The sequence below is a fragment of the Peromyscus eremicus genome, chromosome X, assembly GCF_949786415.1.
Source record: "Peromyscus eremicus chromosome X, PerEre_H2_v1, whole genome shotgun sequence".
Lineage (NCBI taxonomy): Eukaryota > Metazoa > Chordata > Mammalia > Rodentia > Cricetidae > Peromyscus > Peromyscus eremicus.
Window position 1 is genome coordinate 88,554,378 of NC_081439.1, and position 63,167 is coordinate 88,617,544.

A 63,167-nucleotide genomic window follows, 5' to 3' on the forward strand; every position below is an offset into this window, starting at 1 on the left:
CCCAGAAAACCTCCACGCTTTCCAGCCAGCGTTCCCATGACAGTGCTACCAGGAGGCGGGGCTACTTCTTAGCCTCGCTCCCTTCGTGCCTTTTAGCCAATTGCCAGAGAGAGAGTAGTTGGGCGGCAACGTTACCGGAAGACTCCTCCCCTTTTTCTACTCAGCCAATCCAGAAAGGCTGGGTGGGGAACTTCCTTTGTGATCCCGCCCCCTCGGTGCTTGGTAATTTAGAGCCTCACGCTGGGCGGGAATGTAAGATGGCGGAGTAGCAACGCGGCGCTGTTGGTGTTAAGGCAGCCGGCTGACTTCGAGTCCAGTCTCCGCAGCTGCGGTGACCACTGAGAAAAGAGTGCGTTTGTGTGGTTGCCCAAGATGCCGAATATCAAAATCTTTAGCGGGAGCTCCCACCAGGACTTATCCCAGAAAATTGCTGACCGCCTGGGCCTGGAGCTGGGCAAGGTGGTGACTAAGAAATTCAGCAACCAGGAGACCTGGTAAGGACGAAATTGGCATCTCGAGTGCACCGCACCTGCCGGGTCGGCAGCATCTTGGGGGATTGAGCGGCCGCGGGAATTCCCGGGTGCTGAGGGAGAGCAGGACGGGGCAACTGAGGTTAGCTTGTCCCATAGGCTGTTCCGTTATTTTATCTCGCTTGAGGGTCGCGTTTACCCTCGCCGCGCGCGCGGGTGGAGCCAAGATGGAGGGGGCAGGCGGAGATGGTACGTTTGAAGGTTGGGGATGGAGGACCTAATGTAGTGGGGTAATGGCCTCCCCGGAGCGTCTAGAGGGGGTACCGACGCTTAGCTTCGGCTATGGGGACACGTGGCTTGTCGCTTCAGTGTGGAGCCGCTAGGTTGGATTCGGTTCGCTTTCAGCGCATTGACTGGTGTACATCAGAGAACCTAGCGCGTTCCGAGCCCTCGTGGTCTTTCTCCTAGAGTCGAAAAGCTTTTTGATTCGAAATGGTCTTAAAGGAAGCATGTTCTGAGTGCGCGAAAATGTTACCACTTCCCTTAGATTAGCAAGCGTCGGCTTTTCCTATCTTTGCAATCTGTCTGTCGAGGAATCGGAACCACCCTTAAGTTAAATCGAGGTGATGAGATAAAGTGGTGCTTTAGCTCAGCATCATTGATCTTCAGCATCTCAGCTTCAGTCATCCCGAAAGTCTTAGGGAAAGCTAAGTTGTGGAATTGGAATTTTTTACCTTAACACCCCCTCCCTCAAATAGCAGCCTCTTTTCAGTGTTACGTGCGTGGGGATTTAGGGAACGACTTACACGTGAATATTAATAATTGAGGACAAAATAACACAAGGGAAGAGCTAGCTTCCCCAATTGATTGTTATCCAATCAATCGAAATTTGATTTTTTTTGATGCTTTATCTTAAAACTCCTCCAGCACTGGTGTGATGTCACGCCCCTTTAATTACACCTCTAGGCAGAAGCAGGATAGCCAGCCACAAGCTTGAGGCAAGCCTGGTCTGCATAGCTAATTCTGGACTAGTCTGGACCACACAGTGAGGCCCTCTCTCAAATATTAATTGGTAACAAAACTCGCTCTCTAGCCCCAATTTCGTCGTCCGCGTGCACTATTGGACCATGTGAAAGGTTGCCGTCCGCGTGCACTATTGGACCATGTGAAAGGTTGCTTACCTACTTCTTTCAGTGCCCCTTCCAGCCGTATATGGAGTCTTCTAGATCTCATGCATTGTATTTTGTTTTCCCATAGTTGATAGAGCACAGGCCATAATCCTTTTTTCATTGGCTTATTTTGTTTTTAGGGTGCTTTTTGAGGGAGAATCACCTACAGGTCTCTAACATGTAGTCGTCCTCTTGCCTCTCTTTGCCTGTTTAGTACTGGGATTACAGACAGGACCCATCACTACCTCCACAGCCTACACTCTTACAGTCATCTGTTAGGGGGCATTTCTAAACTAATGATCAGTTATTAAATTACATAAGATTTATTTTTTCTGACTTTTTTCTAAATGTTTTATATTTTTTCTTTAAAGTGATTTCCAAATATAACTTTTTTTTTAGACCTAGCTAAAGTTCATCTGTAATGGATGGCTTCTTCCTGGATTAGTATGCTGTTAATTGTGATGCAAATGATAGTGCAAACACATAGCATCTGTAGCCAGGCAATACCTTAGAAGAGGAGTGCAAGCCGCTTGTTACCTCCGACCATTTTTGCTCCTGGGTCTCAGTAAAAAAAAAAAAAAAAAAAGAAAAAAGAAAAGAAAAGAAAACAGCCCCAGACTTAGAACGATAGTTTGGCTAGGGGATAAAAATGTTTTTCATTTAGAGGTTTTCTTTGACCCATTTGGTTATTGAGTCTTTCCCCTGTTTTCAGGGAAAAAAAAAATAGAAAGACTGTTTTGTCCTTGTATTAATCCTCTGCCCTCTGCATAATGCAACACAGCAGAATTTGAGGTTATGTTTGGGGTGGTGGTCGTGGTTGAAGAGAACAACATAGTCTAATACTGACAGATTTTAATTAAGCCCAACTTGGATAATAAGACTTTTTAGGCTTTTATTTATTTTATGTGTATGGGTGTTTTGCCTGCATATATGTGCTGGCACGCATGCCTGGTGCCTGCTGAAGTCAGAAGATAGTGGTGTTTAGATCCCCTGGGACTGGATCACAGATGGTTGTGAGCCACCATGTGGGATCTGGGAATCCTCTGCTAGAGCAGCCTGTGCTCTTAAGCGCTGAGCTGACTCTCCAGACCTAACTATAAAAGGTTTAGCTTTAAGTTTGGCTTTGAAAAATGGCTGAAATGTTGGTTATTAAGCAGAATTGTTTTTAAAAATGGTAGTGGCAGTTGAGTGATGAGTTGCTAAGTGTTTTATTTGTGGGGGTGGGGGGCATGGAGCACACTTGGCTTAGAACTTGCTATGTAGACCATGCTGGCCTTGGAACTCAGAGACTCTGCTTCCTCGGTCCAATTAGCAAGCCTGTGCCACCATGCCTGACCTCAGAACGTTTTTGTTTTTCTTCAAGACAAGGTTTCTCTGTAGCCCTGGCTGTCCTGGAACTCACTTTGTAGACCAGGCTGGTCTCAAACTCAGAGACGTTCCTGTCTCTGCCTCCTGAGTGCTGGGATTAAAGGTGTTCAACACCATACCAGGCTAGAATGTATTTTTTTAAGATTTTATTTTTTATTTGTGTGTAAGTTTGTATGTATGGGGCCGAGGGGGCATATATCACATATATTTGATTACTTGCAGATTCCAGAAGTGGGCACCAGATCCCCTGGAACTGGAGTTATTATGAGTAGTTACCACCTGACCTGGGCACTGGGTCTTCTAGAAGAACAGCAGGGACTCTTAACTTTTTTTTTTCTTTCTTTTTCTTTTTCTTTTTTTGAGACAGGGTCTCACTTTGTGGCTCTGACTGTCCTGAAACTATGTAGACCAGGCTGACCTCCCAACTCAGATCTCCTGCATCTACCTGTGCTGAGATTAAAGGTATGTGCCACTATACTCAGTTAAGGACTCTGAACTTTGAGCCATCCCTGTCCTTGGAACACATAAATTTTAAATACTAACCTCTAATGATGCTATATTTTTCATATTCTTTTAAATGTTTAAGCTGGCAATAATTATTCTTGTTTGTAAATTTTTGCCTCTTTCCTTTTTGTTGGCATGTATTATACAAAATGATGGACTTGGTTTTTGGGGGGGTTTTTTGTTTTTTTTTTCTTTTGTTGTTGTTGTTGTTGTTGTTTTTTGCTTTTTCTCAGAGCTGAGGATCGAACCCAGGGCCTTGCACTTGCTAGGCAAACACTCTGCCACTGTGCTAAATCCCCAACCCCAAGGACTTTGATTTTTTTGGCAAAGAAAATATTTTCTCTCCTGGAAAAAGTCTAGGTAATGAGGTTCCATAATTAATAAGTCACCTGCTTTAAAGAAAGGATTTGAAGCCAGGCAATAGTGACACAGCCCTTTTTAGCACCCCAGAGGCAGAGGCAGGCAGCTTTCTGAGGCAGAAGCCAGTCTAATCTGCAGAGGTAGTTCCAGGCCAGCCTGGGGTACATAGTGAAAGCCCTGTTCCTTCTCAGCTCCACCCCCACACACACACACCTGATAAAGGATTCCAAGTATATTTTGTAGTTACAAAAGCAAGGAGTTTGTAAAAATAGATAATAATAAGTCTTATAGAACAAAGGACTATAATAATTTTTCCAAGAACTTGGCAAAAAATAATTGGTAAAGTTTAGATTTTATCTGTATCCCTTGGCTTCTGGCAGCTGAAGGGATAGAGGCATAAGTAACATAATGTTTTTATTTTTATACAGCTCTCTAGAGACTTCCAGATACAAACTCCCGAAGGTTTTATAAAGAATATCATGTAAAATGTAATAATTTGTGGGTATTTTTTGTATTGGCTCACGTTTAAAGCCTTGTATAAGGTGCTAAGAAGCCACCCTGGTCTAAATGCTTTGAAGAATCCTTTAAGCCTAATCAGACTGTCTTAGGGTCAGTTGTGAAATTGTTTGTTCTCTAAGTCCTGATCAAACAGTCTGACAATAGTAAGTGAATGTGTGGAGCACATGGCAATCTGTGTACTTTACTGAAACTACAGCCATAGGTTGACCTCTGATACCACATGTAGAGCGCAAAGCTGACCTTATTGGAAATCAGTGCACCCAGCCTCTTCTCTCCCCCAGGAGAATGGAGATCTGGGTCAAAGAGGTGAGATGTGCCAGAGGAGTGCAGACAGGTTTAGCTGTTTTTGAAGTTGCTCAATAATTGGAAATACTTGGTCTAGAATGCATGAGCCACCGAACAGAAGCACTTTATCAGGGAATCTAATCTCTCAAGGAAAGTGAGAGTAAAGACCACACCTTTAATCCCAGTACTCCAGAAGCTAACGCAGGTTGATCTTAGGGTTCAAGGTCAACCTGGTTGCTTTGTTTTGTTTTCAGACTAAGTCTGTGTAATCTAAACTGGCCTCAGGCTTGCTATGTAGCCCAGGATGACCTTTAATGGCTCCTCTTGCCTCAGCCCCTTAAATGCTGTATTACCCACATTTGAAGCACTTAATAACCATAAACTTGAGGCCAGTGATTCCTGTATTATGCCATGCCTTTCTAAGCCTTATTTGGAAAACATGCAAGTTGTTCATGTAGAAAGGCCTCCTTGGACCTCTCTGACCTATGTGTGAACTTGTGTGTGTGTGTGTGTGTGTGTGTGTGTGTGTGTGTCTGTCTGTGGATGTATGCCGCTTGTGTGTGGGGGGTGTCCCTAGAGACTAGAAGTGTCTGATTTCCACGTGACTGAATGTTAGGAACCAATTCAGGTTCTTGTTAAGAACCACTGGGCCGTCTCTCCAGCCCCTATTTAACTTTTTTTGTGGTAGAACCCTCCAAATAAACACATGGCTTGAGTGGAGTCCCCAGAGGCCACTTAAAGCTGTGTGCACCCACAAGTACCCCTCTGGGAAGACGGGAGGTAGAGACAGTAGAAACCCTGGAAGCTTGCAGGCTAGCCTCATATACAGGGCAGTTGTCTCAAGGTGGAAGGTTGTCCTCTGACCTAACTAAACACATGTACTCACACACATACATCCTATATACCCACATAAAAAAAATACTAATTCCTAAATATTGAAGAACTAGTCAGTGTTCAGTTCTCTCTGTCATAAATGTGTGGTTTTTAAAAATAAAAAATTACATATTTATTGTTTGCAAGTGTGGGGATCAGAAGACAACTTTTGGAAGTTGATTTTCTCTTCACCACATGGGTTCCAGAAATGGAACTCAAGTGGTCAGGCTTGGGGCAAGCACTTTTATCAGCTGGACTGCCTTGCTGGCACCTAACAATTCTTTATTACATTTTATTCTTGAAGGGGCACAATGGAGTCGGTTCTTTCCTTGTACAGTCTGGTTCTGGGGGTTGAACTCAGGTTGTCAGACTCTGTGGCAGATATCCCCACCTGCTGAGTCATCTCACTGGCCCATGGTTTTGTTGGGCTTTTTGTTGTTGCTTTCTATTTGAAACAGGGTCTTTAGCCTAGGCTGGTCTCTAACTCCTGTTGACGCTTCCAGAATTTTTGGTTTACTAATATGTATCGTCCTACCCAGCTAAATGTATATTTCTAAGTATGTTTGATCTAGAATGCAAATAAGATCCATTGAGGTTGAGTAATTGATAGTTTTATGTTGCCTTTTTTCTGGTAAATTTTATTTTCCACATATGAGTGCTCTGTTTGCATATATATGCCTGCCTGTGCACCACATGCTATGCCCAGCGGTGCCTACAGAGGCCAGAAGAGGGCATTGAATCCCTAGAACTGGAGTTAGGAGTGGTTGTGAGCCACCATGTGGGAGCTGGGAATGGGGAACCTGGGTCCTCTAGAAGAGCAACAAGTGCTCTTAACCACTGAGATACACAAATTCTGGGTTGCTTTGTTTTGTTTTGGAGACAGAAGTTTAGGCTATCTTCAAATTCCTTATATAACCTGATGTTCCTGTCTCAACCTGGAACTAAAGGCTGCACCCTCACCTAGATGGGATCTAACAAAAGACTTCTGAATACTGGGGAAAGAGATCCACCTGCCTCTGCCTCTGCCTCTGCCTCTGGTCCTCTGGTCCTCTGGCCCTCTGGCCCTCTGGCCCTCTGGTCCTCTGGCCCTCTGGCCCTCTGCCTCTCCCTCTGCAGTACTGGATTAAAGGCATGTTCCACCACTGCCTGGTGGGTAATGTATTTATACGAAGAACAATCCAGATACTGGGAAGAAGTATAGAGGCTAGGAAGTAGAAAAGGATATATCTAAGGGATATATATATATATATATATATATATATATATATATATATATTTATATATATATATATATATATATAAATAAAGACTGGTAGATGACAGGCTAGGAGGAAATATTTTGAGGTGAACTCTTCTTATTTTGAGACAACGTATGTAGCCTTGGCTTTCATTACTTTCCATTAACTTCCTAAGGGATGTGTAAGTGTATACCATCAAGCCTGGCTCAAAGGTGGGCAGTTTTCAGGCTAACTACAGAAATTGGAACTCCCAAGTTCCTTCACAGCATTACGTAGTTTCTCAGAAAACAGACAATTAAAGTAGGTTCTTCTGACTGACCACAGTCATTTTTTTATTCTGTTACCTCAGCTTTAATTGAGAGAAGCAGTAATGGTTTAGTGACTACACACAGGTATAATGGTGCACAATTCTTTGCTTTACTATTTATTTGTTTAGTTAGTCGTTTGGAGACAGAATCACTAGCCTGGAGCTCACTGTCTATCCTAAGCTGCTCTCAGTATACTGTATCTTGGTTTTAGGTGCGTGCCATCAAAAGTGAATTTGAACCAGGCATGGTGGTGCCTTTGGAGGTGGTGGCAGGAGAATCAGAAGTTTGAGATCATTCTCAGCTCTGAATTACATGAGACCTTCCTTGTCTCAAAAAAATTAAAATAAATTTGAATTTTGAGAGCAGAGAATATAGTTCTAGTTCAGTGGTAGATCACTTGCCTAGCATGTACAAAATGAGTGTTATTCCCAGTGTCACAAAAATGAATTTTGAATTAATTGTAGACTTACGGGCAGTTGTAAAAAATGAGAAAAATATGCAATTTTTTTGTTTGTTTGCTTGTTTTTTCGAGACAGGGTTTCTCTGTGTAGTTTTGGTGCCTGTCCTGGATCTCGCTCTGTAGCCCAGGCTGCCCTCGAACTCACAGAAATATACCTGGCTCTGCCTCCCGAGTGCTGCGTTTAAAGGCATGCGCCACCACCGCCCGGCTGCAATGTATTTTTTACTCAGTGTTTTATAATTTTCTGACTATAGTTTTTTCTTTATGCAAACTGTAGTTTCTTGTAAAGAAACAATCAGCATATTTCTTGTATAACGTACCAATCAGCATATTGACACAGATAAACATCAAGATACACAAAACACCCCTATTAATTACCAAAAGGGTGTTTGCTCTTTGCTCTGTGACGACTACATCCATAGTTGTTTTCTCCTCCTGTCTTTCAGTGGTTTTCTTTTCATATTGCCTTCATCTGATTTTAGTATCTGAGTAATAATACTGGCTTCGATAAAGTTGAATTGGAACCTGTTTCCTTATCCGTTTCTGGAAAAGACTATAAAATTAGCATTAATTCTCTTTAAAAATACTGATAGAATTCTCAGATTAAGCTGGGTGTTAGTTTGTTACTGAATTTTTATCATAGTTTCCCCCCGTCACCCAAGTCCTCTTAGATTGTCCCTACCTCCCTACCTACAAAGCTGTTTTTTGTTGGTGTCTTAGAGGTTTATCAGTGGTACTAATTTTTCTCTCATATAAACTAGCTTTTGTTTTGTGGGTTTTTCCTAAGTCTTTAAACTTTGTATTAATTTCAGACAGAGTCCCTTTCTTTTTATGTAATTACCCTGTCTTTAAGATCACCATCACCCTTCCTCAGTTTCCTTAGCCCTGGACTTACAGATGTATGCCACCAGCGCTAGCTCAGTTCTGTAATTTTGAAGTAAAACTGTTTTCTTCGTTATTTGTGTGTCCTCACATACACATGTGTGAAGGTTAGAGGAGAACTTTGTGAAGTTGGTGCCGCTTACTCAGCTTTTACATGGCCTCCAGGGATTGAACCTGGGTCAGGAGAGTCCCACACAAGTGCTTCACCGACTGAGCTACCCTCCTCCCTTTTGATTTTTACATTATCGTTTTATTGGTAGAAAACCAGGGTCAGCATAATTGTTTCATTATTTAGTAAAATATCTTATATAATATTAGCGGGACCAGCCTTAATATTATACATCCCAGGGACTCAGGAGAGAGAACTACTAACAGTGAGGACTATTTTCAGGAAGTAGAATCTCAGCACACCGAGCTCTATAGTCCACTTGCTTTAATTCCTCTGGCATAACATCCTTTATACACAGCTTCAGTTCTGTTCTCATGTCTAGCTCCTTTCTTGGTTGATTTCTCTCTATATTTATCTACTGCTTCCTCTAAGTTCTATCTTAATTCTCTTGTCTTAACTCTGCCTCATCTAGGTCTTTTTCATCTTGTTCTTACCCAGCTAGTACTTCCCCATTTGACTTTTCCTCATCTTCCATCTCATTCCTCTGGTACTCTCCTCTAGCCCTTCAATCTAATTCTTCCCCATCTCAGTTTGTTCCTCTCAAGTTCTTACCCATCTAATTCTTCCATTCTCTTTTCTCTTCTCCGTCTCTCCGTGCCCTGGAAGTCCTGGTATATAAAGCCAGGCTTCCAGAGTCAAACGGAGGGGTGATAAGAATCACACAGGGAGCCAATAACCGTTAATTATCATTTGCAACCCCAAAGGGAAGTGACCAATGGGGAAATGAATTAACTAAAGGCTAAATTTGGGTAATATCTAAGAAGAGGGAATCTTACATACTCAACTATAGTCTTAAACATGATTAGTAGAAAATGTTAATCTATAAGTTGCCGGGGGGTGGTGGCGCACGCCTTTAATCCCAGCACTCGGGAGGCAGAGCCAGGCGGATCTCTGTGAGTTCCAGGCCAGCCTGGGCTACCAAGTGAGTTCCAGGAAAGGCGCAAAGCTACACAGAGAAACCCTGTCTCGAAAAACAAAAAAAAACAAAAAAAAAAAAAAAAAAAAAAAAAAGAAGAATCTATAAGTTGCTAGGTCAATGGGAGAAAATAAAACTGTCTGCTTTTTTCTTGTGGCTCCTATCTGTCCAAGCTATCTGCTGTTTTTCTGCAGGGTGGGGGAAAGTGTGCTCAGTCACTAGGCAACCTGTGTTCCGCTAGATGCCTCTGGTGATAGTTAAAGGGAGATCTGGAACCAGAGGTAAGGTTTGGGAAAGGAGGAAGTAAAGCTTAATTGGCATATCTGCCAGGCCATCTCAAATGGGTAGCCTGGATGCTTAAGTCTGTTCTTAGAAAGTACGGAGGTATCTCTGATAAGGTACTTTCTTCCCTCTGGGGATGGACCTGGCCGGATGCTTCCAATGATGATAATTACAGGGAGGCTTGAACTGGGGTGGCTGAGCATAGCTGTAGGCGCAGAAGGTTATCTAAAGATTCCTAGAAGTGGTTAGGTAAGGAGTTAGCAGTCTATAAAGTTAGTAAGGCTGTAAGAAAGGAGGGTCCGAGCTGAATTGTGTAAAGCTATTACTTAACATCCACCTGACCTAGGTGGTGTCTCCTTGTGGAATTTACCTTAAATCAGGAGACTTGCATGTGGACTGTTATTACTGCTAGTCCTTGAAAGTGGCCAAGGGAGATATCTGATTCCAGAGAAAGCCTTTCCTGAGGCTGTTCTCCAAATGCCTGGAATGTGTATGTCTAGAGAGTTATCAGTCCACACTGTTAGCCCTTGGGGAAAAGTCAATTGGGAAAACTATGAAGGCACACATGACTTTAACAATACAGCTGATATATAACAAGCCAAGTAACACCAAAAACTCCTTGGGATTTGGCTTCCTCTGGAGGAATTCCTTGATCCCTCCAGGTAGTGACTTTGCCATAACCAGCTGAGTTCTTATAATATATTCCTGCGGCCCACAGCAAAAATAGAGCTCTTGCTTAATAGAGTAATCTACTTTTGGATTTTTTTTTTCTTTCGGTTTTTCGAGACAGGGTTTCTCTGTGTAGTTTTGGTTCCTGTCCTGGATCTCGCTCTGTAGACCAGGCTGGCCTCGAACTCACAGAGATCCGCCTGGCTCTGCCTCCTGAGTGCTGGGGTTAAATACTTTTGGATTTTTTAAAAATATTTTTATCTTAGCCGGGCAGTGGTAGTGCATACCTTTAATCCCAGCACTCGGGAGGCAGAGCCAGGCAGATCTCTGTGAGTTTGAGGCCAGCCTGGGCTACCAAGTGAGTTCCAGGACAGGCTGGAAAGCTACACAGAGAAACCCTGTCTCGAAAAACCAAAAAATAAAAATAAATTTTATCTTTACAAAGGTTTATATTTTGCGTGTATTTGAATGTTTGCCTGTGTGTGTGTGCATGTACATATATGTATATATGCATACCACATGCATATAGTTCCTACAGAGGCCAGAGGAAGTCAAATCCCCTACTGGAGCTGGAGCAACAGCTGGTTGCAAGCCACCTGGCATGGGTGCTAGGAACTGAACTCGGGTCCTCTACAAAAGTGACAAGTGTTCTTACCTGTAGCAGGAATCTTAAAAGTTCTTTTTATTAATAAACCTAAGCCAGTTATTGGGGTGAACACTGGAAGATCAGAGAGACAAAACAGGCCACAGCTAACCTCACCTGGCTAACTTCTCAGCTGGTCTTGTTTCCTCAGAATGGAAGCTTCTGTGTCCTCATCTCAATGGCTCTCAGCTGAACTGCTGCTTGAAAGCCTGAAGCTTAACCAGCCAAATGCTTAACCAGCCAAATGCTTCTAGTTTCTGGTCCTCACGCCTTATATACCTTTCTGCTTTCTACCAACACTCCCTGGGATTAAAGGCTTGCTTTCTGGGATTAAAGGCATGATGAGTCACCATGCCTGTCTGTATCCTTGAACACATGGATTTCTGCCTCTGGAATGCTAGGATTAAAGGCGTGTGCTACCACTGCCTATCCTTTATGTATAATATTGTGGCTGCTCTGTCTCTGACCCCAGATAAGTTTATTAGCATGCACAATATTTGGGGGAATACAATACCACACTTACCCACTGAACCATCTCTTCAGCCTTTTTTATTTACTTTTTTATTTTGTATAATTGTGCGTTTGTGTGGAAATACGTACATATTAGTGCAGGTGCCCATCCACAGAGGTCAAAGGTGTCAGATCCCCCAGAGTTGGAGTTACAGGTGGTTGTGAACCCTCTGAATTAAACAAGACTCTCTACTTAGGTCAGAGTAGTTCGCACAGAATGACGTCAAAGCCTACATTTGTTTCATTCACCATTACATATTCCTATTTGAGTGGACTATCATTATAGTAGGGAAGGTATTGTCTTCTCTATACAGCATTGGTGCAGAACAGAGGTGATTCCTACTTTTCCTTATATGTGACTACAATAGTCACCATTGATAACAGATTTGATACTATGTCTGATGGCCACCATATGAAATTACAGTGCAATTGCTTCTCTATAAGTACTTTAAAGTCAACCAATCTTTTTCATGTTGTGTCTCATTTATAATCTTAGAATATTTTTGTATAGTGAACTAGAATGAACTGGGTAATAAGCTGCTTCTGGTATACCCGCCCGTTTCTTTAGGTGTTCTCTCCAAAGTCTGAAGTGATCAATATCCACATGGAGCTATAACCCATGCATAACATATATGAGTACTGATGCTGCGACTGTCTGGAGAATTACAGTGTGGTACTTAGGAGAATCTATTGTTTATGTTCATTCTCTTTTTCTATTTTAGTGTGGAAATTGGAGAAAGTGTACGTGGAGAAGATGTCTACATTGTTCAGAGTGGGTGTGGTGAGATAAATGACAATCTAATGGAGCTTTTGATCATGATTAATGCTTGCAAGATTGCTTCAGCCAGCCGGGTGACTGCAGTCATCCCATGTTTCCCTTATGCCCGCCAGGATAAGAAGGATAAGGTAGGAATGGATTTTTTTAATAGTGTTGGTGAGTGGAACTAGAGCTTAATTCTCAGCTAGTGCTCAGCTACCCCGGAGTTATATCTTCAGCTCAGAATCTTTTTAATGTAGGGGAAAGAAGAACATTGCCCAAAGTCACAGTCCTTAACTATCAATTATATCAGAGCATTTAAAAATATTTCTTAGATTCGGGGTTGGTGGTATAGTGGTGAGCTGCCTTCCAAAAAATGATATTTCCTTAAGTATTGCCCTATCTTTAAATCAACAGGCATATAATTTATAATGCATATTTTTAACTATGTTAAGACTAATCAACAGGGCCAGGCATGGTGACGCACACCTTTAATCCCAGCACTCGGTAGAGGCAGGTGCAGACAGATCTCTGAGTTCAAGGCCAACCTAGGAACTCAACCTACAGAGTAAGTTCCAGGACAGCCAGAGATGCACAGAGAAACCCCTCCCCACCCCCCAAAAAAGACTAATCATCAATCCTTTGTAGCAGTGTGTGTGTGTGTGTGTGTGTGTGTGTGTGTGTGTGTGTGTGTGTGTGTTTTATTGGGTATCAAACCTGGGGCATCACACATGCTAAATAAGTGCTCTGTTACTAAACTATATACCAGCCCATTTTTTGCCTTTTATTTTTAGACAGAATCTCACTAACTTTCCTAGACTGGCCTTGAACTCATTGTGCTGCTCAGGCAGATCTTTCTTGTAATCCTCCTGCCTTAGCTTTCAGAGTAACTGGAAATCCAAGCTCATGCCATTAGGTCTAGAAGAATACTTTTTAAAGTATTTATTATCTAGCCAGGTCATGTGGTACCTGCCTGTAGTTGCTCGCAGATCTTCAGGAGACTGAGGCTAGAAAACCATTTGAGCTCAGGATTTTGAGGCCAGTCTGAGCAACATAGCAGGAATATCCCCACCTCAGAAAACATTAGCAAATTCTGGTAGAGCCCCTCATAGTATCACAAGATCTTGATCCCAGTTGTGACCCCTTCGTAAACTTGAAGTTGACTATGTGAATACTTGCTTTCCTGTATTTTATGTATCTAATTTATTAGAAGGTGAAGTATATACATAAAGCTTTTTAAGTATTTTGTAATTAACCCCAGTTTTTACAAATGATACCTAAGAGGAATTCTAGATACTTTTTTATTGTGACCAAGTATAGAGTAAAAGCATAGACTTTGTAGAAGTAGTCACAAGTATGTTGAGGTTGCTATAAAGTTGACCTCCAGATGACTCTGATTAAACAATTTTCATTGTGATATGGATCTTTAAACTTTGACACACTAGGTGGTATTATGAGTGTGTATGCATTAAAATATTTCAATCAAAATAATTTTAAACATAGTGTGAGGACTGAGATTAATTTGACTGACCATAGTAAATACTTGAATACAGAGCCCAGTGTGGTGGTGCATGCCTTCGATCCCAGGAGGGAGAGTCAGGCACATCTCTGTGAGGCCAGCTTGGTCTGCCTAGAGAGTTCAAGGACAGCCAGAGCTACATAAAGAAACCCTGGTAACGTGTGCCTTTAATCCCAGCCCTAGTGAGGCAAAAGTAGATGGATCTCTGAGTTTGAGGCTAGCTTGATCTACAGAGCGAGTTCCAGAACAGCCAGAGCTACACAGAGAAACCCTGTCTGGAAAAATCAAGAGAGGGGGAGGGGGAGGGGGAGAGGGAGAGGGGGGGAGAGGAGGGAGGGAGAGAGAGAGAGAGAGAGAGAGAGAGAGAGAGAGAGAGAGAGAGAGAGAGAGAGAGAGAGAGAGAAGAAAACATCCAGAAATGGTGTATGCCTGTAATACCAGCACTCAAAAGACTGAAGCAGCAGGGTCAAGACTTTTAAGCCAGTCTAAACTACAAAGCAAAATCGTCAAAAATAATTTAAGAAAACAGAAGTTAGAAATATAGTCTTCTTTACTAAAATTTGTATCTTCATTTGAAACAATATTGTACTGCTTACTGTTTATATTAGATTACAGTCACTCAAAGATCAGTGCCACATGTCATGAATTTCTTGGTGATAATGTCTTAAAATTATAGGTACTTGGTAAATGAATTGCTTTCATCTTGACTTTTTTTTCTTTTTTTCTTTCCTCCCTTCTATTCAGAGCCGGGCTCCCATCTCAGCTAAGCTTGTTGCAAATATGCTATCTGTAGCAGGAGCAGATCATATTATCACCATGGATCTACATGCATCTCAAATTCAGGTACCAGTGGAAGGAAGCTAAGTATTGAGAGAAAGGTGGGCAGAGAGCCAGGCATGGTGGTGCACATCTGCATTCTAGAGGCTGACAGCTGAAGTGAGAAGTTAGCAAGACAGTTTGTTATTATGGGAAGGACATAGGCTTTAGGATTAGAACCTAATAATCAGTCTTAATTTTAGAGCTACAGACATTAAAGATTTTTCATAGAAACCCAGAACAAGAGAAATCAATCGCCACATTTATTTTATACTATCTAAAGCTTCCAGCTATGAATGGTGGTGCATACCTATAATCTTAGTACTTGGAAGGCCCAGGCAAGGAGATTGAATTCCAAGCTAGTCTGTGCTATAGAGTAAACCCTGTTTTAAAAAGTTAAACTCCCAGCTATTACCATTTGCATCTTCTGGCAAAAGAGGTGCATAGGACAGAGGAGTGTACTCATCTTATCAAAAAGAAACAATTGAGAAGTACAACTAGTTTGTATAAACTAGAATTAAAACACATATCTTGGGCTGGAGAGATGGCCCAGCAGTTAAGAGCACTGGCTGCTCTTCCAGAGGACCCGGGTTTGGTTCCCAGTGCCTACATGGCAGCTCCCAACTGTTAACTCTAGTTCCAGGGGTTCTGACACTCTCATACCAATGCACATAAAAAATAAAAAATAACACTCTAGCTGCTTCACCATTTGGCCAGCACAAATGCCAAGTGGTCTAAAATGGTGTGTATAAATTGAGTCTGAACATGTTGGCTTGGCTCTTCATAGTTCTTGGCTGAACTTGGCTGTTTACAAAGGCTCGTTTTTGTTCCTATGGCCAGGTGTGAGTTGGCTAAGGCCTCGTATTACCTCCTTGGGCTTACCTTCCCATTAACTTATTCCTTTTAAAATTTGTGTGTGCATGTATGTATATGGAAATGAATACATACATCCGTGTTGCGTGTAGAGGTAAGAGAACAACTTGCAGGAGTTCTCTTACCAAGTAGATTCTCAAGATCAAACTTGGGGGCTACTTTACCTCCTGAGCCATCTCACCAGCCCTTTTTTTATTACATTGATTGACTGACTGATTGTTCACTGGGTATACATATGCTTAAGCTTAAAAACAGCTTTCAGGAGTCAGTTCTCCCATGTGAGTCCCAGGGAGCAAACTCCTCAGGTCATCAGACTTGATAGCAAATATCTTAGAGGAGACATCTCTCTGAATCCACTTACTTTATGTCATAAATGAAGAGAAGAAAAATAAAACCAAACTTAAGCCAGCTTCTTTCTCCAGGGCTTTTTTGATATCCCAGTGGATAATTTATATGCAGAGCCAGCTGTCTTAAAGTGGATAAAGGAGAATATATCTGAGTGGAGAAACTGTACTATTGTCTCACCTGACGCTGGTGGAGCCAAGAGGTATGGTTGTAATTACTATTGTTCTTAAAAAATAATGTATTGCTAAAGTCTTTCATAGAGTAATATCCCAAAGTGATGTTCTCCTGTCCAAGTGCCACTTTTCACAACTTTAGATTGGATGTGCCAGTGGCTAGAATATAGGTTGGATATCATTTTCGCTCTATACTGGCTTGAGTCATTTGGAAGGCAGGGTAGACAGGGCCCTAAGTAGTCGTTACATTATTGGCTTGACTGTTACATTAGGGACTCGGCAGGCACTGCAGAGTTAACAACACTGCTGTAACTTTATCAGGAAGGGTAGGAGATTTCATTTGCAATGAATTTATTCTTTTTTTTTTAATTTTGGTGTTTTGAGACAGGGTTTCTCTGTGTAGCTTTGGAGCCTTTCCTTTGTAGACCAGGCTGGCCTCGAACTCAGAGATCCACCTTCCTCTGCCTCCCAGTGCTGGGATTAAAGGCGTGTGCCACCACTGCCCTGCAAAAGTGGTTTTTAATTTAAAGCCAGGACCTTAAATTTTTTAATCAAACTTATTGCCAGAGATTAGCAGTTACATTAATTTATAGTACAAACTGTGCAGACCAAGAGCTTTGTGGGGTTTTTTTTGTTTGTTTGTTTGTTTGTTTTTGTTTTTGTGGCTTGCTTACAAAAATATGGCATGTGTTCTTGTTCTGGAAATAGAATGAAGGGTTACAAGACTCAGTCAGATGAATAGGAAAAACTAATTTAGAACTTCCCAAAAGTAATACATATCATGTAGAATTCAAATCTTTCTCAACCATCTCTTTAATTTCAGTAACTTCCGTGGAATTGATTAGCTGAGAACTTGAATTGTTTATTCAGCCACATGTATAGCTTGATGAATTCCATTTAATTGCTAGTTGTCCTCTGTGACATCTAGTGGCAGTATAAAAACATCCCTATATAGGCAGTTGTCACACTTTCTCTTAACTTCTTAAGCAGTATCTTCACATCTTTCTCAAGGACTTAGAAAATAATTCATTTGCAATAGTCACAAGCAGGTTTTTTAAAAGTTTGGTATAAGAATACTACTTTCTAAGGACAGAGAAATGGAATGAGATCTACATGAACAGCCTGGACATGAGTGGGGGTAGTGAAGGGCGAGGGTCGAGGGAAAGAGAGCTTGGGTGAGTGGGAGATCCCAGCTGGATCAAAAACAGAGAGGGAGAACAAGGAATAGGAGACCATGGTAAATGAAGACCACATGAGAATAGGAAGAAACAAAGTGCTAGAGAGGCCCACAGAAATCCACAAAGATACCCCCACAACAGACTGCTGGCAATGGTCGAGAGACAGTCCGAATTGACCTACTCTGGTGATGGGATGGCCAAACACCCTAATTGTCGTGCTAGAAACCTCATCCAACTACTGAGGGATCTGGATGCAGAGATCCATGACTAGGCCCCAGGTGGATCTCTGGGAGTCCAATTAGCAAGAATGAGGAGGGTTTATATGAGAGAGAATTGTTGAGACCAAGGTCGGATAAAGCACAGAGACAAATAGCCAAACAAACGGAAACACATGAAATATGAACCAATGGCTGAGAGGTCACCAACTGGATCAGGCCCTCTGAGTGGGTGAGACAGTTGATTGGCCTGATCTGTTTGGGAGGCATCCAGGCAGTGGCACCGGGTCCTGTGCTCATTGCATGAGTCGGCTGTTTGAAACCTGGGGCCTATGCAGGGTCCCTTGGCTAGGCCTGGGAGGAGGGGACTGGACCTACCTGGACCGAGTCCACCAGGTTGATCTCAGTCTGTGAGGAAGGCTTTGCCCTGGAGGAGATTGGAATGGGGGGCGGGCTGGGGGGAAGGTGAGGGGGCAGGAGGGGGGAGAACAAGGGAATCTGTGCCTGTATGTAGAACTTAATTGCATTGCAAAATAAAAATTAAAAAAAAAAAGAATACTACTTTCTGCAAATGACTTATGTTTGTAATTCTTTTTCATTCTAATTAGTGATGGAGTATTTTCCACTGCTCACTTCTGTCTTGGCAGGGTTGGGGAGTAGGTAAGGATCCCAGTGTGATTGTAATTTGCACAGTAGCTCTCCACTCAAGGGATTTTGGGTTACTTTTCCAACCCTTTTCTGCTTTGTTGGGGACTGAGTGTGTTGGTGAGCATGAACAGTTTGGAACACTTGGTAACTGATCATGCATTTGCCTTGGATGTCATCATTCCAAGTAAGTTGGTTACCTCTGATGTTAGGTGTCCAAGCAGTAGTAATGGAGAGCACAAGGTATGGTTATGGTTCCTTTAGATCCAGGTAGAAATGTTGCCTAGAGTTGTGGTTCAAACCGTATATGGTCAGAGATTCTTGACCTGTTCAGCAAAAACTCTGGTCACAAGAGAAATAGGATAAATAATGCTAAAGTTTAATTTAATCAATGTTACATTTAAAAACACTAAACCTGAAGCATGAGTCTTTTCTTCATGACGAAGATTGCATTGCACAGTGGTATGTGGGTACACATGTCATAGGGGTAGGGTAGCCTATTGTCACTTCTAACCTGCCTTTTAATGTGGCTTGTATTATCTTTAATGAGGAAAAAAAGTTCTCTTTGCTTTTGATGATAATTTGGGCTGTAGTAACATGCCCTGTTTGTCTGGTTAATTGGTTTAATTTTCTTTCTAGCACTTGTAGAAGGAATCCCAAGCTTGGTGATCAGGTACAGTTGATATTTCCCATTGGTGGTGGTTTCACCACCATTGTGGGAGAGATGAGTGTATGGACATGTATTGAAAGGGTGGGCGCTGCTCCACTCCTCCTAGCTTCAGATTCACATGCCACTGCTTCTAGAATCACAAATCCTTCATGGTGGAAATTGGGACAATCTGTGTACTCCCTACACTAGCTAATAAGATCTCTCTTTCCTTCTGCCTTCAATCTGTTAAACTAGTGTACCTTGCCATATACTGTTTCCCAGGATTGGTGAAGGGTATGTCTACTCCATCCCCAGAATGAATGGTATAAGTTTGAGTAATATATTCCCATACTGCCAGTGGTATTACAGAGGGCATTAATCTATAAAATCCAGTTTATAATGTTTGTTTTTGAGATGTTGATGATAGTTGCTTTCTTCTAGCTGTGAGATCTGTTTTAGTTTCAAGGGGTATTCTTCCCCAGGAGGAAAATCCATTATTTTGTATAAGTGGGTAAGAGAGATGGAACCCAGGGCCTCATGCATGCTAGACAAAGCTGTCTACCACTGAACTACACTCCCAGCCTTGGAAGCCACATACATGTCTTTTTTTTTTTTTTTTTTTTTTGGTTTTTTGGTTTTTTCGAGACAGGGTTTCTCTGTGTAGCTTTGTGCCTTTCCTGGGACTCGCTTTGGAGACCAGGCTGGCCTCGAACTCACAGAGATCCGCCTGCCTCTGCCTCCCGAGTGCTGGGATTAAAGGCGTGCGCCACCACCGCCCGGCTCACATACATGTCTTTAACTTAACTTTGAACCTCTCCTATTTTCCAGAGTTACTTCCATTGCAGACCGATTGAATGTGGATTTTGCCTTGATTCACAAGGAACGGAAGAAGGCCAATGAAGTGGATCGCATGGTGCTGGTCGGAGATGTGAAGGATCGGGTGGCTATCCTTGTGGATGACATGGCTGACACTTGTGGTACAATCTGTCATGCTGCTGACAAGTGAGTACAGGGTGTTGGGGCTAGGAGAAGTAAAAAGCTAACTACTGCTTTGCTGATTGCTTTGTGAAACACAACTAAAGAGTAAGTAGCTTTGGGATGTTTTGATCATGCTAGCTTTTAATACATAGAGATGAATAAGTATTCCTCATTTCAGATTCTTAGTTTTTATAAAGAGACACTGCTTTTATATTAAGTATATCCTTAATAAGTTGAAACTATCAAAAGTCAAGTGGATCACATACACTTTTACCTTCCAAAGTCCCTGCTTAGTAACACAGTCTACTGTAGACTGGGTTGTTTCCCCTCGTGATTACATGGCTGATTGGGAGCTGCTGTGAGACAGTATTTGGATCACACATTGCTAGATCAAAGAAAGGTCCAAATTCTACATCTAGTTTCTACTGAATATATGGTATGTTTGCCATTATAAAGTCCAAAAATCATTAAGTTCAAGCATAGTCAAAACAATTGACTTTTTGTTTTGATGAGTTAGAAATCCATAGATGTCCTTTACAAATATTGGTTCATTTTGCAAATGTGCACATGCCATGGCAAGCATGTGGAAGTCAAACTTTAGGAATGATTCTCTCCTTCTACCCTGTGGGTCTCAGGGATCAAATTCAGGTCAGCAGGCTGGGAAGTAAGCACAGGCAAATGTGAGTATTCCTGGTTAAGTGTATTTGCAGGGTCATAGATTTTCAGTCTTGTGGTACCATATCTTTATCATGTAGTTTTCCAGATCACATTCAAGGACATTTCTTTTTACCAGCCAGAAAGGAAAAAGAACACAGAGATTCCCCCTGGACATTTTGTAGGTTCTACCAAGATAAGGCTTAGTGCAGATTATACTCTTTGATGTGGTCAGTACTGTGTCCTCCTAAAATTAATGTGTTGACTTCTAGCCCCCAGGTATGGTTTTGCAGATTAACCTTGGCATTTAGGCTTAAATAATGAAATCTTGAGAACAGAACCCTCATGTTAGAATTAGTGACGTTGGGGTTGGGGATTTAGCTCAGTGGTAGAGCGCTTGCCTAGCAAGTGCAAGGCCCTGGATTCAGTCTTCAGCTCCAGGGGAAAAAAAAAAGAATTAGTGACTTTATTAGAAGAAAATGCTTGCTACACTATCTTTACATGTATACTAGAAGGTCATGTGACCACACAAAATGGTAGATACTATAAACCAAAACCAAAAAAAAAGTTTAAAAATGAAATCTACCTTGTCTATACTTGATCTTGGCCATGACAGACTCCGGAACTGTGAAGCATGTTTGTGCTTAAGCTGTCCAATTTCTGATATTCTATTAATGACAGACTAATACTCTTCCTTCTTCCTAATTCAGAGTCTGTAGTTGCATGTCAGTTTAATGAGCTCTTTTTCCTCTAGACTTCTCTCAGCTGGAGCTACCAGAGTTTATGCTATCTTGACTCATGGAATCTTTTCTGGCCCAGCCATTTCTCGTATCAACAATGCATGCTTTGAAGCAGTAGTAGTCACCAATACCATACCACAGGAGGATAAGATGAAACACTGCTCCAAAATACAGGTGAAATGGGATTAATCCAAAACAAAAATTTCCTTCGGTGTTTTACAGGTAGTAACATGTTAGTCACATATGTGAATACTGAAGCATAAGTTCTTTGGGTTTATCTTTATTGTTTTGTTCTGGAAATGGAACCCAGAGTCTTGCTCTTGTAGGTAAGGACTCTACCACTGAATTTTTTTTTCTTTTTGGGGAGGGGGTTGGTTTTTTTGAGACAGGGTTTCTCTGTGTTGTTTTGGTGCCTGTCCTGGATCTCGCTCTGTAGACCAGGCTGGCTCTGCCTCCCAAGTGCCCGGATTAAAGGCGTGCGCCGCCGCCGCCGCCGCCGCCGCCGCCGCTGCCGCCGCCGCCGCCGCCGCCGCCGCCGCCGCCACCGGCTACTGAATTTCTGAAGTCATTCTTTGTTCTTTTTTCTTTGGCATTGAGAATGGACCCAATGCCCTACTTTCTTTGTACTTTTTGTTTGTTTGTTTGTTTTTCGAGACAGGGTTTCTCTGTGTATAGCTTTGCGCCTTTCCTGGAACTCACTCTGTAGACCAGGCTGGCCTGGAACTCACAGAGATCCGCCTGCCTCTGCCTCCGGAGTGCTGAGATTAAAGGCGTGCGCCACCACCGCCTGGCTCTTTGTACTTTTTAAGGTGCACTCTCATTAAGTTGCCCAGAGTGGCCTTGAACTCACTCTGTAGCCCAGGCAGGCCTCGAATTTGAAGTTATTCTACTTCAGTCTCCCAAGTAGCTAAGGGCTTGACTTCCCTTCTTTGGATTTTGTGGTGGGTTTTTTTTTTTTTTTTTTTTTTTTTTGAGACAAGATCCTACTATGTAGCCCTGGCTGGCCTATAATTTTATATGTAGACCAGGCTGGCCTTGAACTCAAAAATCTACCTGCCTATGCCTGAGTGCTAGAATTAAGGGTATGCCTGACCGCATCTAGCTTTGTGTACTTCTTAAGCTTTTTTACTAACATTTTTAAAATCGTGTGTGTGTGTGTGTGTGTGTGTGTGTGTGTGTGTGTGTGCGCGCGCGCGCGCGCGCACGCGCGCGCGCGCGTGTGTGCTTGTGTGAATTTCAAAGGCTTAAAGATGACATTGAATCCCCTGGAACTGCAGCTAAAGGTGGCTCTGAGCTTCCCTCTGAGTGCTGTGACTGAATTCAGGTCCTCTGAAAGAGCAATAAGCACTCTTAAACGCTGAGCCATTCTCCAGCCTCTTTGTGAATGTTTTGTTTTTTACTTAGGTTTTTTAAAGCAGAGCACACTGCTGACTAGGGTAGCCTAAGACTCATTGCAATCCCCTTGCATTATAGGCATATTCATTTTTGTTAGTGTTTTGTTTTTTTAGATGCTTGTTTTGTTTTTCAAGACAGCGTTTCTCTGTGAAGCTCTGGCTGTCCTAGAACTTGCTCTGTAGACCATACTGGCCTCAAACTTACAGATTGTTTTCCCCACCTGGGTGTGAGGATTAAAGGCATGTACCACCACTGCCCTGGCTAATTTGTTTTATTTATTTATTTGGGGTATGTGTGCTTGGTCCTCCTGCAGATGACCAAAAGAAGGCATCAGATTCCCTGAAGCTAGACTTACAGGTGGCTGTAAGCTACATGACATGTATTGAGAACTGAACTCTAGTCTTCTAGAACAACAGTGAGTGCTCTTAGCTGCTGAACCATCTCTTCAGCTGCTATACACACATACTTGTCCTGTACAGCATCAGTGTTTTGATGACCTTGTATTTGTCCTATGTTACTAGCATCTTAACTCTTTCTAAGTAATTATAGTTAGGAAAAAGAAAAAGAAGAAGAGCCGAGGGCTTGATCCTTAGTAAGGGTGCTTTCCAGGCTGCTTATTTAGGCTGCAGATGGACCAGTGAACTCTGTACCTGCATACTAACCTGGTGCGTTTCTTGCCTTTCTAGGTGATTGATATCTCCATGATCCTTGCAGAAGCTATCAGGAGAACCCACAATGGAGAGTCTGTCTCCTACCTGTTCAGCCATGTTCCTTTGTAATAGAATAACTTCTGGAGCATTTTGAAAATAAAACCACCCCACCCCTCGTTTTTCTGGTATTTGGTGAGTTCAGCAGAAGGCCCAGCTTGCTCCAGTGTAGCTTTTACATCCCACATTAGGTACATTAGAATTTAGCCTAAATTGGAAAAAGACAGACTGCGATTAACTGCTAGGATGTCCTACTTGCATTGCTTCATCCTGGCTTTCTTGTTTATTTTGTGAGCCTTGCAGCTTTAACTAGAGCTCAGCTGCTGAACGATGTATAGACTGTTGAAAATATTCCACAAGGTCCTTAGGATATGATTGACAAGCTCATACTCCATTGCATGTGAATGCTTTGGGGTTCTTATTCATTCAGAATAACTAGCAACCAAGTCAGCCCATATGTGATACATTTTCAGAGGTTTGTGCTACACTACAGCAAGAACCCTGAGCATCCTTAAGCATAGTTCTGGTAGTTGAGCGCCCTGTTAGGCAGGGGAAGATAGCTCAATGTAGTAATTAACTTTTTTGGGAGGAAGAAGCCTGATCCATTGCCATCTGTTTAACTCTATAGCTTGAATTCTCTACACCTGTGTTTTCCTTTTGGCTTTACCGTCAGCTGTCTTGACCTTTTCCTGGCCAAATATCTTGGACTCAGTGATCATTGTTCCATAATCTTCTGTAAGACAGACTTGCTTCTTGCTATGTATGTAAGCACTAACATTCACATTAGATAACCTGCTGTAGCGCAATCTTCCTTAGCCTATTGCCACTGTGGTGGTAGGTTTTAGGTGGTGTCATAGTGCCTTTTGATTAATTTAAGTATTTAATTTTCCTCTTTCTTGGATCCTTTTAGTCTCTCAGTTGAACAGATTTCTGCTAAACAATTTGTGTTATAGTTTCTTGTAGAAAAACTTAATAAAATGTTAATGTATGCAATTTTGGGTCTCTGTCATATCTACTGATTTCTCTGCTGAAAGTTTGTCTTGGGTGTCCTACTGTCCAATGTATCTATTTTTTATCTAAACCATTTAGCCACCTTTTAAAGAAAAAGCAAAGCAGCAATAGAAAGACTTTAAGGTATTTGAGGTTTACTGAGAATTAGAAGCATTATAGGATGTATAATGCTTTCTGGGTTTCTGCCACTTATTCCTGGGAATCCAAATTCCTATTCCTTTAGAACCAATTTTGCCTAATGTGATGATTCCCCTCCCACACCAGTGTTTGGCATTTAATTTCAGCCCTTCTAAGTAAAACTTGGTTGTAAGCACATAGAATTTAAACAAATTATAATGCATTCCAGGATTTTTAAATGGGTTTCTTTGTGAATGACTGTATAAGGTTGTATGTTTTCTTTGACACTCTTGGTGGTTTTAGAGTTTGGTGAATACTCCTTTGATCTTTTTTGAGACAGGGCTTCTCTGTGTAGCCCTGGCTGTCCTGGAACTCACTCTGTAGACCAGGCTGGCCTGGAACTCAGAGATCCACCTGCCTCTGCCTCCCGAGTGCTGGGATTAAAGATGTGTGCCGCCACCGCCCAGCTCCTTTGTTCTTTTAAACCTGGATCTACTTTTTATTTCATTATGCTTTTGTTGAGTTTGGGGATACCTGGATTACAGTTAGACTTTTAACAAAAGTGATTCCAGAGGGACTATAGTAAGCTGTGACATCTTCTTTTTTTTTTTTCCTGGAAGAGCCGAGGGAGCTAATTATGCTACTTCCTGAAGTATTGAATCAGTGTGTCAAGGTTCATCATTTCATAATACAGTAGTTACTTTTCTATAGATAATACTATCCAAGACCCATATTGGATACCTGGAACTATAGTTATTATATAACCTTATTATAGTAGTTTTCCCCTATACAGACATACCTATGATAGTTTTATTTATAAACTAAGCACTGTAAGAGAACAACAAAATTGAGCAATTATAGCTCCACTAATAAAATTGCCAGCATCACTATTGTGCCTTGGGGCCATCAAATGAGGACAACTGATGTGATAACTAAGATTAATAGGCTATTAGCATATATTGTGTGGCATGCAGGACAAAAGAATGGTTATGCCCCAGGCAGGATTGTGCAACAGCATTCTGTGTAAGAATTGGTTTATTTCTGGTTGGTTTTGTTATTGTTGTTGTTTGAGACAGGGTTTCTCTGTGTATCTTTGGAGCCTCTCCTGGATCTCACTCTGTAGACCAGGCTGGCCTTGAACTCACAGAAATCCTCCTGCCTCTACCTCCCAAGTGCTGGAATTAAAGGCATGTGCCTCCAACACCCAGTTATTTCTGAGTTTTGACATAAGACCTAGACTGTGGGACTATGTAATCTAATAGCTAGGATGAGGTTTTGAGGTGATTCAGGAGAAAGTATTACTCTTCAACTTTTAGCTGAAAGCAAGTACCTACAGTGGGAGAACCCCTAATGTCTTAGACATTGGTTTGTAGTGTTTTGTTTTGTTTTGAGGTACGCTCCCACCCAGCTGGCCTCTAATAGAAGTCTTTCTGCCTCTACCTCATGAATTCTGGGATTAAAAGCATGTACCACTCATTTTTAAATTCTATTTATTTAGTCTATGTGCGTGTGGGTTTGTGAGACACGCATGTGGAGATCAGAGAACAACTTGGAGGGATTGTCCTTGAACCATGTAGATCTCAGGAGTCAAACTCAAGTCAGGCTCTGCAGCAAGTGCCTATACCCAATAAATCACGTCACCAGCCTCAACAACTATTTGATAATGGGAGGAGGGATTGTGCCATATGTTTGAGGCAAGGTCTCACTATGTAGTAGCCCTTGCTGGCCTGGAACAGGCTAGTTACAAACTGCCTCTTGAGTGCTGGGATTAAACATGTGTCCCACCATACCCAACTCCCAACAGTGACTATTTTAATGTGGTTTTTTTTAAAGATTTATTTATTTATTATGTACACAGAAGAGGGTGCCAGATCTCATTACAGATGGTTGTGAGCCACCGTGTGGGTGCTGGGAACTGAACTCAGGACCTCTGGAAGAGCAGTCGGTGCTTTTAACCTCTGAGCCATCTCTCTAGCCCATGTGTTTTGTTTTTAATGATAGATTTTGATGAGTGGATTTTTTTCTGCCATGTGGATCCTGGGGATCAAACTATGTCATTAGGCATTAAGGCTGAGCCATCTGGCTGGCCCTGTAAGGTTTTTGACAACTTGCAAAGCCAGTGCTTCCATAAGACTGGGGGCTCCTAGCCCCACTCTTCTTTCCAGATATGGATAATGTTTTCTGCTGGAGACAAGGGTGGGATACATACCTAGTCTTGAGGTTGAGGGAAGGAGGTTGCCATGAATTTGAGTTCATCTCAGGCCACATAGTATCACCAACTTAGAAAAAAAGGGTGTTTCCTACTAAAACTGTTAGAGTCTATTAATAGCACATAACTCTTAAAACTGAAGGTTATTATGAAAAGTCTGAAATCGAGTTTTTAAAGTATTACCTCTATTGGCCTGCCTTCCTACCTCTCCCCTCTAAGGAAGTAGCCTGCAGAAGAGAATCTAGTGAGAGGTGCTTCCCACAAAATAAATAATAGAGAAAGAAATGACAAGGCTGGGGAAGGGTGGCTTCATGCTTACCTAGGCTAGAGACCATTGGGAGACAGTGCTGTTCTGAAAGACTAATTGTCCCCAGGCTTTGCAACCTGTGCGTCATAGGACCTAAAGAGGTTTGGGTACAAGAGGGTCATGTGTCTTTAGAGTCCTCTTTAGGGCATCCTCTGTGGTAACAAGTCACTTTAGTCATCTCTGCTGACCTCTTGTGAAGTCAGACGGGAGAAGAAACAGGACACAGCTACAAGCAGGCACACCCCCTGAAGTTCAGTTCCTGTCCCATTTACAAGCCAAGGATTGGCCAGTCTTGTACCGATTAGTACTTTGCTGGTGTCTCCCAGCTGCTGGCCCTGCTTCTTGCAACTCAGTACCACTCTGGCTCCTGGACTCTGCTTCATCAACCAAGTGGCCTTTGTTGAGACTGGGGGATTAATGACAAGGACTACAGCTAAAGATTTCCTCTCTTAAATTTTTTTGAAGATTGCTTTAGACACATTACGTAGCCCAAGCTGGCCTCTACATCCTAACTCCCTTCTTCCATGTTTTTTAAAGATCATTTTTACCTTTATTTGAGACAAGGTCTCACTATGTAGCCCTGGCTGACCTGGAACTTAAAGAGATCTGCCTGCCTCTGCCTTCAGAGTACTGTGATTAAAGATGTGTGCCACCACACCTGACTTAAGATTGTATTTATGCGTATTTGTATGTGAATGTTAAGTTTGCATGCTTTTTTTAGGATTCTTTTTTTATATTTAAATAACATTTTTTCATTTATTTTAATCTGTTGGGGACACACACACACAGAGACTTTAATAGTTTTCCATTATTATAAAATATTTTCCCTTTGTTTTTGCTTTGACATTTCTGAGGCAGGATCTCAATCCTCCCTCTGGCCCCAACAGTCATGCATCACCATGCCTGGTTTAATTTCTTTTTAAGTTATTTTTATTTTTATTTTATTTTTATTTTATTTATTTATTTTTTTTGGTTTTTTCGAGACAGGGTTTCTCTGTGTAGCTTTGCGCCTTTCCTGGAACTCACTTGGTAGTCCAGGCTGGCCTCGAACTCACAGAGATCCGCCTGGCTCTGCCTCCCAAGTGCTGGGATTAAAGGCGTGCGCCACCACCGCCTGGCTTAAGTTATTTTTAAGCCAGCCATGGTAGCCCATGCCTTTAATCCAAGCACTCAAGAGGCAGATACAGGCAGATCTCTATGATACAGGCAGATCTCTACATAGCAAGTTCCAGGACATCAAGTCTATAATAGTGAGACCCTGTCTCAAAAATAGCTAAAAAGTATGTTATTTTTAAAAATGATCTTGTAGGGCTGACAAGATAGCTCACCAGATAAAGGTGCCTGTTCCCAAGCTGTTTGGGGCCCACATATGGGCCATGGCATATGCCTTTCTATACCCAAAATTTAAAAGAAATATAATTTTGTATATATTTGAGTTTTATGACATAGTAAGGATACATACATATTTTTAAATTACTATATTGCAGCAAATTAACATCCATTATCTTATATACATTTTTGTGACAAGGTCAACTGTAATTTGCTATGTCCCTGGCTGGGGACATAGCTCAGCCAGTTAGAGCGGGTTTGATCCCAGCACAAGAAAAAAAAATGTCCCAAACTGAGTGTGGCTCACAGGCCTATAATCCTAGCAGTTTGTAGGTAGAGGCAGGAGGAGTTCAAAATCATCCTTGGTTACATAGCAAATTCAAGATCAGTCTTGGCTACATGAGTCCTCAAAAAAGAAAAAAAAATCTTTCCACCTGATACCTTCTTTAATTTCTTTCTTCAAAGGCTTGAAGTTTTTGTTATACAGGTCTTCCACTTGCTTGGTTAGAGTTACCCCAAGATATATTATTTGTGAATATTGTGAGAGGAGTTGTTTCTCTGATTTCTTTCTCAGCCCATTTGTCATTTGTATATAGGAGGGCTACTGATTTTTTTTTTTAATCATGTATTCAGCCACTTCGCTGAAGGTGTTTATCAGCTGTAGGAGTTCTCTGGTAGAATATTTGAGGTCACTTATATACTATCATAGGCAGAGTTCAGGGAATCCTGTAAAAGTGGGAGAGGAAGGATTGTAGGAGCCAGAGGGGACAAGGATACCACAAGAAAACACACAGAATTAACTAAACAGTGCTCATAGGGGCTCTCCAAGACAACCCACAATCAGGGAGCCTGCATGGATCTGACTTAGGCCCTCTGCATATATGTTATGGTTGTGTAGCTTGGTCTTGTGGGACACCCGACAGTGGTATCAGGGGCTGATTCTTTTGCCTGCTTTTAGGACCCTTTTCCTCCTACTGGTTTGCCTCATCCAGCTTTAATATGAGGGGATGGGCCTAGTCTTATTGCAACTTGATATGCCATGTTTAGTTGATATCCTTGGGAGGCCTGCTCTTTTCTGAAAGGAAATGGAGGAAGAGTGGATCAGGGGTGGGGGTGAGAGGAAGAGATGAGGGAGGGGAAACTGGTTGGAATGCAATGTATGAGAGAAAAAAAATCCAAAATGTGATACAGTATTATTGCCAGTAGTCCTAACATATACCAAATCTTTAGGCTTTCATCACAAATACTCCTTTGTCAGTTGTTGTTTTTCAATAGTCTTACTGTATACCAAAGTTTGGCCTGAATTTCAGGATGCTGCCTTTGTTTGCTTCTCTAGTGCTTGCATTATAGCCATGAGCCACCAAGTCAGGCAAATATTTTCTTTTTTCCTTTTGGTTTTTTGAGATAGAATTTCTCTGTGTAACAGCCCTGGCTGTCCTGGACCTCACTCTGTAGATTAGGCCGGCCTCGAACTCAAAGAGATCCACCTGCCTCTGCCTCCTGAGTGCTGGGATTAAAGGCGTGTGCCATTGCCACCCAGCCAGGCAAATACTTTATATCTTTTAAAAATTATTTTTAGGGGTTGGGGATTTAGCTCAGTAGCAGAGAGGCCCTGGGTTCGGTCCTCAGCTCCAAAAAGAAAAAAATTATTTTTAAATTACATTTATAGGAGCAGGGCAGGAGTGCATACCAACTTGCAGGAGACAGGGCTGTCCTTCCACTATGTATGTCCTGGGGATTGAACTCAGATAATCAGGCTTGGCACAAAGTGCCATCTTGCTAGCCTAGGCTTTATATCTTTTAACCTCATCTAATTTCTTCCCCATTCATTACCCTATCCCCACCAAACAGTGTTTTATTCTCTGTCTCTGTGTTTTTAATTTGTTCTAGAGTCCACATATAAATGAAAGCAGGCAGTAGTTTTCTGTATGTATCTTTCTCTACCTAGTTTAATGTCCTCTAGGTTTAGCCATGCTATGGGAAATGGCAGAGTCTCCTGTTTTTACTCTAACTGAATAATATCCCTTTATGCATATATTCCACCTCCTCTATTCATTTGTCTGCGATTAGGTACCTAGCTCCTTTCCATTTCTTGAGTATTGTGAATAAGAAGCATTTTTTGTTTCATTTTGAGGGGTATTTATATTGAGATAGGGTCTCAGGGAGCATAGGCTGGCCTAAAACTTGCCATGTAGCCGAGGATGGCTTTACTCTCTTGATCCGCCTACACCTCCCAGGTGCTAAGGTCTTAGGTATGCACCATAAAATTCTGAAACTGTAAGCAAGCCCCCAAATGCTTCCTTTTATAGGAATTCCCTCGTCATGGTGTCTCTTCACAGCAATAGAACAGTGACCAAGACATTTCCCCCACCCACCACGTACTTGCCATGAATTCACTCATATCTTACCGTTTGACTCAGGGTTTGAATGTAAGCAATATTTTGGGCAGAGGTTTGGCATCTCCTGCATGCAAGCCGCCAAGAGTCAAGCTGCTCAGCTTCAGTCGTAAACCTTCAAAATCTAAAGAGAAGTCTCTGAGGATACACTGGGTGAGGACTCCTATCCCCATCCAGGCAGGGGAGCTGCCCATACATCTAATGCCTCATCCCTTCCTTTCTCAGGACTATGGCTGCTGATCATCCTGGCCGAGGATATACCCCTAATATTTAGTCAAGTTTCCTGCAAGTCCTCACTCACAAGGCCTGTCACTGCTACCCAGCTGCCATTAGAGGGAGCAAAGCAGAGGCGCTAGAGAAGGAAGAGAGAGCTTTGAGATGGCTGGAGGCTCTTTAGCAGTGGGAGGGATGTGAGATAGCCGAAGCACCTGTCAGCTTTCCACAGCCCCAGTAGCCATGGTAACAACACAGTGCCCAGCTGTCTATGGGCAGACAAGTGAGCACACACACCCCATGTGACTGGCTCTATGTATTGTCATAAATAGGCTCTGTGCTAGCTAATAAGAAAGCATGTATGAGTGTGACAGAGTCCCGGACCCTGAGGCACCCCTTAGTCTCCAGAAGGCTTCTGTTTTTAAAATATTTTAGTTAATTTTTTTGAGAATTTTATACAATGTATTTTAATCATATTCACCCCTCCCCCAAATCCACCCTTTCCATTCTCACTTCATTACCTACCCACCTTTTGAGTTTTCTTTTTCTGGAGAGGGGTGGTTGAGACAGTGTCTCTCTACATAGCCCTGGCTATGCAGACCAGGCTGGCCTTGAACTCACAGTGATCTGCCTGTGTCTTCCTGGCTTAATTGTGTTTCTTTTTAAGACTTTTCTCGTGGTTGTGTTAGAGTTAGCAATATGTTATTTACAAGTAATTCAAGTCCACTATCAAATAACACTTTGTATTGCCCAATGACTCTTGTAAGTGGGGCCTATCGGGAGTGTGATCGACATACCAAGGGTCACACCATTGATGAAAACTGATTCTTCCCGTTCCCAGCAATCATAAAATGCCAATAGCCCCTCTGCTAGTAGCAGGATTTCCTGTGCATTGCTCCCCCACTTGTCTGGCCTACCTGAGCTTTTTGCAGGACGTGTGTATGGTGTCACAGTCACTGGGAGTTCATTTGTGCAACAGCCTGTTGTGTCTATAAAGACTTAACCTAAAGTTATCCACCACCTCTGTCTAGAATCTCTCTGCCCCCTTTTCTGTGAAGAGCCACCCCAGAGGCTTTGGGAGAGGTGGGATATGTATGCCCTAGTTAAGGCTGGGCACTCTGTACATAGTCTCAGTTTTTGTATGTTGACCAGTTGTGGGTCTCTGCTGCAAGAAGCTTCTCTAGTGAGGATTGAGAGATAGGCTTATGCCAAGGTTTTCCCACTGAGCAGGATGGTGGGTGGGTGACTTAACAGTAGGCTGCTTAAACTTTCCACTGGTGGCCCCTGAGAAACAGTTTTAGGTGACTCTGGGTATATAGGTGAATAAAGAAGTATGTAAATGAAACATTTACTGAGAATAAGTCAAATTTACTTCAAAATTTCTTTGATCTGCATATGATTTTATTATTAAAGATGAAAGAATATTAAATAATAATGGGGTTCATTGCTTGTTTATTTTATATGAAGAATTAAAATTTGGCTTGAATATTTGATACTACAGAATGTAGAATATGTTTAATGTGTTTCAGGAGTGATCAATGTTTAGATTTTATATCAGACACTGAGAATTCCACTTTAGATAAATATGTAGTATAAAATGACAGAAGTATGCTTAGGGCCCTTTCAGAGGTTGCCTGAAATTCTGTTCTAATTCCAAACCAATTTTATTTAATAATGTTTTATAGAACTCAGTCTGCAATTTTTAATTTTTAAAATTTTTATTTTACATGTATGGCTGTTTTGTGTACACATAACACACACACACACACACACACACACACACACACACACACGCACACATCTGTCTTTGTACCACGTGCATACCTAGTGTAATATGAGGCCAGAAGGCTGCACTGGCTCCCCTGGAACTGGAGTTATGTAGATGGCTGTTCGCACCATGTGGATGCTGGGTATTGAGTCCCAGTCCCCTGGAAGAGCACACAGTGATCCTAATTGATAAGCCATCTCTTAGGCTTCAAACGAAGAGGACTTTTTAAAAATCAAGTCTTTGACCAATATAATCCTAAAATACCCTAAGATGATACTTAACATGAGGATAGAAAAATATTAAAACCCTCTTTTCTAGGTTTAAAGTATGTTTTTCTGTGAGAGCAGAAAACTTTGTACAGTAAAAACACTGCATTCACATCTAATAGTAATCTCAGATTTGAGTCCGAATGGTTCAGGGAGTGTCTGTTGGCATCGTGTAGCGTAATGGCATGTCTCACAGTGAAAAATGCACTTGTATGTTTAGTACAGGATTACAGTAGGGACAGATACAGCAGATGAGTGCTACCGGAAACACCTCAGGCTTCCTGGGTGTTTGCTTTGGAATTCATTTTGGGTTGTTGCTTGTTCAGTAACCAACTGCTGCCAGACTTGGAAACTTGTGCGCGTAATCACATGACCTCGTGTGGAATGGAGACCCACAGTTTAGGAAGCTGTTGTCTACACATAGGTAAAGAGATAATTAGAGCTTGCCGTGATAAGAAACAGGATGAAGGGAAGCAAGGTGCTATGGGAACACTGGAGGAGATCCTAAGCCTTAGGAATCAGGAAAGACTTCCTGGAGACAATTTTTTTTTTCTTTTCAATACAGTCTTGAACTCGACCCTGCTGCTTGAGTCTTCCATCAACTTGTACTTTTGTCAACATTGGTCACCTTTCCTTAGTGCCCTGCTTGATCTCTTCAGCTGGCGTTTCTTGTGTGTGTCTCCACCTTAACTAAGCCATGGCCTTCATCTGTAATCCTTGATTATTTTCCGTTGGGAGAGTCCTCTCTCAGCTCTCTGTTGGAGATTCCCAAGTCAGTATCTCCTTTCTATTTTCTCCCTTGAACTTTTTCTCTCAGAATTCACATAGTGCTATGAGTCAAGCACTGCCTTTGAATTAAAAAAATTATTTATTTTTATTGTGTGTATGTGCATGGTGTGTGTGTAGGGGTGTGTACATGACAAAGAAAAACCTTGTGGAGTATGTGTGTGTACCTTCCACTTTTACCTGGTGTATTAGGGTTTCGATTGCTGTGATAAAATACCATGACCAAAAACAGCTTGGAGATATGTGTTTGTTTCAGCCTCCACTTCCAGGTCACAGTTCATCACTGAGGGAAGTCAGGGCAGAAGCTCAAGCAGGAACTAAAGCAGAGGCAGTAGAGGAGTGTCGCTTCCATGGCTTGCTTAGCCTGTGTTCTTACACAGTCCAGGACCACCAGCCCATGGCTCGCACCAATCCACAGTGAGCTGGGCCCTTCCACATCAAACATTAATCAAGGAAATACACCAGAAGTGCTCTTAACTGCTGAGCCATGGTCGAGCCCCTGAGGTTCCCTCTTCTAAAGGGACTCTAGCTTGATGTCCAGTTGGCATAAAACCAGCAAACACACATGGGTTTGGGGGCTCAAACTCAGCTCACCAGGCATGCACGGCACGTGCTTTTACTAGCTGAGCCATCTTGTTGCCTATTGTGTGACACTATTCCTGTAGAGGCGTGAAAAACAAAAATCCTACTCATCCAGGATCGAGAACCAATGACACACCAAGTTAAGAACACACCAAAATACAACTTGGTGAATCAGTGACTTTTGTGGCGCTTACCTACAATAATATGGGTCGGGAGTCACGGGAGCAGAAATGACTAAAAGATGGCTGCATCACAAAAGCCCCGCCAGCAGGGGTCCTGACTCATGAAGTCTGGAACTCTGGAGCACACTGCACAGCCTGCAGGCAGCCCAAGGGGTTGGCAAGTAACTTCCAGGCAGTTCAGCTGGTCTCTGCCTCTTGGTCTGAGCCCCTTCTAGGCAGCTCAGCTGGTCTGAGAGTAGCTCTCAGCAATCCCCCCCGCCCCTGCCCGCCCAAGACAAGGTTTCTCTGTGTAGCCTTGGCTCTCCTGGAGATGATCCCGCTTGCCTCTGCCTCCCTGAGTGCTGGGGTTAAAGGCCTGCGCCAACCCAGTCTGGTAGCTCTCTCAGCAATCTTTACTGCTTATATGTGCTTAGGGAAGGAAGGGCCTAGTATATGCAGTCAGCTCCTGGGATTTCCTGATGCCTTTGAGTGTCTTATTTCCTGAGCTTAAGGAGCTTCCCTGCAGGATGGAAGGTTTTATAGCAAAGGAAAAATTGCTACACAGCCTCCAACTGTGTGTTTTGGGGTTTTGTTTTGTTTTTTGTTGTTGTTTTTGTTTTTTGTCAGGCTTTCACCGTGTAGCCCAGCCTGGTCTTGAACTCTCAAGCCTCCTGCCTCATTTTCCAAGTGTTGGCATTGTAGGTGTGTGTTATCATGCTCAGTGTAGAAGCTATTTTTCTAGAATAATTTTTACCCCCCCAAACATTTTCAATCAGAGGTTGAAACTGAGGGTGCAAAGCCTGTAGCTAGCCATAGCATGGTGCTGAATGCCTGAAATCCTAGCACTTGGGAAACTGGGGCAAGAAGATTGTGACCTAGAGTCTGATAATAAAACAATGACAAGAGAGAAAAGACAGCACAGCTGTGTAGTCGTGTGTTGGGACAACTTCCCCCACAGCTGTACGTTTTTGCCCGGATAGCTTCTGCGGATCCTCATGAAGGGGAAGTTGAGCAACTGAACGAGGCCAGCCTTGAGTATCCCCAGTGATTGTCATGTTTGTTTGTTTTTACCCTTCCCACCTGTGTGCTTATTTTAGTTTCATTTCTATATTTGTTTGACTTTATGCATATGGGTATCTTGTTTGTATGTATGTCTGTGCATCACGTGCATGCCTGGTGCCCTCAGAGTCTAGAAGAGGGCATTAGGTCCCCTGGAAGTAGAGTTACAGATGGTCATGAGCTACCATTTGGGTTCTGGGAGTCAAAGCCAGGTCTGCTGAAAAAGCAGCCAGTGTGTTTAACCATAGAGCCGTCACTCCCACACTGTTTGTGCCCATTCATTCATTCATTCATTTATTCATTTAGGGTTTCGAGACAGGGTTTCTCTGTGTAGCCCTGGCTATCCTGGAACTCACTCTGTAGACCAGGCTGCCCTGGAACTCACAGAGATCCACCTGCCTCTGCCTCCCGAGTGCTGGGATTAAAGGCATGAGCCACCACCCAGCGGTTTGTGCCCTTTTTAAAGACAGGATCTCATGTAACCCAGGCAGCAGCTCAAACACACTATGTAGCTGGGAATGAATGTGAACAAACTCATTTTCCTGCCTCTATCTCCCAAATTATGAGGGTATTCAACTATACCTGGCTTCAAAAGGACTGTCTGGAAAGGACAGGGAAGTAGAACCAAGGGAATCTGGGGCACAGGTTTAAACACATATATTAAGTGTGTAAGATAAAAATTGAGATTATGAGACATTTAATAAAAAAAGAAATAAGCCAATGAAGATGGCTCTAAAGGAAAAGTTGTATTTCTTTAAAAACGTTGGACTTAACAGTGTCACACAAAATTTGGCAACGGAGACTAAGAAGTCTTTCTCAGAACCTGCCATCCCATCACGGAGATGATGATATCAGTGTATGTGGGCGCCACAAATGAGTGAGGCCACTGCAGCAACCAGGAAATGAAAGATATCAAAAGTAACAGTTTGACAAGGTCAAGAGCCACCCTTGGAAGGTGCTACCAGTAACCAACTGGGGACAAGCAGGAACTCATTGCAGAAGGGAAGCATTCTTTTCACAACTGACACACAGGCACCATCCACATTTATCAGGCGTGAGGTGATGCCCACTGTATAGTCACTGTAATTCACATATCTACCACCTCAGAGCTTTAGCATGTCTTTGTGCTGGGAACATTTGAAATCCTCTATTAGCTTTTTCAAAATAGTCAGTGAATGGCTGTCAACCGAATCACTGCTTCTGAACAATAGAAGTTATTCCTCCTCGTACTGCTCCCTTGTTAACATCCTCTTTCCACCCTCCCTATCCCACACCTTTTCCAGGTCTAGCAACTACTGATTTGATCTCCTCCTCATGTTCGTTTGTTTGTTTGTTTTTTGTTTTTCAAAGCAGGGTTTCTCTGTGTAGCCCTGAATGTCGCAGTACTCGATTTGTAGCCCAGACTGGCCTTGCATTAAAGGCAAGTGTGCTACCACCGCCCAGCGTTCTCCGGTTTATCTCAAATCCTTAGATTTGAGACATCCACAGCTTACATTCCTGCTGCTTTTCTTTCTTTTTCTGATACAGGTTCTTGTCATGTAACCCAGGCTGCCCTAGACCTTGCTATGTAGTTCAGGCTTGCCTCAAACTGACACTCCTCCTGTACCAGCTTCCAAAGAGGCTTGCAATCACAGGCAGGAACTACCATGCCTGCTGATTCTCTATTCTTTAAGATGAAGATTTGTAATTTCCACAGAAAATGTGGTATTTGTCTTTCTGTGCCTGACTTACTTCAAGTAACACAATGTCAGTTCCATCTATTGCTGAAAATAACAATTTCATTATTTTTATAGTTGAATCACATTTTATTATGTGAGATATATATATATATACACACACACACACATGCTGTCAGGTCCCAAAGAAACTCAAGACAAATGGCTAACTGGTGTCTGTTAGCGTACCAAAGTGCACTCTGGCCGCCAGGCTTGCCTGTGGCTTCTCTCTGCTATTTCTCCACCACACACACACATACACACACACACACACACACACACGCCTCTCCAGCCCTGGGGCTTCGCTTCCTTCTCCCCAGCTTCTCTCTTTCCTAAGAAAACCTGCCATTTTGGCGTGCACTTTCTTGGTCCTTGGCTCCTCTCTCTCTCTCTCTCTCTCTCTCTCTCTCTCTCTCTCTCTCTCTCTCTCTCTCTCTCTCTCTCTCTCTCTCTCTCTCTCTTCCACTTTTACTCCACCACGCCCTCCTCTCATGCCCCAGTTCAGTCTGGATCCTTCCAGATGCCTCTGGCTGTACTCTCCCTCAATCTACAATAAAATCCTTCTCAGCCTTACCTTGAAGCGATCATGTCCTCATTTCATTCACAAACCATACTTCTTGTTTGTGTGTGCAATTCATCAGCTAATAAGCATCTCAGTTGAGTCCGAATGTTGGCTATTGTGAACAGTAAAGCAATAAACGTGGGCGTGTAGGTATCTCTAACATCTAGTGTTTCTTTTTAAGGTTATACATCATGGCGTTTTTGAACAAAATGTGTTGGAGTAGATTTTCCTTCTCCTTCCTCATGGAGATCCTCCTACCTGTGCCTCCCAAGAGGAGGGATTAAAAGTGTGTGCTACCATGTCTGGCAGCTGAAACTTTGATTTCATGTCGTCTCATTGGTTGAGTGTGGGGGGCTAGATGGTAGCATCTGATGAATTATTGTACACCATGCAACTGACACAAGCAAAATGAGCCATGTACGTGAGCCGGAAGGAGGCTCAGCGGTTAAGAGCACTGGCTGCTCCTCCAGAGGACCCGGGTCTGATTTCTAGCACTCACATGCTGCCTCACAACCATTTCTACCAGTTCCAGGGGATCCAGCACCCTCTTCCAGCCTCCGTGGACACCAGACACACATGCAGGAAAACAGACATAAAATAATAATTAAAAAAAGACAGATGCAGAGCAAGGCATGGTGGCACACACCTTTGATCCCAGCACTAGGGAAGCAGAGGCACGTGAATCGCTGAGTTCAAGGCCAGCCTGGTCTACAGAGTGAGATCCAGGTCAGCCAGGGCTGTGACACAGAAAATCTATCACGTGAATCGCTGAGTTCAAGGCCAGCCTGGTCTACAGAGTGAGATCCAGGACAGCCAGGGCTGTGACACAGAAAATCTATGACCCACAAATAAGAGAAAACATTTCTCTGAGTCTGGCGTATTTAGCTCATTTCTGGTTTTGTTTTCTGTTGCTGTGGTAAAACACTAACCAAAAGCAACTTAGGGGGAAGAGGGCTTATTGGTTTACAGGTTACAGCCCATCATTGAGGGAAGTCAGGGCAGGAACCTGGAGGCAGGCACTGAAGCAGAGACAATGGAGGAGTGCTCTTTCCTGCCTTGTTCCCCAGGGTTTGCTTTGTTATACTTTGTTATACACCCCAGGACTGTTTGCCCAGGGTTGGCACCACCCACAATGGTCTGGGCCCTCCCACATCAATCAATAATCAAAAAATGCCCCACAGACCAAGCTAATGGAGGCAATTACTCAATTGAGATCCCCTCTTCCCAAGGATGTCTGCATTTGTGTGACGTTGACAAAAACTAAGTATGACAGCTGATCTCAAGCCCATTTTCCTAAAAACAATGCAATTCATTCTTTATGGTTGAACAATGTTCTCTTATGTGTACATTAACACACTTTCTTTTTAATTTTTATTTTAGCCGGGTGGTGGTGGCACACACCTTTAATTCTAGCACTCAGAAGGCAGAGCCAGGTGGATCTCTGAGTTCGAGGCCAGCCTGGTCTACAGAGTGAGTTCCAGGACTGCCAAGGCTACACAGAGAAACCCTGTCACAAAAACAACGAAAATTTTTATTTTAATTTTTTAAATTATATATATTTATGTGATGTGGATGTAGGTGTTCATAAGACTAGCAGAGGGTGTCAGATCCCCTAGAGCTGAAGTTCCCAGTGTGAGATCTGGGAACTGAACTCTGGTCCACCGAAGAACAGGAAGTGCTCTCTCAAACACTTAGCCATCCTTCCAGTCCCTATATCATAGTTTCTATTCGGTCTATAGAAGGATAGCCAGACTGACTCCATGATTTGACTATTGTGAATAGTGCAGCAATAAAGATGGATGTACCAGTGTCTATCTCCTTAGTAAGCTGATTATATGTGTGCAGGGATTGTATAGGGGGGTCATATGGTGGTTACATTTTTTATAGTTTTGTTTTGTTTTGTTTTTCGAGACAGGATTTCTCTGTATAGCCTAATCTGTCCTGGAACTAGTGCTGTAGACCAGGCTGACCTCTATCTAAGAGATCCTCCTGCCTTTGCCTCCAGAGTGCTGGGATTAAAGGTGTACACCACCACTGCCTGGCCCATTTTTAGTTTTTTTCTTTTTTTTTTTCATTTTTTTCCCCCAGAGGGTCTATAAGACCCGTCACTGAGTACAAAAAATGTATGCAATTTTTAAAGGGGCTTGGAGAGATTGCTCAATGATAAGAGCTTTCTGTGTAAACATGAAAACCTGAGTTCAGATCCTCACACGAAAGCTGGGAATGACTGTGCACACTGCTATCCCCAGCACTGAAGGGCAGAACCAGGGGGATCCTGGAGTTCCCCGGAGTAGCCAGCCTAACCAGAACAATGAGCTCCAGGTGCAGTGAGAGACCCTGTCTCAAGAGAACAAAGTAGAGTGGGAAAAGATAGGGCACCCATGTCTTCTTCTGGCTTCCGAATTGATATGTGTACACACACCGCGACACGCACACCATGAAACATTTAAACCACAATAGCTGGGGATGTAGATCACTTGGTGGAGTACTTATGGAGGAGACCCTAGACCCCAGTACTATATGAACCAACGAGGGTGATGCACCCTTGCAAACCGAAAACGTGGGAGACGAAGACAGGAGGATCAAGAAAGATACACACACACACACACACACACACACACACTGAAGCCGAACATGGACAGGCATGCCTATAATCCCAGAACTCCATGGGAGACTGAGGCAGTAGAATTGCTGAGAGCCGGAAGACAGTCTGGGCTACATAGCAAGACCTTGTCTGAACAAACTAAGCTTGCTGAGAGCAGTCATTGCCAAGTTGTTGCATGAGAAAAGAGCTCAGCAGGGACACTGCCGAGTCATGTGGTACTTGCATGTTTTCAGAGCCTGTAAACTTTAGGAGAGTAGAAATACCATTGTGCATTCCCACCAACTATTAAGAAATGCTCCACTGCCGGCAGTGGTGGCTCACTCCTTTAATTCCAGCACCTGGGAGGCAGGGACAGGCGGATCTCCGTGAGTTCGAGACCAGCCTGGTCTATAGAGCGAGTTCCAGGACAGGCACCAAAACTACACAGAGAAACCCTGTCTCAGAAAAAAAAATGCTCCAATTTCTTCCCATTCTTGTTATTTGGTGTGGTCACTAATTGTATTTGTTGCAATTATTCTGACAGGGGTATAGTGATATTTGTAATTCGAGACAGGGTTTCTCTGTGTAGCTTTGCACCTTTCCTGAAACTCACTCTGTAGCCCAGGTTGGCCTGGAACTCAGAGATGCGCCTAGCTCTGCCTCCCGAGTGCTGGAATTAAAGGCGTGCTCCACCACCGCCCAGCAGTAATTTAGGTTGTTTGCTTTTGTTTTGTTTTCTGAGACAAGGTCCCTTGAAGCCCAGGGATGGCTTTAACTTGTCACATAGCGGGGGATGACCTTGCATTCCTGATTCTCCTGCCTCCACCTGCTGAGTGTTGTGATTACAGACATATCTCATCATGCCTGAGGTCAGTGTGGGTTCAAAAGTTCCAAGGAAAGATCTGGGCAGAGATGCCGGAGGGTAAATGGTGATAAGAAGATATTGTATCAATTTTCAATAGTTAATTAGAAATCTCCTGACTTTGGGACTCATCTACTCTAATAATTGGACATAAATTCATGAACTTGTTCTACTGCAGAGAAAAACGCTGCAGCCCAGGGATTTGTGGAGTTGCCCTACCCTCTGCAGACAGCAGAGGGCCTCACAAACTCAATGTCCCTGGCAAACACATGAAAAGGGAAGTTAGCCAAGGTTCCAGAAGCACGGTAAAACTTTAACAGAACTGGGCAAGAAAATTGACTGCTCAGCTTAATTCTGTTTAGGGAAAGAAAAAAAAGGACAATGGGGGTTGGACAGAGCGTTCTTATTGTTCCCCTCTTTGTGGTTGAAAATTCTTCTAAAATCCCCACGTTGTTTTCACTACCTCAGCTAGTAGTCAGGAGGGATTCTCGTTAGGGTCGATAGGTTTGCAAAGTAAAGGTTTGGGGGGGAAAAACAGGACTTGCAGATAATGACACTGAACACTGTATTTTTTTTAAATGTAATTGTCTTAAAGACAGGGGGAAAGGGAGACTGACTGGGAACTTCAGTACATGGGCACCCCAGCTTTTCTTTTTTGCCTCATATATCCTGGCCTGGGTGCCAGACAGGTTGCCAGATACGCCAATGGGCACAGAGGAACGTCCAGCAGAATCCAGCTTCTCTAGGCAAGGCACCAGGAAAGAGGCAGCCTGGCAAGACAGAACGCTTTTCAACACGACTGCTCTGCTGCAGCCAAATACCACAAAGAGAAACGGCCCCAACTCAGCCAGGCCAGTTCGGCCTGAGTGACAAACCTAAATTCCCACTCTGGTCAGGATATGAGGTAAGTTCGCTCACCTGCACCAGGTTTCAGAAAAGTGCCTTGTACGGAGGGGGCTTTTAAATAGCAAGGCCAACACGGCTGGGCGTGGTGGCGCACGCCTTTAATCTCAGCACTCCGGAGGCAGAGCCAGGCGGATCTCTGTGAGTTCGAGGCCAGCCTGGGCTACCAAGTGAGTTCCAGGAAAGGCGCAAAGCTACACAGAGAAACCCTGTCTCGAAAAACCAAAAAAGAAAAAAAAATGAATGAATGAATGAATGAATGAAAAAGAAACAAGGCCAGGCAACACTCAAACTAACGTTTTCTGTTCGTTGTTTGTGTTCCTGAGATGCGTTTCACCGGATATCCTGGTTTTCACTGGGTTATCCTAATTTTAAGTGAATCTTGATCCTGAGACTGAAGTCTAGCAAACTGTCACCATCCCAAGCGCGGGCAAGGAAATGATAAGAAGTTCTCTGGAGGCAGCTTCAAGTGGGTAGGTCCTGGGCGCCCCTCCCCCACACCGGGACGTCTGCTGTTGTTTTTGTTTTTGGAGACAGGGTTTCACTGTGGAGCCCTGGCTTGATGGCTGCTTTTTAAAATTCTTAGCAGATGCATGTTTTGCTCCTTCTTGCTCATCTATCCTAAAAGTCAATTATGGGAACAACAACAACAACAAAAAGCAGTTCAAACTCATGTGTCTTCTCCAAGGAAGATTGAAGATTGCTGTGGTAAATGTCTCTGGCAGGATTGTTATGTGGAGCAAACGGGGGAGGGGGGGGGAGGCCCTTAATACCCAGGAATTGTTTAATAAATGTTCTTTTTCTTTTTTCTTATTGTAGCCCAGGCTTGCCTGGAACGTTGTTTTCATTAAAAATTCATACAGTATATCCTAATCATAATGTCCTCTCCCGCATCTCTGCCCAGATCTTCACTTGGACCTTTTGATCACCCTACCTAGCTTTCTGAGTGTGAGATCACAGATAGCACAGATGTGCACCACAGCACAGGGACACCGAGTCTCTTTCTCATCTCTCTTCTGCCCTCTCCTGCTCTCTTCCCCTCCCCTTCCTCAACAAAAAATCTCACCAAGCAGTCCAGACTGGTTTTGAATCCTCAATCATTCTGCTTCAGTGTCCTAAGTGTTGAAAACAGAGGCATGCATGACAGCCATCTCACTCCCGATCCTTACTTGAACATTAAAACTAATGTTTGGACATCCTCGCCCTGCCTCTGGCCCAGGGATGAAAAGCCTCTGACCCTCCGAACCTTGAATGCCATTATTAGTTTAACAATCAATGCTTCCATTAAAAAAATAAACCATGTTAATGCAAATCCAGGCAGTATGAACTGGCAAGGGGTAAAAAGGAAGTCTCTCTCTCCTGTCCCAGGCTGCAGTTATCTACTTCCCTCCAGTCAAGTGCTGTTACCAATTTATTCTTCCAGAGACATTCTATGCATGCATATGCCTATATATAACCTTTTCCCTGCTCATGTGAGCACTCGATTCCCTGTTCCATACCTTCACATGCTATTTTTAGCTTCCAGCGACCTGGCTTTACTGGGGTACTGACCAGTGGTTGATCCTGAGGGTACTTAGGAAAAATAGCCTTTTGAAACTTGTTGCTACCGCTATTGGAAGGATGTTGTCAGGATGTTGTTCATTGTATCCCACAGCATCCTCTCAGAGGCCCCTGGGAGGAATTCCTGTCTGATCTTAGTACTGAGAGCAGTTACCCTTCTGAGCAATTAGTTTGTTTTTTATCTCCTGGACATTGTGAATTGTGTAACAGCAAGGTTTCCCCTTCCTGTTGGCTGCTAGAAAGCTTAAAGCCAACTTTTGGGCCCCCCCTTTGTGGCAGCATGGTATGCGTTTGGAGCCTTGTGCTTGGCTGTGCTTTGAGTCCACCTCCTGTTTTCCGACCTTTAATTTATGCTGTCTTGACCTATCTCGTGTGTCTTTATAAGGTATCTGAAATCCTTTAGGAAAGGCCATGCCGTTGGGATAATGAGTTGACTGCCCGACTGTTCACTCACTGCCTCCAGCGTATCTGCTCCTCTACCTTAACCCCCACTGGATCTTTCTAGCACTCTCTCCACACTCCGCTTTGGCTTGCTTAGCTGTGCTATCCCTCCCCACTCCAAACTTTATCTCAGTTGTCCTTCACTGCTTTGAGGCTTTGATGGGAGTGACATGTTTGTCACTGTCCCCTCCCCACCCCTGTACTCACTTTCACATGCATTGTGCACAGTTGTGCTTGTTTTCATCATTCTAGAACAGAAACTCTGGGACTTGGATCTATATTAGGATTATTTTAAAAATGTGTTTAAAGATTTATTTTACGTATATGAGGTGTTTCGCTTGCATGCATGTCTATGCACCACATGTGAGCCTGGTGCCCACGGAAGTCAGAAGAGGATGCCAGATCTGGAACTGGAGTTATGGATGGTTGTGAGTTACCATGTGGGTGCTGGGAATTGAACCAAGGTCTGCTGGAAGAACAGCAAGTGCTCCTAACTGCTGAGCCATCTCTCCAGCCAAGGATCATTAGGATCATTTACCATCCACCCAAGATTAAAGGCTGCAGCTTGCAGCTAGGCAAGCAGTGAATGTCAAGCTGGACCAGGCTTCCATGGATGCTGCTGAAATGAGTTCTTTATTAAATTCCTAAGCCATATGCACTGAATATGCAGGGTGGTATGCCAGCTCTCAGAAGGTTGAGGCAGGAGGATCACATGTTCCAGGTCAGCCTGAATTTCACAACAAGAATCTGTTCAAAACAGCAACCAAATGACGATGAATGTTTCAAAGGAGTTGTATACCATGGAAACCATCCCTTAAGGTTAGAAAGACCAAAAAGGCAAATACTCTGCAGAAAAGAGCATGAAAATCCTACAGAAAAATTAGGATTTCTATGTATCCCAGCTCTGTCACTGAGCAGCAAAGCAATATCCACTAACTCCTTTCTGTTCCTCAGACTTGGGATTCATAATTCATAAAAAACAAACAAACACCAGCCTGGTCTACAGAGCTAGTTCCAGGACAGCCAGGGCTACTCAGAGAAACCCTGTCTCGAAAAAACAAAAATCAAACAAACAAACAATGAAAATAAGACAAAGTTAGAGGATCTCTAAGGGACATTCTGCCTTTGACAGTTTATGAACAAATACTCTATATCCTTCTTTTTGTTTTTGAGACAGGGTCTCATATAGCCCAGGCTGCTCTTGAACTCTCTGTGTAATCAAAGACGGCTTTCTGATCCTCGTGGTTCTGCCTCCCATGTGCTGGGACTGACTGCAGCATACCACCCCAAGTTCAGTAGTCCCCACCACTCCTTTATGGCCTCTATCCATTCCTGCCTGGGCCCTGCTGTGGGGAGAGTGAGCCCCCTGGCCTCACCTGCCTACAAGACCAGGCTCCAAACAGTTGGATGCTGCTGCTTCTTGACCACAGAAGGGAGCCTTGCAGTTATTAATTTTCCAAACTGGCAACAAGGCTCCTAAATCCAAATTCAAGTTGACCCTTGTAAGAAGTTTAAAGGGAGGCCAGGCAGAGGCTCTGACAGGCCCACTGCTTAGCTGATTGCTTTGTCCTTCTGAGGTGCCAACAGCATCAGCAACAACAGGTAGAATGGCTCAAAATGAAGCCGTTTCACTGTTACTAGCTCCAGCCTCATTAGAGACAACAGTGCTCAGCAGTTAGACAGTAGCAGCAGCCTCTCCCTCAGAGTGGCTTTAAAAAAATATTTATTATATATAGTGTTCTGCCTGCACATAAACCTTTATGCCCAAAGAGGGCACCAGATCTCATTATAGATGGTTGTGAGCCACCCTTGTGGTTGCTGGGACCTCTGGAACAGTAGCCAGTGCTCTTAACCTCTGAGCCATCTCTCTAGCCAGAGTGGCTTTTTTTGGAGACGGGATATTGCTATGCAGCTCTGGTTGGCTTTGTACCTGCTGTGTAGCTGAGGCTGCCCTCAACCTCCCCACAATCCTCCTGCCTCGGTCTCCCTAGTGCTGAGATGGCAGGAATAGTGTGTGTGTGTGTGTGTGTGTGTGTGTGTGTGTGTGTGTGTGGTGTGTGTGTGTGTGTGTGTGTGGTGTGTGTGTGTGTGTGTGTGTGGTGTGTGTGTGTGTGTATGTGTGGTGTGTGTGTGTATGTGTGGTGTGTGTGTGTGTGTGTGTGTGTGTGTGTGTATACCAAGCCAAGCATTTGGAGATCAGAAGAGAATTTGAAGGAGTTGGTTCTCTCCTTTCCAGGGATCCAACTCATATCATCAGGCACAAGTGCCATCTCACGAGCATGCAATTTTGACTTGAAATTGATATGTTTTGCTGGGTTTGGTGGCATGCACTTGTAATCCCATCACTCAAGAGGTGGAGGAAGCCACTGCTGGTGGGAATGCAAGCTTGTACAGCCACTCTGGAAATCAGTATGGCGCTTTCTTAGAAAATTGGGAATCCATCTCCCCCAAGACCCAGCTATACCACTCTTGGGCATATACCCAAGGAATGCTCAATCTTACCACAAGGACACTTGCTCAGCTATGTTCATAGCAACATTATTCGTAATAGCCAGAACCTGAAAACAACCTAGATGCCCCTCAACTGAAGAATGGATAAAGAAAATGTGGTACATATACACAATGGAGTACTACTCAGCAGTAAAAAACAATGATATCATGAAATTTGCAGGCAAATGGATGGAACTAGAAAATATCATCCTGAGTGAGGTAACCCAGACTCAGAAGGACAAACATAGTATGTACTCACTCATAAGTGGATTCTAGATGTGAGGGAAAGGATGGCCAGACTGCAACCCACAATTCCAGAGAGGCTAGACCTAGGGAGAGACCCTAGGAGGGACACATGGATGAACCTGCGACGGAAAAGTGGATGAGATCTACATGAGCGGACTGGGTATGTGGGGGTGACAGAGGGCGAGGAGTGGGGGATGAGAACATAGGGAAATGGGAGGGTCAAGCTGGAACAGGGACAGAGTGGGAGGGCAGGGAGGAAGATACCATGATAGAAGAGGACATCATGGGAATAGGAAGATGCAGGGTGCTGGGGAGGCTCTCAGAAATCCACAAGGTTGACTCCACCTTGGTCTGCTGGCAGTGATCCAGAGGATGGTCTACTCTGGTGAGCAGCCTAGCAAATAACCTAGCTGTCATCATAGAGCCTTTGTCCAGTGACTGATGGAGGTGAATGCAGAGATCCATGGCCAGGCACCAGGCTGAGCTCCGGGAATCCAATTGATGAGAGAGAGGAGGGATTCTGCAGGCGAGGGACTTCGAGATCATGATGGGAGGATGTGCAGAGATGACCGGCCACACTAGAGGAAGCCCATGAACTGTGGACTGGTGGCTGTGGAGCCCCCATGGGACTGGACTAGGCCCTCTGGATACGGAAGATGGTTGTTTGGCTTGAACTGTTTGGTGGTCACCCAGGCAGGGGGATCGGGATCTGTCCCTGGTCTATGGGCAGGCTTTTGGGAATCCGGTGCCTGTGGTGTGACGCCTTGCGCAGCCTTGGTGCAGTGGGGAGGGGCTTGGACCTGCCTAGGCTCAGTGAGCTGGGCTCTGCTGACTCCCCATGGGAGACCTTGATTTGGGGGAGGTGGGGATGTGGGGTGGCTTGGGAGAGAGGGCTGGGGGTGGGAGGAGGGAGGAGGGTAGAGGTGAGATCTGTGTGTGGTATGTGGAATGTGTAGAAAATTTCTTAATAAAGAAAAATGAAAAAAAAAAAGAGGTGGAGGAAGGAGGCTCAGGAGTTCAAGATAACCCTGGGCTAAATAACAAGTTCAAGCCTAACCTGGGCTACATGGGAGACTGACCCTATCTAGTTAAAAAAAAATATGTATTTTGGAATGCAAACACCTTTTGAACATGCAAAATCCTAGTATATACATGAAACCTGAAAATACTCAACATCCTTATCTTGAGGGAAATGTAAACCAGAAAGTCCTGCCTTCCTGTGATCAGAATGACCATCATCAGGAAAACAGACTGAAAAGATAGCTCAAGCAAACACAAGGACCTGAGTTCAATTCCCAAAACCTAAGTTAAAAACAAACAAACAAACAAACAAACTGGGCGGTGATGGCGAACACCTTCAATCCCAGCATTTCCCAGCACTTGGGAGGCAGAGGCAGGTGGATCTCTGTGTTCAAAGCCAGCCTGGTCTACAGAGTGAATCCAAGACAGCCAGGACTACACAGAGAAACCCTGTTCAAAAAACAAAAACAAGCCGGGCGGTGGTGGCGCACGCCTTTAATCCCAGCACTGGGGAGGCAGAGCCAGGCGGATCTCCGTGAGTTCGAGGCCACGCAAAGCTACACAGAGAAACCCTGTCTCAAAAAACCAAAAAAAACAAAAACAAAAACAAAAAAACCCTACTGTTTTATACAATTAACACGCAAGTAACAAGCATTTTAAGAACAAAATCTTTTTTTTCTTTTTTCTTTTCTTTCTTTCTGTTTTTGTTTTTTGAGACAGGGTTTCTCTGTGTAGTTTTGGAGTGAATTCACTCTGTAGACCAGGCTGGCCTTAAACTCACAGAGATCCGCCTGGCTCTGCCTCCCGAGTGCTGGCATTAAAGGCGTGCGCCATCGCCACGGCCACCACCACCACCACCACCAGGTGAGAGCAAAATCTTTTTTTTTTTTAAAGATTTATGTATTTATTATGTATACAGCATGTATGACTGCAGGCCCGAAGAGGGCACCAAATCTCATTACGGATGGTTTTTGAGCCACCATGTGGTTGCTGGGAATTGAACTCAGGACCTCTGGAAGAGCAGTCAGTACTCTTAACCTCTGAGCCATCTCTCCAGCCCCCGAGAGCAAAATTTTTTTATTCCCATGGCAAAATTGCAGAAACAAGAAAAGTAGAGTTAGATAGCTGAGACATATTGGGTTGAGGAATGTGCCCGTCCTTTCCGGAGCACTGCAGATGCATTAACCCATTCCTCACCATGATGCGATGGGGTTAGAATCACTCCAATAAACACATAGGCAACCCCTGCTCAGAGTCAACAACCTGCTCGATTTTCCTCTGATAATTTGTCTCCAAAAAGGAAAGAAAGCCTTGCAGAAACAATGCTCCTCCTGTCACAGTCCCCTGCTCCCCTGTTGGCAACTGTGACCAGGAAGTTGGTAGTTTGTGGGGTCTTCTGTTTTTATACTGTTAGCACACAGTATGAAATACCTGTAAATATTATATGGTTTTATTTTTTACTTTGCTTTACAACATATCTTTTCTTTGTAATTGTGTGTGTATATGTGTGTCAATATGCACAGGTGAGTACAGGTTCGGAGGAGTACAGGTTGAATTACATGGAGTTGGAGTTACAAGCAGCTGGGAGCTGCCCAATATGGGTGCTGGGAACTGAACTTGGGTCCTCTGCGAGAACAGTATGTGTTCTTCTCCACTGAGTATCTCTTCAGCTCCCTTGCTGGTTTTTGGGTTTTGGTTTTTGGTTTTGTTCTGTTGTTTGTTTGTTTGTTTGTTGTTGTTGTTGTTGTTGTTGTTGGTTTTTTGAGACAGGATTTCTCTGTGTGGCCCTTGCTGTCCTGGAACTCACTCTTTAGACCAGTCTGGTCTCAACCTCCAAGATCCACCTGCCTCTGCCCAAGTGCCCGAATTAAAGGTGTGTGCCACCACCGCCCAGCTAGACTTTATGATTTGGGGGTGGGGGTTGGTTTTTCGAGACAGGGTTTCTCTGTGTATCTATATAACAGCTTTGGCTGTCCTGGAACTCACTCTGTAGACCAGGCTGGCCTCAAACTCACAGAGATCCACCTGCCTCTGTCTCCCGAGTGCTGGGATTAAAGGCATGCGTCACCACTGTCCACCTGGCAACTTTGTTTTTTAAACCAGTGTCATACTACAGATGCCAGACTAACCTGAAATTCATGAGTATTCTGCTCCCGAGTAGCAAGTGTGAAATTACATGAGTGCTCCACTGTTGCTCAGTGGCATTACTGGAATCCTTAAAGTTCTGAATTTCAAAAGTCAAAATAGACAAGTAAATAAAAGGTTTACACGAGTGTTGTCATGGTGTCCATCCTCCTTTTAAGATTAAGTGATTATTTTCTCAACAATATGAAATACCCATGTGTGATTGATTACATTTGTGTCTTGTTGTAATGCGTGGTTTCATTCACACAGTCAGTTTTCAGATAGGATGGCAACAATTAGGTCCACCCAGACTCACTGTAAAGCTGCAAATTTTCTCACAGTCTAGGGTTTTGGGTATCTTCTCACTTTTCTTTCAAGGACTGGATCTATATCCATTGGAACAGAACCAAGCTAGCTAGTTCCTTTTGGGCCATCAGCCAGAAACTTCTTCAATTTTATTATTTTTATTTTTATTGTATTATTTTTATATGTAGGGATATTTGACCTGCATGTATGTCTGTGTAACACTTTTATATCTGATGCCCAAGAAGGCCAGAAGAGGGTGTCAGATTTCCTGACACTAGAGTTACAGACCGTTGCGAGCCACCACGCGGTGCTGGGAATCGAACCTAGGTGCTCTTAACTGTTGATCTTTGGCTCCAGCTCCAACTTCCTCAATTTCTGAACCATACACCAAAATACCTGCGTCTTTATTCCCTCCTCAGTCATCTTTTTTTTTTTTACAACCCACACATCATTCCTCAGACCTTTATTGTTTTGCCTGTTTAACAATTGACTCACAGATGTGAACTTACAACCTAGATTTTCCTCTGGACTTCCAGGCCTGTCCATCTGTGTCCCTGACCGGACAATCCATCTGCATGTCTTCAAACTTACCTTCCTATTGAAAACAAGAGAATCTCCACGCTCACGGTTTCCATAGCTTCCTTCCCATTCACTTTAAAAAGAAGTTCATTTTTAGTGTATTTAATTTGGATTCCACCCCCACCACTTCATCAATACTACTCTTGGCAAAGTCCCTCCAGTCAAACAACCCCAATGGTCAATTATTTGCCCTCAACCTCCTAGGTTTCTGGGCCTCATTGAAACCTGCTTCCCTCAGCTTCAAAGACGACTTCCCATATTCTAAATCATTGTTTGTAGTGGTGGAGGTTGGACAGAGCCTCACACATGCTATGTAAGAAAACACTCTACCACTGAGTTATGTGCCTGGGCCTCATTTTAGGTTTGTTTTCTTTTTTTTTTTTTTTGAGATTTTTTTTAAAAAAAATTATTTTATAGCCAAGTGATGGTGGCACATGCCTTTAATCCCAGCACTTGGGAGGTAGAGGCAGGCAGATCTCAGTGAGTTCGAGGCCAGCCTGGACTACAGAGTGAGTTCCAGGACAGCCAGGACTGTTTCACAGAGAAATCCTGTCTCAAAAAAGCAAAAAAAAAAAAATTATGTGTATGAGTGTTTTGTCTGCCTGTATGTATGTGCACGATGTGTGTGCCTTGTGCCCTTCAAAGCCAGAAGAGGATGTCAAATCTCCCGGAAACTGGAGTTAGGGATAGCTCTGAGCCACTGTGTGGGTACTGGGACCCACATCAAGGTCCTCTGCAAAAACAGCAAGTGCTCGTAATGGCTGAGCCATCTCTGTATCCCCCCCTTTTTGTTTTTTTTGTCCCCTTAAAATTGTAAAATAGGGTCTTACTCTGTAGTCCAGGCTGGTCTTGAACTTGTGGTTCTTCTGGACCAGCTTTACAAGTAGCTGGGATTCCAGACATGAGCACCAAACTCAATCCTAGTTTTTCTGCCTCATTGTCTGTTACTGCTCTGTCTCCTTCATTAGGAGTTAGGAATTCTTGATGTTCTGATGTCTAAACATTAGTGTGTGCCTCCCTGCACTCAACCTTAGGTGAACTCAGCCAGGCTGCTCTCTGCTGAATCCACTCCGCACCTGCTTTCTCAAGCCCAGACTCACAGAGTCAACTGTTTACATGCCATTGATTTCCACTGTGGTATGGTCATCACATGAGATCAAAACCAAACTTAAGTTCACACCCAAATTAGACTTCCCACCCCAGGAAAAGGCACTCACCAAATGCCCCTAATCAGAAATCTAGAAATCCACTTGACGTCTCCCACTTTGAGTATTCAATCCATCTCTAAGTCCTGCCGATTCTACTCCCTGAACACAGTTCTAGCCAAGTGTGTTGGCTAATGCTTGTAACCAGCTGCACTCAGGGAGCCAAGGCAAAGGGGTTGCCACAAAATCGGAGCTAGCCTCTCTACATAGTGAGCTCAAGACTGGTCCGGGATACATAGTAGGACTCTGTCTCAGAAATAAAATGGAATAAGCATAGCCCCATTTCTGCCATTTCTCAGCATGGCAGCAGTTTTTCCTCCTCAGCCACTGTGTTCTTTCCTGGATTCCTAATTGGCTTCTGTGCCTCCTTCTTTTTGAAAAATTAGGTTCTGAATTTTAAAATTTAGATTTATTTTATTAGTTTACACATAGGAGTGTTTTGCCTGCATGTATACATGGGTACCATATGTGTGCCTGGTGCTGGCAGTGGTCAGAAGAATGTGTCAGAGGCCTGGAACTGGAGAGTTACAGACCATTGTGAGCTGCCGTGTGGGTCCTGGGAGTCAAACCCAGGACCTCGGTAAGAAAAATAGGTATTCTTAAATCCTGAAACAACTGTTCAGCTCCTCTGTAATCTTCATCTATCTGTCACATACCACAAATAATGTCAACTTCTCCCTACCCAAAATCCTTTAATGTGCACATATAGTCTACTACCGTCATTTTCTATGTTTATTTTATTTTGCAGTACTGCAGATTAAACCCAGGCCTCAGGAATGCAGGGCATGTGCTCTACTATTTAGCTACATCCCCAACAGAATATCCATTTTCAAACCTATCTGAGGGTAGGATGTTTTAAACAATAGAATTTTTAGGTAGTTTTGTTTGTTTGTTTGTTTTTGGTTTTTTTTGTGTGTGTTGTTGCTTTTTTTTTTAGCCACAATTTCTCTGTGTGGCCCTGGCTGTCCTAGAACTTGCTCTGTAGACCAAGCTGGACTCAAACTCACAGAGATCGTCCTGCCTCTGCCTCCTGAGTACTGGGATTAAAGGTGTGCACCACCACCACCTGGCTGAATTTTTAGGTTTTGAGAACACCAAACCTAATTTATAGATACAGACAAAAGCTGTAGTTTTTCACCTTGGAGAGAAGTACAGCTCCTGCAGCCTTGTCTGCTCAGCCCCTTGTCCCCTGCTTGTCCCCTCTTTCCCTCGGAGGCAGCTCTGTTCAACTGGAGTGCTTCAGGGGGAAAGGCAGCTGAAAGACTGCAAGATATATTTCAAACTCTTACAAAACAAAGAAAGCAGCAACCATAAGAAGGGGCTTTCTCATGCTCTGGGCCTCCCTTCTTGGCTGCATGGTGTCTGTCAACTCCTTAAGCTTCAGCTGCAGCCGCCCTCTGGCGTCTCCCTCCACAACCCCCCGAACACCAGTTTTAGCCTTTAGTCCATAAACTTCCTGTTCCCTCCCTGTCAAGCCTTAGTCCCAGATCATGACCATAAAAGTCAAAACAGCCTTGAAAGTCTTCCTTGAATCCTCCAGGAGGATTTGTGGGCATCGAGGAGTGGGGGTGGGAGTGGGGGTGGAGTCTGCAGGATATCTCATTATCTTGGTCCAGATGCCTCAAGGGCAACCATCTTGTTTTTCTTATCTCTGTGCACCACGAAGCCTGGTTTGTAACAGGTGCCCAATCAATGCTTGGAGAATAGCCCAGGAAGACTGAAGCGAGATGGTCTTGACACTATTAATAGACCCTATTAATATGGTATTTTAACCAACAGGACACACGCACTAGATATGGCTATCTGCAAAGATAAGCAGAACTGCACTGTGCCTGGTTTCTTGTTTCCTAGCATAAACAATGTATCCCCTCTGTGACAGGTTCCTGAGCGGAAGGGAGGTTTCTTAGAGGCAGCTGCTGTTGGCAACTTTCTGGAGTCAGTCCTGGCCCTTAATGGGAGTCCAACAGGACCCCCAGCTTATTAAATACACTGTACTGTAGTGAGGGATGGCTGTGTGAGGGATGAGGCCGTTCTCTATGTTCTTTGTACTGTTTACACTAGCTTAACTAAAGCATTTCACTCCCTAGTGGGAGAGGTGCTGTCCTAGGAAAGCCATCAGTACTGGGATGGGCAGTAGAGAAATGATCCCATATAAGTCAACACCAGTCCTCCCTGGAACTCTTCGGAAATAGCACCTAGAATCACCCCCATGGGTTTTGTGAGCAGGAGAACTTAAGGCGCCCACTCCCATTTCTTTACAGTTAACTCTGTACCAGATCCTTCACTGATGCCCCTGTGCTTATCATTTAGTCCTCATAACTACTTAGGGTAGGTATCATGATTACCATTCTCATCTTACCAATAGAGAACCTCAGACCTGACCAAGTCAAGAGGACTTGCCTGGTCTTACACAAGGAGAGAGCCAGGCTCTAGGTTCCAATATTTTAGCTGCAGAGTCCGTGTCTACCATCATGGCATCACACTGTCTCCCATTTACCCTGGTCCATTGGAGAGCCAACAATGACAGCGACTAGGTATGAGATGATCTTCAAGGGGAGAGGCTATGACCAGATTGCACAAGGCAGAAACACGAATAATGAAGCCCAGAGATGCTCACCATTCAGTTGATTCTGGGGATCACTGACAATGAGGAGTGAAAGGATACAACAAAGCTACATACATACACCATCTATGTAGCAATGGTGCCATATGAAGGAAAACAGGGCCAGGGCTAAGTAGAAAACTGTGAGAGCCAAGCCACTAGGCTGCTTCAGGGAATAGGTAAGTGACTTTCCACCATGCATTTATAAGACTATATCAGAAATAATTGAAATCAGACATTCGGTCATAGGCTTGTACACCAGTACTTTTCACAATATCCCCAAAGCGAGGGGGGTGGGACCCAAAAGTTCACCAATAGATGGAAGGACAGATAGCATGTAGTATAACCATGCAGTGGCATATTACTCAGCCTTTGACACATGAACAACATGGATGAACCATGAAGACTATGCTGCATAACATAAACCAGACACCAAGGGAAAATACTGTATGATTTCAGTAATACACGATACCTAGAGTTGTCAAATCCATAGGGATAGAAAATAAAGTCATAATTATAAGGGATGGGGGAGGGCTATGGGAAAATATTATTTAGTATACGTAGTTTTAGTTTTGCAAGATGAGTTCTAATGATGGATGGTTGTAATAGTGGCATGACTATGAGAATGTACCTTAGTCACTCAGGATCTACTTGAAATTGTTACAGAATTCCCAGCACCTGAGGATGCTCAAATCTTATAAAATTGGCATGGCACTTGCATATAATAAATCTATGCACATCCACCTAGCTGTGGTGGTGCATGTCTTTAATCCTAGCTCTCAGAAGGCAGAAGTGGGAGGATCTCTGTGAGTCTGTGAGTTCGAGGCCAGCGTGGATTATATATCAAGTTCCAGGACAGCCAGGGCTACATGGAGAGACCCTATCTCAAAAACAAAGAAGCAAACAAACAAACTTATGCACATTCTTTTGTGTGCTTTAAAAACCATCCCTGGATTATTTATAATACCTATTCCGAGGTCACTGACATCTAAATAGGCATTCTATTGTATTTTTTTAGGGAATAATACAGAAAGAAAGTCTGCATATGTTCAGGACAGACGTAGGTTTTCTGGGTATTTTCAGATATTGGTTGAATGCGTGCATGCAGATGGTACACTACTCAATGCCCCTGAGGTATGCACTTAACATGGCCCAACAACTGACAGAAACAAACTAAATCACTCAACAGCAGCCTGGTTCACAGAACAGGTGTGCTTTGAAGTCCAGAGACTCAGCCTTAGATGACAGAAAATCATGACTTGGACAAGAACGGCAGTAATCAGAAATTGCTGAAGAGGGTGCAAGAGAGCTCTGGGACAGTGAGTTTCCTCCCCTTCCCTTCGTCCACCTCTTCCCAGGCAGGCTCTGTGAGCCCGGTGCCTGTGTGAGCCCACAACCTAGCCTGACTCAAAGTCCAGCCAGCCAGTTTAGCTTAAGCTGTTGGGTATGGCAGAGCTCCCAGGGAATCCTGGGGAATCCCTGTAAAAGAGCAAATTTACTCTTAGCTTCTCCAGTGAGTGCGCTCCTCCTCTCTGAGGCTCAAAACACTATTCCCCAGTGAACACTGCAAATAGGTGCTAGTCTGCCCTCACTGGTGGCCTGAGGGGTAAAGAAAGAGGCAGTTCAGAACTGAAGGAAAGGTCATGTTCTTGAGCAGCAGACATGTTCAAATCCTGATTCTCCCATACGGTAGTGAATGGCCTTGTACACAGTATTTACTTTTTTTCTATCTCTCTGTTTCCTTGTCTGCAAAATGAGGTTAATAACAGTTTCCAGCAAGAGAGAAATTGATCTAATAGCTGCCCAATAGTAGCCCCAGCTCATAATCACAATGCTCAGGAGATGAGATATGAGAGTTGCCAGGAGTTCGAGGCTAGCCTAGGCTACACAGCAAAATTCTGCGCCACAAATCTAAAAGAAGGGATGGAGGTGTAACTCAATTGGTAGTTTCCTTAGCATGCACGAAGTGCTGGGTTCAGTCCCTAGACAGCCTAACTGGACATGGTGGTTCATAGAAGTAATCCCAGCACTTGGTAGGTAGAGGCAGGAGGATCAAATTTCAAAGTCATCTTGAGCTGCATAGTGAGTTCAAGGCCAGCCTGGAATACATGAGACCCCATGTCAAGAAAACCAAAACCAAACACAGTTAGTACAGTGTTTGCCTAGCATACAAGTTCTGCATTCAATCCATAGCACCACATAAATTGGGTATGGGGATCCATGACTGCAATCCCAGGACTCAGGAGGAGAATTAGGTCAAGGTTATTCTTAACTACATAGGGAGCTTGAGGCTAGCTCAGGCTACATAAGACCTTGTTTCCAAAAATAGCTAAGGGTTGGGCAGATGGCTCAGCAATTAAGAGCATTTGCTGCTATTTCAGAGGATCCTGGTCCAATTCCCAGCACCTACATGGCAGCTTACAACCAACCAACCATAACTCCAGTTTTAGGGGATCAAAGGACCCACGGATTCTTGGGACCCTCTTCTGTTCTCCGTGGGTACCAGGCACACACATGGCACACATACATTCACGTAGGCAAAACACTCATATGCACAAAACGAATAAATCTTTTTAATCTAAGAACTGTGTGGTTTTAAAAAGATATATGAAGTGCCAACCTCAGTGCCTGCATGTAGGATGTGAAATGTGTCAGCTAGGAATGCCCCATAAAGTGGCAAAGTCGTCATGATGATTAAAAGCTCCAAGTACCCAGTACCCTCTGGGCCCTCAGGGACGAGCTGGTCATAATGAAGCAATAACTATGGAGGCACCAAGGCAAGAAACTTAGCAGAGGAATGTGGAGACACTGAATACTGGTACAGAAAGGAAAGCCATATGTGGGAACTTGGGGGGGGGGGATGGCAGTCAGGCACCCTCGCCCTTGAGCCACATCCTGTGGCTCAGGTAGCCATGCAAGAAGGCCGGGGAAGGGAGGGAAAGAGCCAGTACCAGGAGCTTTTGGCACACTTGACCTCTGACTCATGGTACACCTCAGGGGCGGGAGGAGGTGGTGGTGGTGGTGGTGGTGGTGGTGTGGCTCCACCTTGGAGCCACAGGTGCCAGCTGTACAGTAACACATTCTGTTTCAATTCCTCCCAGCTCAGTGTCTAAGCTTGTTTTTGTGGCTGGCGAGGAAAAGCATGGGCGGGGCTCCACTGCACGGCACCAGCAACCACAAACCCGCCCCCGGACTAGGGTACAGAATGTACCCAGACTACAAACCACACCCTTGTGGCTTGGGGAGGCCCCGAGGCCGACCGACTGGGGAACTGTCACACTACATTGTTTGAGAGCCGTGCCTAGCAACCGGCTTGGGATTCCTCAGTACTCAAACAATGGGATATCCCAAAGGGTTAGGACTTAGTCAAAGGACAGTCCGCCAAAGGGTCGGACCAAAGATGCCTCTGATTGGAGAAGAGGTCCATGATCCTCTGACACCCTCCTGGGACCACATTGGTTCTGGGGCTGGCCTAGGAGAGCTTCCAGCCTAAGCCATTGTGAGGGGACACCCCAAAGAACAGCCAGGCTTACCAATAACCCCAAAGTAGGGGAACAGAGTCTGCCTCTCTTCACTTGCCCCCATCATCTCCCAGGAGGCAAAAGTGGGGTTTCCAGAGCAGTGAAGAGAGGGCACCAGCTGGGACCTTTGGGGAGGGGGAGAAACAGTTTCTCTAATCCCAATGTGACTTGGGAATGAGAGAAGGCTGGGAGGGGGCCAAACCCACAAGAGATAGGAGAAACTTCCAGTAGGACGGGTCAGAGGGAGGTCCTGTGAAACCAGGATGAAATTCAGTGGGGACTAATAACGCAACAGAGTCATTAGTGACAAAACCCAACAACATAATCTGGTTCAACACAAACAAGGAAAACACCACATAAGGAGAGTGCTCACCGCAACTGACTACGAATCAGCTTCAAAATAGAGCAGAGTTCACTGATGTGGAACACATTTTCCACACCAAGTATCAGGCCGCATATTTGACAAGTTTGAGTATACTTGTGGAGAAATAAGCCTGGCGTTTGAAACTTGCCCCAGCCATCATCACTCGTAGATTTGATGAGATCATGCTTGGTGACAGTTTAGTCTTCATGAGAGAGCTGTGTCCAGAATCTGGGGGAAAGGACAAGGTTAAGATTAGGAAGAAAGGTGGAAAGACAAGGCCTCTGTAAAGATTGGAGGAGGCAGGCAATGTGGTGAGGTAAAAAGAGCCGGGCCTCTGTCACTTAGTGATGGAGCAATATCAGGAATGGTGACCACTTTCAGCTTTAGTTTCTTCGTCTTTAAAACCAGGATGAGCCGGGCGGTGGTGGCGGTGCACGCCTTTAATCCCAGCACTCGGGAGGCAGAGCCAGGCAGATCTCTGTGAGTTCGAGGCCAGCCTGGGCTACCAAGTGAGTTCCAGGAAAAGGCGCAAAGCTACACAGAGAGAGAAACCCTGTCTCGAAAAACCAAAAAAAAAAAAAAAAAAAAAAAAAGAAAGAAAAGAAAAGAAAAACCAGGATGAGGCTTGGATGGTGCTGGCGCACGCCATTAGTCCCAGCATTCAGGAGGCAGATCTCTATAAGTTTGAGGCCAGCCTGGTCTATAGAGTTAGTTCCAGGACAGCCAGGGCTACACAGAGAAATCCTGTCTCAAAAAACCAAAAAGCAAAACAAAACCATAATGAATATTTCTATGATGATGTTGGTTTTGTTTTGTTTTGTTTTTTCGAAACAGGGTTTCTCTGTGTAGCCCTGGCTGCCCTGGAACTCACTGTTCAGACCAGGCTAGCCTCAAACTCACAGATCTGCCTACCTCTGCCTCCTGAGTGCTGGGATTAAAGGTGTGCATCACCACCTCTGCCCAGCTAAATGTTGGTTTTCTTAAGACAGGGCCTCACTATGTAATTCTGGCTAGTCTGAAACTCACTATGTAGATCAGGCTGGCCTTGAACTCACAAAGATCACCATCCCCAGCCTCCTGAGTGCTGGGATTTCTAAAGGTGTGTGCCATCATGCCTGGACCCATAATGATTATTATTAACATTTACATGATTCCGAAAACATAAAGCACCAAGTGCATAGTAGGTCCTCAACAAATGTATGTCTTTTGTGAGGAAAGAGAAATAAGATGAGAGGGTTTTAGGAGGCGGTTACTAAGCAGTCCTTTCCCCACATCTACAGCAACCAGAACCAGAACACAGACTGTGGTTGTAGTCACAGTGGGCACTGGAGGGAACCCAGTGGCCATCGGAACTTGCCAACTGCCACCGAAGAGGCCGAAACTAGCCTCAGGCAGGTTTTGTTCGGCTTGAACAGCGTGTCCCCAAAATCTGAACTAGTTGGCCACCTTTTAAAAAGCGGAAGATTTTGTAACTGCCCTGGCAGAAGAGGAGACATTCTAGAGACAGGGAAGGTTGGGGCCTGGTGGCAGCCAGAGAAGGAAAAGAGAGTTCATGGAGAGGCCACAGCTTGTCAGACCACCTCGCAGGAGACACCGGAGCCCAGACGGCTACGGGTCAACAGTGGGCAGGACCACACCTTGCTGGGGATTGCTTGGAAATTCGTACCTTTTGCCCTCTACTGAAAACCTAAACATCTTGTCAGGACCCTGAAGACAGACTTGGGGAGTTACCAGACAGACCCCTTTATTTATTCCTCTTCCTGTTGTGGCTACATTAAATACATCTCCTGTCCCTGGTTTTCACTGTTACTTGTCTCTTCAGTGCGCATTTCAGGAGAATGATGGCAGTGCCTAGTTCGTTGGGCCTGCCAGGGTCTGAGCTTTCACCCTAAAAACTCTGGTAACAATTCCACCCAGGTGGAGTGGTGCATGCCTGTAATTTGAGCATTTGGAAGGCTGAAATAGGAGGTTTGTCAGTTTGAGGCCAGCCTGATGTATACTATTGAGACCTTTGATCTATCTATCCATCTATAAGATTGTGCACAAAAACCCATTTATAAAACTTCTCTTGAAAAATCAGAAAATCGAGTAATGCTGGACCCTCATGTCCACTGAACATCGGTTATGGAAGGGAATAAGGTGGTGCTGATGTTGCCAAACTGCCAAGGAGACAAACCCTTTGGAACAGGGAGTATGATAATGAGTGCCTGGCTGAGGAGTAGAGGGAAATGGAGAGCAGCTGTTAATGAGGCTTTTTTTTTCTGAAAAGGATACAAATGGAACATGAAGTAATGGTTGCACAACCTGTAGATATGCTAATCACTGTGGAAATGTAATTTTCCAAGATGTAATTTAAGGTATGTGAATTATATCTTAATACAACTGGTTTTGGTTTTTTGTTTGTTTGTTTGTTTTAAATGCTGGTGCTGATTCAGCAGATCCAAGCTGGAGCCTGAGCCTTGCCTTTCCCCATGCTAGGGAATGAAAGAAATCCAGTGCCTCAGGTACACTGGGGTTGCAGGCAAGACCCTGAATTTCTGATGATCTCTCAGGTGTGGTGCGGGTTGCTGGTATGCAGGGCTGGTTTCTACTTTTGCTGCACATTCAAACCACCTGGGCAGTTTTTTTAAAAAAAAATCCTTTTGCTTAACTTCCCTGTCAATCACCCAGCATGTCTGTTTTCTCTCAAAGCACTCGCTTTATGGCAGGAGAGAAGATAGTTGAAAAACAGACATGGTGCCTCTCTCTGGCTACCAGACTATTGAAACACTGAACCCCAAAGAATTACAGTTTCCCCAGGAAGTCCGGCTAGGGAAGGAGAAGTGCTGAAGCCCTGATGGCAGCAGGAGGAGGAAGTTGCCTCCTAGGAAGAGATTGCACACAGTTCTGACAGCTTGTGGGACTACCTTTTGGGAGAAACTGGAACCCAGACAATAATGGGTCAGTAATAATAGCCTTGCCGCACACCTTGGCTGACTACTTAGCTATGCATATCTATTGCATTCTGCTTAAACCTAAATCTCATGTCAGAACTCCAAAAGTTTGAGAGGTCGTCTTTATTTATTCCTTTTCCCAGTGTGGCCACAGTGAATAAATCCTCATTGTCTGATTCTCGCTGTTACTTGTCTTTTTAATTGACATATTGGGGATGGGAGCGGTGAGTCCAACTTGTCCGGGAGGTGAGGGCCCAGGCTCTGACCTTAACACTCGGTGGCACGCTGGAGCTTCTGCACCCTGATGCCTGAAAAGCTACTGAGATGAGCTCGCTTTGCGGCAAAGTTTGGGGGCCATCCACTTTCTGAGCTCGCTTTGCAGCCAAGTTTGGGAGCCATCCACTTTCTGCTCCCCCCACCCCACCCCAGCCCCAGCCTGGGCCGCAAGGCATTTGATCCAACAAGGCTCCAAACCTCTCAGCTTGGCTTCCACAACCCTGGCTGCCTCTGCGAGGCTCCCAGCTCAATGCCTCTACCTATACTATTTCTAACATTCTGAGTTTAGGCCCTTACTCCCCCTGTCCCCCAAGTCCCTTATTAATGGAGCTTGTTTTATTTCCTTGGGCAGCTCTGAATGAGGGCATGTTAAACGCATTTGGAAAAATCTTAGGCACTTCAGCCCTCCCTGCAGCCTCTCTTCCCCAATCCAGTCATCCAGAACTATCCAGGAGCCGCAGGCTGGGCGGGCCACCCAGAGCTTGCCAGGCCCGCCCTGTCTGGCGACCGCATGGAGAGCCACATGCCTTCTGCCTCCCGGCTAGCCACTGAACCTCGTGGGGAGCCGTGTGCTGCTGGTCACCAGGGAGGGGCAGCCCGACTCGAGAGCGCCTGGCTTGGAAGCCACCAAGAACCAACCGCAGTGACTTTTCAGAGGCCCGAGGGAGGGGAAGAAAGTGGGCAGGACAGAGGAGGAGAGCTTGCAGCAAGGCTGTCTGGGTAATTTATTATTGCGTGTGAGTGTCTCGGAGAAAGCAGCCCTGATTGAGGTCCAGACGTGGGCAAGTCATTCCAAGGGAAAAGAGGTTATAACCACAAAATGAAAGAACATTTCGTACTGAGACAGCTGGGCAGGGCCAGTGGAAAGGCCCCCAGCCAGCCTCGCTTTGAAAGTGCTTCTGCCATTGCCTAGATGTTTTTGTAAAACAGGGTCTTTCTTCTTTTCTCTGTCAACTCTTGGTTTTGTCTGTGAAGACGCCTTGTGTCTTCAGCTGTTTGTGTCTTTCCCTTTACTCTTTTGGGCTGTCCCTTTTCCTCGAGCTTCGAAAGCAGTTAATGAGAGTCTACCTAGAAGGTGCTGTAACAGCTGAGGAAGGAAGCCCCAGTTAAATAGAGGGCTTGGTGGCCGAAGGTGTCCTAATTGATTTAACACCAGGGATATTTTCACACTTGCTTTTGATAATTCCTCTGAAGTTCAGCGGCAAGTGCCAGAAGCTAGTGGAAAGTTTGGAGAGCAAACAAATGCCTCCACCCAAGACCCTTTCTCTTTTCAAGACTAGCTTTGTCCCTTGCGTTTTCAGGGTTTGGTGCAAACTGGGGCGCATGTGTGCCTGCAGGAAGCTTTGCAGGGTGGCAGTCTATGTGGAGGTCTCTGAAGGTGGTGATCTTTAAGTTTCTTGT

General features: G+C 44.0%; 1 protein-coding gene and 1 long non-coding RNA gene across 2 annotated transcripts; both read left to right on the forward strand.

Moving 5' to 3' along the window:
• Window positions 1-210: 210 nt before the first annotated feature.
• Prps1 (phosphoribosyl pyrophosphate synthetase 1) lies at window positions 211-24,262 on the forward strand. Its single transcript, XM_059251010.1, has 7 exons — window positions 211-494; window positions 12,348-12,531; window positions 14,646-14,744; window positions 16,013-16,137; window positions 19,624-19,797; window positions 21,182-21,341; window positions 23,249-24,262. The coding sequence occupies exons 1-7, from the start codon at window positions 373-375 to the stop codon at window positions 23,339-23,341; spliced, it is 957 nt and encodes a 318-aa protein (XP_059106993.1). The 5' UTR covers window positions 211-372; the 3' UTR covers window positions 23,342-24,262.
• A 17,464-nt stretch (window positions 24,263-41,726) lies between these two features.
• On the forward strand, window positions 41,727-42,793 carry LOC131899960 (uncharacterized). Its single transcript, XR_009376155.1, has 3 exons — window positions 41,727-42,100; window positions 42,476-42,572; window positions 42,686-42,793. It is a non-coding gene; the product is annotated as an uncharacterized LOC131899960 (long non-coding RNA).
• Window positions 42,794-63,167: the final 20,374 nt, after the last annotated feature.

Coding starts and splice junctions, on each gene's coding strand:
- Prps1 (XM_059251010.1), top strand. CDS start 373: ATGCCGAATATCAAAATCTTTAGCGGGAGCTCCCACCAGGACTTATCC. Junction 14,745..16,012: donor TACATGCATCTCAAATTCAG/GTACCAGTGGAA, acceptor TTCTTTCTCCAG/GGCTTTTTTGATATCCCAGT. Junction 16,138..19,623: donor GACGCTGGTGGAGCCAAGAG/GTATGGTTGTAA, acceptor CCTATTTTCCAG/AGTTACTTCCATTGCAGACC.